The 50,480-nt window shown below is 55.5% G+C and overlaps 3 protein-coding genes across 9 annotated transcripts; all 3 read left to right on the top strand.

The window, feature by feature from the left end:
• Nucleotides 1–9,862: 9,862 nt before the first annotated feature.
• Nucleotides 9,863–15,081, top strand: Cimap1d (CIMAP1 family member D). Its single transcript, XM_021641810.2, has 4 exons — nt 9,863–9,989; nt 10,909–11,016; nt 13,175–13,288; nt 14,228–15,081. Exons 1-4 carry the CDS (start codon nt 9,863–9,865, stop codon nt 14,710–14,712), a joined length of 834 nt encoding a protein of 277 aa, XP_021497485.1. The 3' UTR covers nt 14,713–15,081.
• A 1,239-nt stretch (nt 15,082–16,320) lies between these two features.
• Nucleotides 16,321–36,700, top strand: Shc2 (SHC adaptor protein 2). 6 transcript variants are annotated; one of them, XM_060371078.1, is made up of 14 exons: nt 16,321–16,578; nt 24,407–24,477; nt 25,921–25,981; nt 26,107–26,274; nt 28,919–28,972; nt 29,061–29,112; nt 29,200–29,326; nt 29,746–29,908; nt 30,033–30,096; nt 30,417–30,482; nt 30,598–30,762; nt 32,624–32,934; nt 34,845–34,978; nt 35,927–36,700. In XM_060371078.1, exons 1-14 carry the CDS (start codon nt 16,489–16,491, stop codon nt 35,931–35,933), a joined length of 1,533 nt encoding a protein of 510 aa, XP_060227061.1. In that variant the 5' UTR covers nt 16,321–16,488; the 3' UTR covers nt 35,934–36,700. The 6 variants fall into 6 exon arrangements, 5 of the variants coding, with proteins under 5 accessions (XP_060227061.1, XP_060227058.1, XP_060227060.1 ...); XR_009587150.1 differs by lacking the exons at nt 16,321–16,578; nt 35,927–36,700 and adding exons at nt 16,660–17,179; nt 34,033–34,164 and having other exon boundaries at nt 34,845–34,980; XM_060371075.1 differs by lacking the exon at nt 16,321–16,578 and adding an exon at nt 16,670–17,179.
• A 3,373-nt stretch (nt 36,701–40,073) lies between these two features.
• Nucleotides 40,074–47,431, top strand: C2cd4c (C2 calcium dependent domain containing 4C). 2 transcript variants are annotated; one of them, XM_021641840.2, is made up of 2 exons: nt 40,074–40,327; nt 40,755–47,431. In XM_021641840.2, exon 2 carries the CDS (start codon nt 40,783–40,785, stop codon nt 42,049–42,051), a length of 1,269 nt encoding a protein of 422 aa, XP_021497515.1. In that variant the 5' UTR covers nt 40,074–40,327; nt 40,755–40,782; the 3' UTR covers nt 42,052–47,431. The 2 variants fall into 2 exon arrangements, with proteins under 2 accessions (XP_021497515.1, XP_060227062.1); XM_060371079.1 differs by lacking the exon at nt 40,074–40,327 and adding an exon at nt 40,542–40,662.
• The last annotated feature ends 3,049 nt before the right edge of the window (nt 47,432–50,480 follow it).

Genomic DNA, 50,480 nt, shown 5'->3' with positions numbered 1-50,480 from the left:
TCCTAACACACCCTGCCTCTCACCGGGAATTCTGGGCAGGAACTCCACTCTAAGCCACGCCCCTAGCCCTTCACTGGAGGATTCTAGGCAGGGGCTCCACCCCTGACCACGCCCCCAGCTCCTCTAGGCGGGGATGAGGCTGGGGGAAGAGGGGTGGTGGGAAGCATGGAGGGAAGGGGGAGGGGATGGAGGGTGGAAGAGGAGCGGGAGGGGGCGGGCACCCCTGACCGCCCCCGACTATGCCCTTAGTCCTGGAGCTTCGGTTTTAGGAGGAGGAACCTGAGCCGGGAGTAGATCATTTTTTGTTACCATAACACCTGGAAAAGTGGCGTATTTGGACTCAAAGTTTTGGGAGTTGAGATCATGATTAGTTTGTGGTGAAGCAGATGTGTGTAGTGGAGCACTATTCACCTCACAGCCGAGGAAGAAAAGAGAGAGAGAATTGAAGCAGCGGTACACACCTGTCACCCCAGCTCTCAGTGCCTGAGGCGGGAGAACTGAAGTTGAGCCTACCCCGGCCTTAATCATAAGACACTGTCAGTCAGACAGGGTGGCACAGACGTTTAATCCCGGCACTCGGGAGGCAGAAGCAGGCAGATCTCTGTGAATCTGAGGCCAGCCTGGTCTAAAGAGAGAGAGTTCCAGGACAATCAGGGCTACGCAGAGAAACCTTATCTCAAAAAAACCAAAGCCAAAACCAAAAACAGAAGACCCTGTCTCAAAAACAAAACAAGATCAAAACAGGGACAGAGAGTGAGGAAGAGACAGGAGTTGCACATGCAGATCAGTGACCTTAGGACCACTGGCTAGGGCCTGTCCCTTACAGTGTCCACTGCCTCCCCATGCTGGGACTCACTCCAGCCCGGAACACAGGAGACGCAAACCCGCAGTGCTTGGTTAGTATCTTGGGCTACAGCTGGAGCAATCAGCATGGGGTCAACTGTGGGTTAGACTGCAGAGGAGGAAGGTGCCCCAGGAAGAAGGCTAGGACTGAGGGGTGCTGGCTGGATTTCTGGTGTGTCCTGGAAGAACAGGAAACTTGAGGGGGCACCAGAGACAGGAGGAAAGACTTTGTGGGTACAACTGAGTCTTCTGGGACCCCTCTCCAGACCCCACATGAGCCTTTCATTTCTCCGGAGGTCTGTGTCCCTCCTGTTCTGTAGAAACAGGCTGTTCTGAACCTGAGGCCGGATTCCCTAGTAGAGCACGTGAACCAGTTCTGACCTGCATGGATGGTAGCGCTTTCTGGGAGGGAAGGGACAGGAGGCCAGCCAGAGCAGGACAGGTCTCCTTTGTTTCAGTCCTCACGGGACAAAGCCTGCAGGCAACTGCCCAGCTGTCTGAGTTCCAGACAGCAGGCCTGGTTTACGGAGGGAGGACAAGATGAACAGTCCTGGGAAGGCAAGGGACAGACCAAGGTGTCCGGGAGGTTGTGAGCTGGCAGCTTCCGAGTAGCTGTTGTCCCCACAGGCCAGTGACACAGAAACAAGAAGACACTCCACACCCCGCCTCGGGACTGCCCACTCGGGCTGCACCGTGGCCTTGCCTCAGTTTCCCCAGTGCTCTGATGACAGGCACGTGTCACCCTGCCCACCACCTTCTTCCAACCACTGAGTTGGGATAACATAGCTATTTTGTCTTCAGAGCACACCTAGAATCCGCTGACCACCCAAAGTGACTCCAGCCTGGTCCCTGGGACTCGGCTATGTCAAGGCAGTTGCTGCCCGCTGCATCCGCCTGAGTTCAGTCCACCAGACAACAAAAAAGGTGTCTGGTTTTTGTTTGTTTGTTTGTTTGTTGAGACAGGGTTTTTCTCTGAGTAGCCTTGGCTGTCCTGGAACTCACTGTACACCAGGCTGGCCTCAAACTCACAGACGTCACCCTGCCTCTGCTTCCAGTGCCCCGGGATTAAAGGTGTGTTCCACTACGGCCATGCTCTGTTTTGTTTTTTGATCTACATCTCCTTTGTGTGCTTGCATGTTCATGTGTGAATGGGCGTGTATGTGTGTGTGTGTGTGTGTGTGTGAATGTGTATAGGTGTGTAGGCCAGAGCACAACCACCACCGTTGCTCCTGGTGTGTGTGAGGTGGTTTGCACCAGCGACAGCATACATGATGTGGACGTAGGCAGACAGCCTTATGTCCGTTCTTGCTTTTATTGGAACAGGGTCTTGCTGGCTACTTCGTATGCCAAGGTATCTGGCCTGAGAGTTTCCGAGGATTCTCCTGATTCTTCTTCCTGTTCTGCCCTCGATGCACTGGAAGTGCAGACGACCTCTATCATGGAGATTTATGTGGGCTCTGCGGGCTTGAATACAAGTCCTCATGTTTGCCTAGCAAATGCTTACTCCACTGAGCTGTCACTCCTCAGCCCAAGCCATTCCTCAAGAGTTAGCCACCTTGCAGTTTTTAGAATTCACATTATTATTATTTTGGTTTTTGGAGACAGTTTCTCTGTGTGGCCCCGGCTGTCCTGGAACTCACTCTGTAGACCAGGTTGGCTTTCAAGTCAGAGATCCGCCTGCCCCTGCCTCCCAAGAGCTGGGATTAAAAGTGTGTGCCATCACTCCTGGCTTTTATTGTTAAAATTTATTTATTTTGATTTTATATGTATCAGTGTTTTGCCTGCCGTGTGTATGTGTCTCACCTGTGTGCAGTGCCAACACAGGCCGGAGGAGGGCGCCATACCCAGGGAAATTAGAGTTCTAGAAGCTTGTGAGCCACCGTGCGCATGAGGAGAACTGAACCTAGGTCCTTCAAAACAGCAGGAAGTGCACTGAATCATTTATCCATCCCTAGGTTATTTCCTCTTTATCTGTGTATGTGTGGCGAGCAAGCATGTGGAGGCCAGGAGACCGCTTGTGAGAGCCGGTACTCTCCTTCCACCATCAGGGTCCTAGTGTTTGAACTCAGGTCCTCAGGCTTGGCAGATGAACCATCTGGCTGGCTCCTCCATTATTCTTTTCAGACAGGGTCTCACACTGGCCTGGGACTCACCAGCTGTCTCCACTTTGCAGTGCTGGGATTATGAGTGTATCTGGGATTATGTGCACACCTGGCTCTTTCTGTTGGTGTTTGGTTTGGTTTTTGCCACCATGAACTCAGGTCTTCACACTAAGCAGCACACGCTTCATTGACTGAGCCATCTCCCCAGCCCACTCAGGCCTGGGTTAAACAGTCAGTGTACCCTTGTACCCCTTCAGCACCCCTGTTGCCCCATCATGGCTCAGAGGGAGCCCAGTATCCTTCTGTCCACAGGACCTGCCCTTGGCCTCCTGCTGTCCTGGTTGCTGTTGGTATGCCCTGTGTGTTGCTAGTTTTATGTGAGTGTGACACAAGCTAGGGTCATCTGGGAGGAAGGGGTCTTTTCTGCTTGTCTCTTGAGACAGGATTTCTCTGTGTAGCCTTGGCTGTCCTGGGACTAGCTCTGTAGACCAGGCTGCTCTCTGTTCTCTAACTCACAGAGATCCACCTGCCTCTGTCTCCTGGGTGCTGGGATTAAAGGTGTGCATGAAGGAGGAATCTTGTTCGTTTCTTTGTTTTTTGAGACAGGCTTTCTCTTTGGCTTACAGCCTTGGCTGTACTGAGACTGGCTCTATAGACCAGGCTGGCCTAGAACTCAGAGAGGTCCACCTGCCTCTGCCTTCTGCCTTCCAAGTGCTGGGATTAAAGGTGTTCGCCGCCACCACTGGCTTGGGAAGAAGGACTCTTAATTGAGAAAATGTCTCCATCAGATTGCCCACCGGCAGCTCTGTATGGCATTTTCTTGACTGATGATTAACGCAGGAAGGTCTGTCTCACTGTGGATGGTGCCGACCCTAGGCAGGTGGTCCGGAGATCTACAATAAAGCAGCCATGGGGAACAAGCTAGCAAGCAGCATTCCTCCGTGGCAGTTCCCAACCTTTCGGATGCCACGACCCTTCAGTACAGTTCCTCAGGTTGTGGCGACCCCCAACCATAAAATTATTTTCCTTGTTACTTCATGACTGCGATTTTGCTTCTGTTATGAATTGGAAATATTTGATATGCAGGATGTCTGATATCAACATTCATTTAATATTTATGACAACAGTGACCCGAAAGGGGTTGGGATCCACAGGTTGAGAACCTTTGATCCATGGGTTCTTGCTTCCAGGTTTTTGTTTTGTTTTGTTTTTAAACTTATTTATTCATTATTTGTACAGTATTCGGTGTGCATTTGTGCCTGCAGGCAAGAAGAGGGCACCAAATGCCATTATAGATGGGTGTGAGCCACCATGTGGTTGCTGGGAATTGAACTAAGGAACTTTGGAAGAATAGCCAGTGCTCTTTACCTCTGAACCATCTCTCCAGCTATTATTATTATTATTATTATTATTATTATTATTAAGACAGGGTTTCTCTGTGTAGCCTTAGCTGTCCTTGGCTGTCTTTGTAGACCAGGTTGGCCTCAGACTCAAAGAGATCTGCCTGCTTGAGTCCCGGAGTGCTGGGATTACAGGTGTGTGCTGCAGTGCCCGGCTACCCTGCTTCCAGGACCTTAGCTTGAGTTCCTGCCCTGACTTCCCATCATGAAGGGCTGTGGTCAGGACACATAAGCTGAAATAGACCCCTTTCCGCTTGTCTCAGCTGTTGTTCTAATGCTAAGAGACACTGTGACCAAGGCAGCTTCTAAAATAAAGCATTTATTTGAAGGCTTGCTTGCAGATTCAGAGAGTTAGTCCATGACTATCATGGCAGCAAGGCAGGCAGGCATTTTGCTAGAGCAGTAGCTGAAAACTTACATCTTACCCACAAGTTGGAAGCAGAAAGAGAGAGAGACTGGGCCTAATGTTGCCTTCTGAAACCTCAGGGCCCACTCTCAGTGACACACTTTCTCCAACAAGGCCACACCTCCTAATCCTTCCTAAACAGTTCCACCAAAGGAGGACCAAGCATTCACATACATGAGTGTGGAGACAGTAAGCTAGGGAAGCCGCTTTGGAGCAAGAATGAGGCCGAGATGTGTTCAAACCCCGAAAGCCTCGTTCTGAGACTGGCAGGAACAGGACTGGATCCTTCCTGCTCCAAGCCTGCATGTCTACCTCTGCTGCCCTCGAGGCGGTCATGTAGCCTGGTGGCCAGGTTTCAGGTTAAACTTCCCATCTCCTTACAAGGACATGTCCAGAAAGCACCTGGAATTCTTCCTGCAAATGAAGCATTCCTGGCACCTCGGCCCCAGTCAAGAAGGTACACAGCCTGAGTACTCCTATGCCCTCCCCAAGGTTTATGTAGCCCTTGTTTCCCCCCAATAAAGAGAGCTATCTCACTGAAAACTGTCTCCAGAGAAGGCTGTTTCTCCTGTGCTCACACCCTACCCACCCTCCTGTCCAGCCGGGTGCCCAGTGGCGCCTGGAAACCCCACGGGGAAAAGCAGACTGGGCTGGTAACTTGTGCCCGACGTGAATATGACAGGACCTCCAGTTCCAGCAGGAAAGTTGAGTCCCCCGGCCTTTGGCTTCAGACCAAAGGCCTGAAGCCTCCACAGACTGAAGGCTGTCAGTCTATCTTTTCCTCCTTTGTGTTTGGTTTAGGCTGTCACTCTGGGTTCAGGCACATTGAAAGGACAACTGAAACCTTCTGGCTACGGTGACTCCTTGGTGTTGGTTGAAGGTCCTTAAACCTCTGCCTGAACCCAAACAGCTCACCCGGGTGTTGGCAAAAACCTCCTTTTTTGTTGTTGTTAAAAAAGGAAAAAAAACCCAAAAAACAAAAAACGAGGTTATGCAGTGTCTAGTAAAAACCACTAGGATGGTTGCTGAAGTTCTCAAACCTGTACTTAGGCTGATGCTTTGGGACTCCGAGGAATCCCCGACGGCATTTTACTGGGGGCTTGCTTATAGTGTCAGAGGGTGAGTCCAGGACCATCGTGGCAGGGAGCTTAAGGGCAGGGAGCAGGCAGGGTGCAGGAGCAGTAATTGAGAGCCTACACGAGATCCACAGGTTGGAGACAGAGACCGTCTGTTGTGGGCATTTGAAACCTCCAAGCCCACCCCCAGCGACACACCTCCTCCGACAAAGCCACACCTCCTGCGATGCGGCCACAGCTCCTAATCCTTCCCCCAAAGTTCATCAACTGGGGACTAAGCATTCAAATACACCAGCCTATGGGGACCGTTCTCATTCAGATTAACACCCTCCCCAAGTTTCTTTCAGTCACGGTGTTTCGGGCACAGCAGTAGAAACCCTAAGTAGGCCACAGTGTCTCGCCTGTGGTGGCCTTCCCTATAAACCACTCCCTGCAGGATCTGCAGAACCAGATTGCCCCAAGGATTCCCACTTCCTTGAAGTCTTTGAAAATTTCTCTTCCTGACTGACCAGAGACCCCACTGTGTTGAGGAAGGCAAATGAGTCAGATTCTGGCTCTGAGGAGAGAGGAGGCCGCCTCAGGCTCAGGGATGAGGCATGTAGATGAGACATGCCTGTCTGCACAGTCTCAAGGAGGAGCCAGTCTGTCACAGCTGACAGAGGAGACAAAGAAAACAAACTGTGTGTTCGAAACCATCAAATGACTTCTCACGGCTGCTATGGCAGAAACACAGCTGAAAGAAAGGCCACTGAGGAGAGGCATGTATAAGAGACCAGATCAGATGGGCAAAGCTTGTAAGAGCCATAGAGAAAAGGAAGCTCCGGAGACATCATACACAATGTGGGCGTCCATCAATTGTGCTGTCCTCTGCCACCATCTCTCAGTCTCCCATCTCCTCCCACCATCCTTCTGCCATTCGCCCATCCTACCATCATCCTCCATGGTCCTCCACCCTCCTACCATCCTGACCTCCTCCACATCTTCCGTGATCCTCTATCGTCCACCCTCCTACCATCCTGACCTCCTCCACATCCTCCATGATCCTCCATCATCCACCCTCCTACTATCCTGACATCCTCCACATTGCTCCACCATTCTCCACCATGCTCCACCATCCTCCATCCTCCTCCACATCCTCCACCATCCTCTATCATCCTCCACCATCCTCCATATTTATCATCCTCCACCATCCTTCATCATCCTCCACATTCTTTTTCATTCTCCGCCGTCCTCCACCATACTTCACCATCCTCCATCACCCTCCACATTCTTCATCATCCTCCACATCCTCCACCATCTTCCATATTCATCATCCTCAAACCATCCTCCACCGTCCTCCACCGTCCTCCACCATCCTCCACCGTCCTCCACCATACTCTATCATCCTCCACCATCTTCCATATTCATCATCCTCAAACCATCCTCCACCGTCCTCCACCATCCTCCACCGTCCTCCACCTTCCTGATATCCGCCATTATCCTCCACGATCCTCCACTATTCCTGCATCACCCTCTATCACCCTCCATGATCATCTACTCTCCCCCATCCTCCCACAAACCTCCGTCCTCTATTATTCTCCACTATCACCACCCTCTCCCATCTGTTCCCATCTTTCCTTCCTAGCATCTCTCCACAGACCTGCACAGAAAAGCTAGGGCCTGTTCTCCTTTCATCCACCAGAGGGTACTTTGAGTTCCCTGTGCCATGGCCTCCTGATTCCACCAATCCCCAAGCCTTCCATTGCTGTGTGTCAAGACGTGGTCCTTTCTGCCCAGACCAGGCCTTCCATACCTGGTCCCATTTTCTCTCTGCCCTCCTTTCCACTGTGTCTTTCTTTGTCTTTCCTCCCTCCCTCCATTCTATGTGCCTCACTTCAAAGCCTTTACCCTAAACCTCCTTTCCTGACCATCATGGAGAAACAGACATTCAGGGTTGAGCCCTGGATTCCTGCACTCCAGGGCTGTCTGACGGCCTGGGCCCAGATGGCCTTGGAAACGGCCTTGGAAGAGGTCTGTCGGTCAGGCCTGGTGCCCTCTCTCTGCCTGGCTGATGTCAGGGGTTTTGTCTTCCTGCCTTTCTGACTGGTTTTGATTAATGGGAGGCTCTGGTTGTAGGGAGGTGGAACGGGGCTCCGTCCAGGCTGTGCCTTACCTAAGTTACTCCATATTATGTAAGACAGCAACCTTTCTCTCAGACCATGCATTGCTCTAGATGACTACCATTAGCCATTTTACAAGCAGCCTTTGACTTTCTTCTGAGGGAGCAGAATGACCACAGCCCTTGGGTGGACCCAGAAGCCGCATCATCTATGTACGTGATATATGACATATTTCTGGTAGTAGGAAGAGAGCCGCTCTATGCTTATGGAGATGACTTGAGACTGTGGAGGACGCATGGACATTTTAAAATTACATCAGGCAAAACAGGACAAAGAATTTACCAGATACATCTGACAAAGAGGAGATATACACCTTCACCTGGGTCTTATGAGAATCTCTCTCATAAATGATGGACACTGTGGTGTCTTAGCCCCCCACCAACCCCTCACTGGATGCCTGGTGTGTGTTTCTGACATTGTCGAAGGACATGAATGTATTTGCCTAGGTTTCTGGCATGGTGAGCTCAGGACAGGCAGGTTCTTGTTTCTTGCTTCCCAGACCGCTGTGGTCTGGGTCAGAGCTGTGGCCTGATGGGAGCTGGCAGGCTGAGGGCTCTGGTCCCTGAGAAGGGAGCTGTGCACCACTACAACTGGTTGGTTGACCGAGGAACCCTTACCGTGGGAGGACCTGGGGCTGAAGCATCCTGGGGGCTCCAGGACCAGCATCGAATCGTGTGTGACCAGGGTGGAGTTGAGTAGGCTGTGAAGACAAAAACATGCATGTTGGGCTTGTGGGCCCTTTGGAGACTCCCTTCTAAGGCTTCAGGGACCCACAGGGTCCAGAGTTTCCATCTGGAGCTAGAACCCAAAGTGGCTGATGTGAAATTTTCTGGTACACCCAGGGCTCAGGCCTGCTGATATGTTTCTGAGGGACTCTGAGAATATTTATCATGTGAGCCTTCGCTTCCTCCGTTGTGACTAAAGAAGGAAATGTGATCTTAGCCCTGGGGAAGCTGAAGCAGGAGGATCAGGAGTTCAAGACCAACCAGGGCTACATAGTGAGTCCTTGTTGCAAACAAAACAGAACAATACAAAGCAAAACGCCTAAGTCATTACCTTTAAAAAAATGTCCAGCAGCACAGAAGCAAACAGGAAGAAATATCTCTGAGTGTCATTCTCCTAACCTTCCCAGAGCTCTCTGGCGGGGACACAGTGGTAGCCTCCAGCAAAGGTGAAAACAGGATTATCCTGTCCTGCTCTGCCCTCAGCTCTGCCTCAGGACCTTTGCAGAGCTGGTCTCATCCTGACATGGTCTCCCTTCTCGGCGTGGTTCATACCAGAATGATTTGTCTATTGAATTTATCCATTAGCTTCTCTTGACACCCCAAGAATGCCCACCTTTACCAGTCTATTCCTGTCTTGTTCATACCGCTCTGAACAGACTCTGGGATACATCAGGTGCTTAGTACACCCTTGCTGATGAATGAAGAAAGGCACCCACGCGCACCTGGCTGAGAGCTGGACACACACCGTACACAACCCTGGGCTCCGTGGAAATGGGGCGCAACGCCCTTCATCCATGCTGCTGCAGGTGGGTGCCCTGTTTGCAGTCCAGGCTCCCTGGGGCCTGCTCTGGCCTCATGGCCCAGCTCAGCCCACTCTCTGGGGACCTGTTCGGCTGACACTGGAGTCTTTCCTGGACCATCCAGCCACCTGGCTGACACTTGATCTCAGCTCCACTTCCAGGCCAGCGTCCGGCCGAGCAGCCTGGCTCTGGCCAGGCCCCGAGATCCTTGCTAAGGGACAAGAGGCTGTCTGTGCAGTGGGGAGGGTGTGGTGAACCCAGGCCTCTGCCAACACCGGCTGAGCTGTGAAGATTGGGGACAGCGCCTGGTTTGGAGCACCAGAATAGCAGAGCAGCAGGGCCCTGTTCACCATGGGGACCCTCAGCTGCGACCCAGCAGCTAGGCTGGCCACAGTGCCCCTGGCCAGGCGGGTGGCTGAGGGCCACATTCCAGAGACCGGGCTGAGGAAGTCCTGTGGAATGAACACCCTGGAGAATGGTTCGTGCCGGCCTGGTGGGGGAGGGTTTCTCCTGTCCCCCTGCTGAGCTCCTGGGGTGATCTAGAGTTCAGTAGAGGCAGTATTTGTAGGTAGGTCTATATGTCCCCTGTGGGATCTGCTGGACCTGCACGCTTGTCCTGCAGGGAAGCAGGCTGAGCACAGGATGGCCGAACCTGAGGGAGGAAGTTAGAGGGAGGGTGCCTGTGGGGGACTACAGAGCTAAGGGGTCTGTAGAGGGGCTGAGGCTGGGTGCTCTGGGGGGGGGGCGTTTGCATAGGATTCAGGCTACAGTTTGTGCTTTAGTTGTCCATCCTAGGATGGACAGTGGGGTCAGGTCTATACCACATTCCGTCTCCCCACCCCTGAGGTGGTGTTTCTCTGTCCTGGGCTCAGTTTCCCCATTTACCCACACAACCTGTGATCAGCTCTCTGCTCTGGGCTTAGTTTCCCTCCCTCAATGGTTTGTATGTCCCCAGCCTCAGTTTCCCTACCTGTGGTGGTCTTTATACTCTTGACCCGGTTCTTTTCTTGCAATGGTCTCTCTGCTCTGGACTGTTTTCCCACTTATGATAGCCTCTCTGTTCCTAGCCTCAGTTTCCCCACCTGTGACAGTGTCTATGCCTTCGGCTTTAGTAACCTGCTGTGAGAAAATTGGTCTGCTCCTGGCCTCAGTTTCACCACCAGCGATGGTCTTTGCTTCCAGCCTGTTTCCTTCCTGTGTTAGTCTGTCTTCCTTGGTCTCTGTTCTCCAAGTCTCTATAGCCCTTTGCTTCATGATTAGCTCACAATGCAGGCACACCCAGTCCTCCAGGACTTCTCTCTGTACTCTGGGTTGGAGGAGGCTGGGGTCCAGGGTGGGACCCTTTACCTGGCCTCACGGGGTTCCAAACACCAGCTGATCTGGTCTTTGGGTCTCAGGCTCCGGACCTGGCTTGTATGTTCTTCCGTCCACTGTTGGCTATGTCAACCACGACTGCACCAAGGCAGCCAGCCCTGCCTACTCACTTGCTCGGAGACCCAGCGAAGGTAAGGCCAGCTGAGGAGCACAGGCTACCTCAGCCTCCAGAGCCTCTCCAAAGTAAGGCTCAGGGTGAGCACGTCATGGCAGGCAGGGCTGGCCCCCCGCCGTTTGCTGGGCCACATCTGGTGAGTCGTTGTGATCACAGATGTACATTACCACATGTGGCCGGATACCAATGTTCTGATGGTTGAGCAAGTATTGGTGGCAAAGGTGTGGGACAGCTCAGTGAGTAGAACACTTGCCTACAAAGTATAAGGCCTTGGGCTTGATTCAGAAGAAGACCTAGAAGAAGAAGAAGAAGAAGAGGAAGAAGAAAAGGAGGAGGAGGAGGAGGACGACGACGACGACAACGAGGAGGAGGAGCCACAGTTCTGCTTGGTGTCCAAAAAGCACTCAAATAAAGTGCTTGAGTGCATCTAAACCCCACAGCAACACTTGAGTTCTCATTGATGTTGGCTGAACACATCAGCTTTCAGTCTCAGAGCTTGGCCCTAAAGCTGCTCTGAGGCCCAGTGGGCCGGATGGAGGCCACCTGGGTCAGGAACTGCTGTAGTCCATTAGACAGAAGGCTGCAGGATCCACTGAGCCTCTAATCAAGCTGGGACAGGCAAGGGCCCCTAATCAAGCTGGGACAGGCAAGGGCCCAGCGTGGACAGTGGACTCTGGGCTCTGGAAGGTAAGTAAGATCTTACGCCCACAGCAACTCCAGCTGGGGTGGGGCTGCAGAGATGGTTCAGCCCGAGAGAGTTCCTACAGCTCTCGCATTGTGTGGCTCACAATCTCCTGTAACTCCACTTCCCGTGGAGCTTGATGTCATCTTCTGTGGACTCTGCATCCAAAGTACATAAGCCTTCCCCTACAAGTACATACAATTTAAAACTAAAAATGAAGTCTCTGCTGGGTGATGGGGCACACCTTTAATCCCAGCACCTGGGAGGCAGAGGCAGGTGGATCTCTGAGTTCAAGGCCAGCCTGGTCTACGTAGCAAGACAGCCAGAGCTACATAATAGAGAGACCCTGCCCATCCCTCTAAACAAAACAAAACAAAAATGGTGAAGGAGGTCCCAGGAGAAGGGGACGATAGGTACAGCCTGCAGGCCCGGGGGACACATCCTGATGAGAAAGCTGGATCTTTCTGTCACACGACTGCGGAGGAAAATGGGCAGGGAGGTTTGCCCATGCAGGTTGAGTGATGTCCACCCTGCTTGCCAGACTGGCTGAGGTGCTGAGGGACAGGCACCTTCCCGTGTATGGCTCAGCATAAATTGGTGACTGTGACCCCACTCCTCCTATCCTGGGGGTCATTTAGATGAACTCTGTGCCAGGAGAGGGCTGAAAACAAATTCCTGTCAGTCAGACAGGGGGACAGGGGTGTTCCTGATGGCCTTCGCTAGCATTAGTGACGACCTTGGTGATGGCTGGGAGCCCGTGTGCAAACCCCGTGTGGCCTTGCACAGAAGCACACACTTAGGTGGCACCTACGCACAGCCTGGGACTCACTGAGGCATTGAGGAAGACTTGGTGAGGCTCCTCACTCACCGGGAGGGCCCAGCATGGACCCGCCAACACTTGCCACTCCCGCTGAACCCCGATGCTCACCATCCTTATGCTAGCGTGCCTAAAGCTCAACCATCAGTGATCAGGCCAGGCATTGTGGTACAGACCTGTCATTCTGGCCACTCAAAAGCTGAGGCAGAAGGATCATGCCTTTCCTTAAACTCAGAAGGGTGTAAGGAAAAAAGAGCGGCGCCCCTTCCTAGAATCCCCCCTCCCTTGTGAGGGGTTAGGGGTGTGGTCAGGGGTGGGGCTCCGCCTAGAACCCTCAAGTGAGGGCCTGGGGGAGTGGTTTAGGAGTGGAACCCCGGCGACACCGTGACTCCTTGTGGTATCAGTGACCTCTTCCTTCCAGGTTGATGTGAAAATGTGGGTCAGGCAGGCTGTGAGCCATCTCAAGGGTGACTCAGGGTGACTCCCTGTGAGCCGAGGTCCTGCTGGGGCTGGCTGTGCCCCCACAGTTCCTCTGCTTGGTCCCTTTCAGGAGCCTCAGGACTTCCCGGGCTGTGGCTCCCGAGCTGAGACACACCGCAGCTCTCTGGAGGCTCTGGGCAGGGGGAGGGGAGGCTGGCCTCAGGGCGCCTTTGGGACCATGGCTCCTTTCTCCAGCACCTCTTCAGGATTCCAGCCCAGGGCCCGTCTATTTCTTGGACCCAAAAGTTACTCGCTTTGGCCGTAGCTGCCCCCCTGCCTACTCGATGCAGGGCCGAGGCAAAATTCGAGGTGAGTGTGGAATGTGTGTGGTGGGAAACGGCCTCTTGCGAGCTTGGGGGCCTTCCTTTCCTGCATCTCTGAGAATGTTTGCAGTGATGAAATCTGAATTTCAGATGAAGGCTCACCACTGCAGCCCACCACCCTGAGCTGAGAGGGCAGTGCGTGGTGACCCCCACTGCCCAGGGGTAGGGAGGCCCGGCTCAGGTTCCCTTTCGCTAACCCTCCTCATAGATTCCAGAGGATTGCCCAGACACTTGATTTTATTCTCTGCCCATGTTGTCAATGAATCCATCCACCCTCCATCTACCCAGTATTCATACACTCACCCACTCATCCATCCATCGACACACCAGTTCATATACCCACCCATCCACCCATCCACTCATCCATCAATCCATCCACCCATCCACCCACCCGTTCATCTACCCACAAATCCATCTTCCCAGTCATTCACCTAGCCATCCATTCTGTGTCCATCTACCTACCCATCCTTCCAAACATCCATCCCCCTACCCATCAGTCCGCTTCCCCGTGCTCCATGGCTCGCTCAGCCTTCTCTCAGCCCCACCCCAGATCAGTAGCCACACTGACGCAGGGAAGAAGCAGCTTAGACATTTTATTTTCTTCCCGGTAAACTCAGGCCCAGCTGGTTTGGGGGCCATCTCCTGGTGCCCAAGTCTTCAGGGAGGAGGATTCAGGTGGTTGTGGGATGCTGGAGGGGCAGAAGGCACCTCCCGGGGGAGTGTGGGAAGCAGGAGGGCATGGCTGGGCTGAGCTATAATTGGAGGAAGGGTGGAGGTGGGTGGGAGTCTTTGCCGGTTAGGGCTTGAGCGTGGGAATGCATGCGTGAAGAATGGGGCTGGGGTAAGAGCCTGGGTCTGCGTGACCTCTGCTACAGGTCTTCGGTCAGGTGAGGCCTCCTTGTGTATCTGCCCATTCGCTCTTCAGGTCTAGAGGTGACACCAGGCCCTGGGACCTACAGCCCAGAGAAGGTACCTCCAGTACGCCAGCGGAATGCCCCAGCTTTCACCCTGGGCTCCCGTCTCCGACCGAAGCCTCCGGACACTTCTGCTCCTGCCCCCAACGCCTACACCATGCCACCGCTCTGGGGATCACAGGTCTTTATTAAACGTAGCAGCCCCAGCTACACAGTTGTGGGCCGCACGCCCCCGGCACGGCCCCCTCAGGATCCCTCGGAGACTCCAGGCCCTGGGCAGTATGAGAGTCCTGACCCCAACACCTACCGGCAGCGTTTGCCGGCCTTCAGCATACTGGGGAGACCCCGAACCCCACGGCCCCTGGAGGAGACGCCTGGTCCTGGTACCCACAACCCAGAACAGGTCACTGTGAACCGGGCCCGGGCCCCAGCATACACCATGGGCATCCGTCACTCAAAGCGGGCATCCACCATGGCAGGGAACACCAAATGCTGATGACTGCAGAGAGCAGGCAGCGGGTTCCCTCAGAGTGGGGCAGAGAAGGTGCCTCCCTCCCCTTCTGCAGTCTGAGGTCCTTTGAGGCCACCTGATCTTTCTGTCCCTGTGCCTGTGACCCAAGGTCCCATACGGGATGAGGGTGAGCCTCCTTCCAGGGCCCCAGCCTCTCTTCCCAGGTCAGGCCAGGCCAGAGAGGTGTCCCTTTCCCTGGCTGGACAGGGAGCTGTGTGTCCTAGAATTCAGCGTCCAGGCCACTTGGGTTTCTGCAGATGAGTCTGGAGAACTCTCCTGGAGGCGGCCCTGATGCTCGGCCCTTCTCACCCCACCCTCTAGCGTTGCTTGCCAATAAACGATCCCCTGTCAACAGCTGTCAGCGTTGTGCGCATTGGTTTATTTACACACTACAAAGAACAGTAAGCGACTTGGCAAACCTCATTCAGTTCAGAGGGACAAATGGGGGACCCTGACAGCAGGAGGCCAGAGACAGAGCCTGGGTTTGGATTGTGGGACCAGTTAGGCTTTTGGGTAGGGGTACCGCGAAGCTGGGCTTTGAAGGACGCGGGAGTTTAAAGTGTCACGGGATTATTGACTGCTTTTTGCACTGCAGATTAGAGAGTAGAGCCAGCCCCGCAAGCTCCCCATTCAGAGGAGAGAACTCACGATGACTGTGCAGCCAGACCTGAAATGCTGTGGTCCTCACCCACACAGCTAGATCCCACAGCCTCTTCCCAGCCGTCAGCCCAGCCAGCTCCTTAGCGTGCCCGGGGTGATGTTGCCGAGCTGAGCATCCCCGGCGCGCGCGCTGCCCCTCCCCCTCCCCAGGCAGGGATCTAGTTTCTCTCTCCATCGATCTTGCTGGCCCTGCCCCTCCTCCGCACCCTGCCCCGCCCAGCCCTCTTCTCTTTGTTTCCCCGGCAGGACTGTCCAGGGTAGGGTGGGGGACAGAGGCAGGGTGATGACAACTACCTTCCCTCCTAGAGGGAATCCCCTTGGGGCCTTAGAAAGGCATCTCAGAGGTCGTCGAGCCTGGGATGGGAGTGGTAGCAGGCCCGAGAGGTCTGATCCTCGGCTTCCTATCGGAACCTAGGATCCGATGGGTGCCCCTGGGCTTACAGCCTGGCAAACAGGCCAGGAGCCAGCAGAAGCGGCTCTCACTCCTCTCACACTCCTCCAGAGGAAGCCCCACCCGCGGGGTCCTGGGGACTCGCTTCACTTCCAGGCCTCACTTTTCCTTTAATCCTCGGCCCTGCTCCGGGCCTCAGTTTCCCCACTAAACAGTAAAGTAGGGCAAGGTCCAGATGGAGGGGACTTGGGGGGGACCCTTCTGAGTTTGAGGTCGTCTAGTCCTGGACCCCAGCCTCTGCCCTGCCCCAGGCCCCATTTAGACCTCATTTAAAAGTAAAGTTGGGCAGTGACTCGAAGAGTGTCGAGGACCGGGACCGGCTCATCCTGCCTTTACCACCCGAGACCTCAGGTCCCCTATTGTGCCTTATCCCTACCCTAGCCCTCTCGTTCCCCGCTGTGCTACCGCCCTGCCCCTGCTTCAGCTTCCCTATTCTGTAAAGTAAACACGGTCTGGCTGGAACAGTGGCTTAGAGGGGGACTTAGGGGCTGTCTCGTCCTGCCTCTACAAAGCCACGCCTCAGTTTCCCAATTTAGAAGTAAAGAAGGGCGGGATGTTGCTGGAACGGTGGGACCTCAGGGCTGGAGGATCACTCCCTGAACTTGCAACCTCAGAACTTTCTTTAGAAGGAAAGAACGTCAAGATTGGTGATGGTGGAGCGGGAGCGAAGAAGATACTTGGAGGTTGAAGGATTGCCACCCGTCCCGCGTCTGCAATCCCTGGCCTCAGTTTCCCCACAGGTCAGAGCCTGGACAGCCCCTCCGGAAGCCCTGGCAGGCCGTGCGGGGGTCCGGTGTGGGCGCAGCCAGCGGAGGGCCGGGGGTCCCAGGAGCGCAGCCCCCCGCGGCTGCGCGCTGCGCGGAACGGTGACATCACCCGGCGGGGAGGAGCGCGCGGCTCCGCGCCAGGCTCAGCCGGGGCTCCTCCGCGGCCGCGGCCATGACGCAGGGTCCGGGTGGCCGCGCGGCCCCCGAGCCCGAGGCGCCCACCACTTTCTGCGCGCTGCTGCCGCGCATGCCGCAGTGGAAGTTCGCAGCGCCCGGTGGCTTCCTCGGCCGCGGCCCGGCGGCTGCGCGCGCGGCGGGGCCGGCAGAGGCGCAGCCCGAGCCGGGGGTCCCAGCGCTGGCCGCCGTGCTGGGCGCCTGTGAACCGCGCTGCGCCGCGCCCTGTCCTCTGCCCGCGCTCGGCCGCTGCCGGGGCTCGGGGACGCGGGGCGCGCGGGGGACTCCCGACGTCGCCGACGAGTGGGCGCGCAAGGGCGGCTTCATCCACAAGCCGGCGCACGGCTGGCTGCACCCCGACGCCAGAGTCCTGGGGCCCGGGGTCTCCTATATCGTTCGGGTGAGTGCGCCCAGCCTCCTTCCCAGCGTGCCGGGGTCGGGGATCGCCCCCACCTCTAGTTTGGTCTCCCGGACCCCGAGAGCCAAGAGAGCTCTCCCCATCACCCAGGAACCCCGCCTCCAGTGCGCGCGCCCCCACCCGCAGGCGCTGGGGTCCGGGTTCCCACGGCGTCACGTGGGGAGGGGCGGGGAGAGGGCGCAGGTGGGGAGGGAACACACGCATGCGCAGGTTAATCCCCGTCCCCCCCACCGCTGCTGAGTGGGAGAGTACACAAGGCGAGGACTGTGAAGTCAAGGACCCCCTCCTACTTAGCCTCTGGAGAAGGCAACTTTGCCGCGATATAGTAGGGACCCATAAAGACCTTGGATGAGGCCGGGAACCCAAGCTCAGGGCTCAGGGTTCCAGATTCCACACGGGAGTGGATGAAGCGAAGGGGCCTGGCTATGTTTATTCCTTTTATTTGACTGGGGTGGGAGAGGATTGGGAACTGGGGAGAGGACTTCGTCTCCAGCTGCGGGCCATTCCCCTGTTTCATCAACCTCCCTAAATATTGGGATGTTAGATCTATGCCACCACTCCTGGACCTTTATTCTTTGTTTTGATCTTGAAACAGGGTCTCTTGTGATCCTGGCTTGCCTGGAAGTCACTGTGTAGCTGAGGGATGACCTTGAACTTCTGATCTCTCTGCCTCCACTTCACTGGGGTGCTGGGGTGACAGTAATGCATCACCACACCCTGCCTGTGTAATAACGGGGACAGAGCCCTATCCACTGAGCGCCAGCCCCAGCCCCTACCCAGGTTTTTATTGTGACCATTCCAAGGGATAGGGTGTGGGGGATGGTCTCCCACGTGGCCACCTGTCACCGGGTACATTTTATCTTTTCCGCTCCAAGCGTCTATCCTTGTGCGTGCAGTTTGATCCCTCGCTTGAAAGTAAGCTGGTGTTCAGTGCTCGCCTTAGGCACCCTAGTCTGGTGTAATGCCCTCTACAGTTTACTCAATGATAAGTGATCCCAGCATGCTGTTTGCTGGATGCCCCGGATCAGGATGCTGAGAGGGTGTTTGTGTCCACCTTGTCACTTCCCCTTTCCTGGGCTGGGTTCAGTCCTGCAATATTCTTTGCCTTAGGCATCTACAAATAGGACCTTATTTGGAAGTGAGTTCAGCGGAACACGTTACCTGTAGTTCTAGCATTCAGGGGGCAGAAGCAGGAGGATCGCCAAGAGTTTAGGCCAGCCTGGGCTGCGTAGCTAGCTCCGTCTCAAAGGAAAAAGAAGGTGGGCATGGTGGTGCCCTCCTTTAATCTTGGGAAGCTGAGGATGGACAGTCTGTATGGGTTTGAGGGCAGCCTGATCTGCCTGATCTACATGGCAAGTTCCAGATCTGTCTGTAAACAACCAAACACACAGAAAAGAAAGACAAAAATAAACAAACAAAAAAAGGAAGTAGGTTTGTTGTAGGTGTCATGAATTCAGGTGAGGTTGTACTGGAGCAGGGTAGGTCCTCTTTCGATGACAGAGACATAGAAGCCAAGCCAAGATTACAAGTGGGGCCAGGTATGTGGTGGCACACACCTGACATCCCAGTCCTGGGGAGGTGGAGGCAGGGGGATCCGGAATCCAAGGTTATCTATGGCTAAGGTTTGAGGCTAGCCTGGGCTATGTGAGATCCTGTTACAAGACAAAACAGAACCGCTAAGAGAAGAGGGAGAGGCTAGAACACGCCAAGGGCCGCTGGAGAGGCCCCAGATGCTGGAAGAGGAGGGGGACCCTCCGTGGAGCCTCAGAGGGAGAGTGCTATCTGCATAGACTGTCCTCGGGGAGGGGAAGCCCTGCTAAGGGACTCCTATTGTGCTCTGTCCGTCTCTCCGGTACCTTGTTGCAGTAGCCTGGATAACTGATAACCCTCCCGTGCCGCGCAGCCTTGACACTGAGTCCCTGGGCCACTGACCGCCTGGGCTGTGGCTCTGGCCCTGTTAGAGTCCCCTCTAGCTTTTTCGCCCGTGCACATGCAGTGTCCTCCGTAGAGTTGGAACTCACGTTCTGGATCTGGCTTATGTCTCCTTTCCCCTGTGTCCTGATAGTTCTACTGTGTGTGAGAGCACGCCACTGATGGCCCAGTGGCTGTGGCACACCCACAGGGTCCCTCCGGATCCCTGTCCTGTCTGGCGGATACATGTTGAGATTTTCGATACTGTCATTGTTGTGGCTCCTGACGTTGAGGTGTAAGCAGTGTAGTGTTTGAACCAGATACTGCGGAGTGCCGGCCTTGTGGAGGACATGGGAAATCTCTGGTTCCTGTCTGAGGCTTCAAGACAGACAACAATTATACAGGAAGACAGCCCATGGACAGACGCAGGAGCAGAGGAACAGGGAGGGTTAAATAGTGGCGCCTCAGTGGGAGGCATAGCTACTTCAGTCCTAGTGGTTTGGAAGTGGTGAGACCTGAAATTGTGGAAACTCCTGTCAGAAAACAGCAGGGGAAACATTTCTGGCAGGACACAGCTGGTACAAAGGGCCTGTGGCAGGGAACACATCTGGGACTTGCTAGCAACAGTGGGAAGCCTAGGGTGGAAGATGTGTGAGATGGAGCTTGGGGTTTCCAAAGGGTCTTTTCAGGAGCATTGTCAGAGCAGCATTAGGGCACAAAGGGGGCGACAGGGGTTCCAGGGGCCCTGGGCGGTGTGAGGAGGGTTGACAGGGGTGTGGACTTGGGTGACCAGCTGTTAGGCAGAGTGGTGTTTGGTGTTTGTGTTAGTAAAGGGCTGAAGGCGTCTGGGGTGAAGCAGCCGAGGCAACTGCCTGCTCCCTACGTTTGAGCTTTAACAATGTGAGCATGGGGAGCCGGGCTGGCTTCCTGGTTGGAATTGGGGAAGGTCAAAGCAAGGAGCAGCTAGGTCACACAGGGTGATGACCCCGAGGATCGGTATAAGCAGACTCTTGCCCCTGAAAGAGGATGCACCGTCTTTGCTTACAAATAGGGAAACTGAGGCACATAGGATTGAGGCTGAGGTTGCTTTGTTAGTATTTTGCAAGGTCTGGAGCAGAGGTCTGCCTGCAGGAGTCAGTACCCACCCTGTGCTCTCTCAGGTTTCTGGGGTTTCTAATGACCCCCAACATTGGGTCCTCATGTCCACAAGCGTGTGGCAGAAGGGACCCTACAGATGAACTCGGGCTAAACCCCACTACCTAGGTTTATCTTGGGACCAGTGTCACCACACTGGAACATTTTCTGGGGACACCAGGGTGCTTGTCATGCCAGTATGCTGGTCACTGCCAGTTTACTGGTCACTGCCAGCCTGGTTCAGCAGTAGAAACCTGGAGGAGGGTGTCAGAAGCCGGAGGCCCTGGATGGGCGGCTTGACTTGGCTAACCCAGCAGCTTCGTCATACCCCCGGCTTGTGGAATTTTGGGCAGGGGTGAGAGGTGTCCCTCCAAACTCATGCCCACCTGGTACTCCAGAACGCAGCGGCACTTGGGCACAGCACCTCAGCAGATGCAGTCAGTGGAGCTGGCCTGGAAGCTAATGTCCAAATCTGGGGACCGCTGTCCTTAGAGATACCGTGGGAAGACACGGGGAAGGAGGCTGTGACAATTCCCACAGAGTGAGTGTTGGAGCCAGAAACCAAAAGGCTCAGAGGATCACACAGATGCCTGGGAGGGGCAGGAGAGAGCCTTGGGGGAGGAGGGCTTCCCGAGGCAGCTCAGCTCCAGCAGACCTGGGCCCTGGCCTCTGGCCTCTAGAATGTGGATGGAAGCATTCCTGGTGTTCTATGTCTTATCCTTGTGGGAATTGTCCTAGTGTCCCTGGAGACCTACTCTTTGTCCTCCAGGTTTGGGCTGTCCTTGGCTAGCTTTTGTGCTGGTGACTGTGGTCCTGGAGAAAGGGCTTCGTTTCCTGTGGGCCGAGTTACTGGTGCTTTTCCCAACTGACCAGCCAGAACGGGCCAAGTGGCTCCGGAACCGCACTGATTGGGGCCCTTGCACATTTGTGTCCTGAGGCATGGCAGCTGACGGTGATTCTGATATGGTTGCTTGCTTCGTCCGTCTGAGTAGCACAGCCCTCCTCCCGTGTGTGTGTGTGTGTGTGTGTGTGTGTGTGTGTTTGCGTGTGTGTGTGCAAGCACGTTTTAGTTATGCTCTGTGTCTCCGACAGCGGGATCATCAGTGCGCCCCACTTTTTACGTGGGTGCTGCGTTTCTAAACTCAGGCCCTCATGCTTGCGTGGCAAGCACTTTACCCACTGAGCCGCCAGCTCCCTACGCCCCTGAAGCACTGTTCAGGGGATTGTGGGATATCACAGAGCTGCAGCCACAGTGTCAGGCACTTGCACCCAGCTCCTCAGGAAGGAGGCAAGACCCCTTTCTTTCCAGGGCTTCAGGCTCCTCATCTGTCTCCTGCCACTCATGGTGGAGGAACTCCTTTCAAACTGATGAGTAGGGTTTGGCTCGAAGACCCCTTAGCGTGTCTCATTGTCCACCTGGGACAGTGTCACGGACTGACAGGCGAGGGACGAGGGATGTGGGAGCGATTGGGCCTTTTTAAAGTTTTATTTATTTTTGAGACAGGGTTTTTCTGTGTAGCTCTGGCTGTCCTGGAGCTCACTCTGTGGACTTCTGGCCTTGAAGTGCTGGGGTTAAAGGTGTGTGCCAGCTGTCCTGCCCCTCTGGGCTGCAACAGAATTCTTTCAAAGCAGGGGACCTGGCTGAGGACATTCAGTGGTGTGCCATGAGGTGTGACATGACAGATAAAGTTCACATTGGCTTATTCATCTGTTATCCTTCTCTGCCCATGAGCTGACAGGCTGTCCCTCAGTCATCACCCATCCAGCCACCCAACGATCATCCATCCCTTCATCCGTGTGCCCGCCCACTCACCCTCTCACGTACCCAACTCTCTGCTAACCATCCAGCCACCCACCAGCTGCACTCAGCTCACTTGAGTCTGTGGCTCCCCGCACCTCTTCCCCTCAGAGTGACTGAACCCTGGAACACCACGATGGCAGGGTCCTAAGCAGGGTCCTATGGCCCTGACTTCCTAGCCTTCGTCCTCTTGCCTCTTCCAGCCACACTTCGGCCTCCACTTCTGCTCTGTCCAGCTCCTGGACTTGCACCTCGGACAGTCACATCAGCTTAGGTAACTGCCAGGGAGGCTCCCGAGGTCCCTGTGCTCCTGAGAGCCTGCCCCTTTGCCGGATCGGATCGTATTGGCAGTCGTCACGTGGTCTATGAGGGGTGCTGTGTTGTCACTTTAGAACTCCAGCGGCATTCCGACCCTATGCCTGGAAGCAGCCCTGACCACTGAGTCTGAGTTCCCGCAAATGCAAGCTGTGTGCGAGCGTGCACCAGGCCTTCCTTCACTCCAAGTCACGTCCGTGTTCTCATGGTGACTCCCTCCTCCCACATGTCACCCAGCAGCATTTGGAAATCACTTCATATAAGTTCATAAAAATAACTTGTCTCTTTACAACTGCGGGCCGATTTCTCCCACGTGCCTCCTTTGCTCAGCTTCTCTAAAGCTGAGGGTAGCTGGTGAAACTAAACTTCCAGAGAGCACCGGCCGATGCTAGTGTTCCACGTGTCCCGCACGAGGCCGTCTTTTCAGGCTGCAGGGCTATTTATTCATTTTTAGTGAATTCAGCCATCACGGGGTGTCCTGCCCCCTGCGACAGTAGAACTCATTCCTGCTGGGAGTAGGGGGACCTGTTCCAGCACCATCAGGGCTGGTACCCCCTTAGGAGAAACTGAGGCAGTAGCTGAAAGAGGAGGGCAGAGCCCTATGGGAGGGGGTGGAACAGTTGGGGCCTCAGCTGGGCTCCTTTTCTCACCCACAGGGAACCTCCTCTCACAGCCAGGGCTGGTGGGCTGTGGAGTAAAATTCTAGAAATGGAGCCACAGGCTGAAAACAGATAGACACTGGTCTTTTTGTTGTGTTTTAATTGGGAGCTGGTCGTGGTGGCACATGGCTGCAATACCAGCACTCGGAAGGTGGAAACCGGAAGGTGAAGAGTGTAAGGTCATACCTGGGGAGACGGTGATTCCAGGCCGGCGAGGGCCACAGGAGTCCTTGTCTCCCAGGCAACCTACGTAAATAAATAACATGAAATTACAAAATAAGCTGGGCATGGTGGTGCGCACTTGGGGAGTGGGGAAGCTGCAGATCCTCTCAAGCTCAGGCGTTCGGGGCTAGTTTGCCTCTGCAACAAGCAGGATTCCAAAATAAAGGACTGAAAGAAACGCACATCAGTAGCAGGCTGGGGAGATGCCTCTGTCAACAGGAGCCCTTCCTGCTCTCGAAGAGGAACCTGCACTTGGGTCCCAGCTCCCACGGCGGGTTGGCTCCTGACTGCCTGTGACTCCAGGCCCAGGGCATCTGGTTCCCGGAAGCCTCAGTGCACATACCTCCGCCCCCCACAGCCTGTGGATGGGGGCTGCACCGTAACCCTCCTGATGCCAAGATGGGCAGTCATTTCTGGTCACTTCCTCTTCGAGCTAGACTCTTCCCTTCTGTCATGAGTGCTAGGATGATAGGTGTGCACCCCCTTGCCGGCTTCCCTTCCAGTTGGAAGCTAGGTGGTGGACAAGCTGAAGGTTCCACTTTGCTCTTCCCTCTGTGTTCCTCTGTGTGTCCCTTTCTATGGAGATGTTTGTCTAGTCTACAGAGTTTCTTTTTCTTCTGAGACAGAATCTCTGTACCCCTAATTTGCCTCAGACTCCCTATGTAGCAGAAGGTGACCTTCACGTCCTAATCCATCTTCCTGCCTCCTCCTTCATCAGAGTGCTCAGATGGCTACACAGGATTTATGGGATGCAACCCAGGACCTAATACATGCTGGGCGAGTGTTCTACTAACGGAACTATAGCTCTGCCCTATGAGGTTTCTGTGGAAGGCGATGGCTGGTGTTTGCATCTTTGCCGGCCAGATGGTCCCTGTCTGGTTTGTCTGCCAACCATGTGGGTGGTGACTGGACTCAGTGATCATGCATGCCACAATCCAACATCAGAGCCTAGACATTGAAATTGAGCCTTGGGATTGGGGCTGGGTGGGGCTCAGTGTTAGGTCAGGGAGGGCGCATCCAAGACATCAGACGCAAAGGTCCTGGGACAGTGGCTGTAGCTGTCAGGGATGGAGAGCAGCCCTGAATACCTGGAGAGAAAGTGGAGGTGTCTGCAGGGAACCAGCCCCCTGGCTGGATGCCACCTGCTGATTGACCACCCTCTCTCCCCAGTACATGGGCTGCATTGAGGTGCTCCGATCCATGCGCTCGCTGGACTTCAACACCCGGACACAGGTGACGAGGTGAGGCCTTGGCATGGGGCTGGGAGCCCAGGTCTCAGTTGGCCCATCCACCAGGGGCCTCTTGGGGGTGGCATGATGGGTTGGAGGTGACCTGCCAGGCACCTAAAGACAGGCGGTGGACTGGGCCCAGCATGGCCATACTCAGGACTGTGTCTTGGCTCATTATTGTACATGGCTGTGATGGACACTCCCCAGACTTGGATTTCCTGTAGCCTGCCCTACCATACCTGTGGGCTGTGATTTCAGGAGGCTGATAGGAAGGGCTTCGTTTATTCCATTTGCTGGGAACCTAAAATCCAGGGCACGAAGCCAGGTATGTTGTCTCACACCTGGAATTCCAGCACCTGGGAGACAGATGCAGGAGGTTTGCCATGACCAGGCCAGCCTAGGCTATAGAATGAGACTGTCCCAAGAAACAAACAAAAGCAATCGATTTAGAGTCCCGTCTGTCCACTGCAGTTCTTTGTTGTAACGTATCTCTGCATAGTGTTTTATAGCCACCTCATCTGTCTACGTCCAGAATGTTCCAACACCCTAAAAAGAAGCGCTGTTCTCATGAGCAGTTATGTACTGTAGCCCAGCCAGCACGGCAAACCCACTTCCTGTCTCTGGGCATTTCTTAGCATGCGGTCCTACACTGCAGCCTTATGTCTCTGTCTTAGTCACTCATTGTGCCACTGTGATAAAACCCTGACAAAAGCAGTTCAAGGGAGACAGAGTTTATTCAGCTCATTCAGTGCGTCATAGAGAAGTCACAATGGCAGGAGCTCGAGGAACCTGCTCATAATAAGTATATAATAAATAATAAAATTAAATCTGCTTGTGGGATCATAATTCGTAATAATGGGCGCAGGGATGAGTTAACGCACGCATGCTTTTGCTCAGTTTGCTTTGTCCACTCTTACACAGTCCAGGATCCCCAGCCTAGGGGATAGTGCCACCCACAGTGGACAGACCTCCTCACCTCAACACATCAAGATGACTCCACACAGACATTCTCTGAGGCCCACCCCTAGGTCATTCGAGACTTCTGTCAGCTTGACAATTAACACCTACCACAATGTCTCACTGATTAACGGTGTCTTCAGGGTCTGTCCATGCTGTGGTGTGTGCTAGACCCTGGTGCCTGCCTGTTTAGGGCTGAGTGGGTGGTTGGGCCATGTTGTATGTCCATTCACCCATGTTAGACACTGAGTGCTCAGGACTGTTCACTCTCTCTCAGCCCTGTGTCCTATCTCTGACCACAGCCCTTTGCATCAGCTCTTTGCATCTTGAAACCTAGGCTGGCCTCTGACCTGACTTGCTGTGTATCTCAGGCTAGCTTTGAACTCATGATCTTCCTGCCTCTGCCTCCTGAGCAAAGGGATAATCATGCCTAGCATCCGTAGCTCACCTCTTAGCCCTTGCCCTGCTGTTTCTAAGTAGGGTCTCATTCTCCCACAGGGAAGCCATCAACCGGCTCCATGAGGCCGTGCCAGGGGTCCGCGGCTCCTGGAAGAAGAAGGTAGGTGTGGATTGTGGTCCTGTAGAGCTGGTGTGTGCCTTGGGAGGCTGAAGGGAACACTGTGGCCACCCAGAGCCCTTCTGGTCCCAGGCGTCTGACGAGGGCGGCTCACTGTACCCTCCCAGGCCCCCAACAAGGCGCTGGCCTCCATCTTGGGGAAAAGCAACCTGCGCTTCGCCGGCATGAGCATCTCAGTCAACATCTCCGTGGATGGCCTCAACCTGTCTGTTCCTGCCACCCGCCAGGTGGGAGCCGCTGCCCTCCGCCCTGCACGCCATCCTGCGGTAGCTCTGGTACCCTCACCCACAACCCCACCTTTTCCCAACCCACAACCCTGCCAACCTTCTACCCTGCCCACATCCTGGTCTTGGCCCCACCCTCGGCTCCGCCCACAGCCCCACAATCCTTTATGCCACTTGCACAGCTTCAGCTTCTAGGACCTATACTTTGAGACGGGGTCTCTGTGCAGCCCTGCGTGTGCCGGATCTCACTCTGAGATCCGCCTGCCTCTGCCTCCTGAGCGCCGGGGTCAAAGGTGTGCGTCCAGCTTCAGTCCTACACTTAACTCCCTATATCTAGATCCATCCTCAGCCCCGCCCACTGGTGAACCAACCCTGGGCCTGTCCTCAGGTGCACCTATCCACAAACCCTTCGCCCCACCCTCAGCCCCGCCCAGCCTCAAAGCCCTCGGCCACACCCACCCGGCAGGCCTTTCCTGTGATCTGCAGAATCCTCAAGATGTCCAGAAATATCTGGTGTCCGCTGAGGCTGAGGTGGCGGCAGGACGCAGGGGCGCGGAGTCCCCGGTAGCCGGGGTCTGTATGCACGGCCGTGCCATTGCTAGGGCAGATCTGTCCACAGTTGTCCAGAAGGGTTCCTGGGCTGGGGTGGGCGGCTCAGAGTCTATCCTCAGCACACTGCACTCCCAGGATTCTGAATCCCGGGAAGGACTTGGAAGTGGGCTCCCCCTGGATATGGAGAGGAGAAGGATTCCAGGCTGGCCCCCGAGGAGAGACAGCAGGAACCTGGGAGAGGAGTTTGGGGTCTGTTCCTAGAGTAGTGGCAGTGGCATTGTAGTCTCTGCTGAGAACTAAGGAGGCCGTGCCAGGGCCAGCTGAGCAGTCTTCCTGGCAAGAGGGGCCATGGCCAGATCTCATGACTACAATAAGGACAGATCTGAGAGGCCAAGTAGGCAGGCCCTGCTGAGGAGCTCACAGTGGGGAGCAGATAACTGAGCTGGCCGCAGGAAGACCATGACCCCAACAACAGCCCTTACCCCAACTCTAAGCATCCCAAACCCAAGCCCCACTCTTAATTCTGGTGACTCTCTCTCTTTTTTTTTTCTTTTATGTGTATGAGTGCTCTATCTGTATGTACACCTGCATGCCAGCAGAGGGCACCAGATGCCAGTATAGATGGTTGTGAGCCACCATGTGGTTGCTGAGAATTGAACTCAGGACCTCTGGAAGAGCAGACGTATTCTTAACCTCTGAGCCATCTCTCCAGCCCCCTTACTCTAACTCTTAACTCCAGCACACCCCAGCCCCACTCCTTTGGAGGCAAAGCCTCATCATGTAGCCCTGCCTGGCCTGGAACTCATAGAGATCCATTAGCGCCTGCTGGGATTTAAAGCTGTAGGCCACCATGCTTGGCTTCCACCCTCTTTCTAACACTAACCCAACTGCAACCAAGGTGAACCCCTAACTTTAACCCCTAACCTCGGGCAGGCCTGGGCTCCTCATCTGTGGCTGTGAATTCTTTGCTCTGGTTGATCTGAGATACAGGGAAGTCTGAGCTGGAAGGTTTGTAGCAGGCTGCAGCCATAAACAGCAGCCCCAGCCTCAGTCCGGCAGTGAGGGGTCCTTCAGTCTACGTGTCTCTGGCCCTCCTGGAGGTGCTGGCGTAGGCTCATGCTATGGTTCAGGAGGTTATGTAGGGCCATCTCCCATCAGACACGAGACAAGTCTAACCTCACATCAGATGTGCCACAGAAACATGCCTGTGGGTTGGGGCTCAGCTGGTAGTGTTGGGTAGCCCTGGGCATGAGGATTCTTTTCCAAGCATCCAAGCATTCATGTGTCTCCTTGCAGCTCCAGAATCCAGGTAGTTAGTGGTACAGGGTGGGGGTGGGGGAGCCTGTCCCCCACAAAGACTGGGGCTCCCAAAGGTGCTGCTGTTGGTATCAGTGGAGAAGGGAGGCCGCTCTTGACATAGAGCCTGGAGCAGAGCCCTCAGTCTGAGGCTCAAGCTGCTGGGAGGCACGTTGCTTGTTTATTTCATCCCGAGCCCAGGGTCCTGCTGAAGGCTAATCGAGGCTCCCGGGGAAGGTGTGGTCACCAAGGCCCCTGTTCAGCTCCTTGAGCTTTGTTATTTTGAGCCTTAGGAGTTTCTTCTCTCCCTACTCCTCCTCATTCCTCCCTCCTCCCCACTCTTCCTTTGTCCCCACACCTCCCTGCTCCCTCCCACACCTCCTCTCTCCTCCCCATTCTTCCCTCCTGCCCAGTCTTCCCCCCTCTCCCCTTCCCATTCCTCCCTCCCTCCTCCCTGTAGGAGGGAATGTTTCAGTTCTGTACAACTTCAGGGACTTGGGTGACAGGCAACAGATGGGGTAGCGCCATGTAAATGGATGCAAGTGAGCACAGAACTGGTCTGTATTAGGAAGACTGAGCCTGGGATCGGCCACTTGGAGTGTCTGTGTGGGGGTGTTGCCGAGTCTATAGTTAGGTGGGTACACAGTCATGTGACCCCAAGACTTGGCCTTCCTGTCCAGTCCTCATAGGGGCTCGAAATCCAGGTGAGGCTCTCAGACCTTAGCCATGTTAGACAGACCACAGTCAGAGAGAGGGACACGCCTCCCCTCCCATGTCCATCTTCCCCGTGGCTGTGGTTCACCTGCCAGGGCTCTCAGTGACCACTCCTGCCTTTCTGTCCTCACAGGTCATTGCCAGCCATCACATGCAGTCCATTTCCTTCGCTTCGGGTGGTGACACGGTAAGATGGGATGTCCCTGCAGCCTTCCCAGACCCTACCTGCTGGGCCCTCTGCCGTCCCGGGAGCTGAACCCTGTCCACTTCTCTAGGACATGACTGATTATGTGGCCTATGTGGCCAAGGACCCCATCAACCAGAGAGGTGAGCTGAGTGGGAGCTCAGGGCCCGGGGCCTGGACAGGGGCTGTGCTGGAGGGCCACAGGCACACTGACACCGTGGCCTCCCCAGCCTGCCACATCCTGGAATGCTGTGACGGTCTCGCCCAGAGTGTCATCAGCACTGTGGGTCAAGCCTTCGAGCTGCGATTCAAGCAATACCTTCACAGTCCCCCCAAGGCCGTAGTGCCCCCCGAAAGGTAAAGAGACCCTAGGTTTCCTGGGTCAGGCTGCTAGCTTGGCACTCTGGAAACAGGCTGCCTCTGCCTTCTTTTGCCCAGAGTCCCTTGTGTGTTTCCATCTTCATTTATTTCGTTTAGACTGAGGGCTGGTAGGTGGCAGCCCTCTTGCGCTCTTGAGGGATGACCCCCCCCCCGCCTCTGATAGCAGATGAAGTTGGGGCGTCTTACATCTGGGGTGCTGCCTGCTGCTTTCTGACATTGGGCTGAGTACAAGCAACTGTTGGTGTTTGTGCCAATCTCCTGGACAGGGCACCACCTCCCGACTCATAGATGGTGGTTCCTGTCACCAGTGTTCCCTGGGGAAGGCGTGGCTGATGATGGAAGTGGAGGGTTGGGATCGGAGGGCCAAGTGCCCTCACCTTGCCCTGTGCCCCCAGGCTGACAGGGCTGGAGGAGTCAGCCTGGGGTGACGATGAGGCTGCGGACCACAATTACTACAACAGCATCCCAGGGAAGGAGCCACCCCTGGGTGGGCTGGTGGACTCCAGACTGGCTGTCACACAGCCCTGTGCACTGGCGACACTTGGGGGCCTCGGACAGGTCAGCCTCCACTATCCTGTGGGGCCAGAAGGGCTTTGGGACTGCCATGGGGGTGGGTGGGGAGCCGGGTGCTGGGTGGAAAGCTGGCCTGGCACCTATTGGGGTCATCACATCTGTCTCGCAGGGAATGTCACCCGCACAGAGAGATGCCCGGGCCTTGCCTTGGGACACGGGTCCTTCTGGAGCAGGTAGGCTGTGCTGGCCTCACAGGGTCTGGTGCCCCCTATCTGGGTAACTGTGCCCTGCAGTCTGCTTGCCTCCGGCTCTTCCCTCACCTTACCATCTTCATTGCCTCACGGGGATGAAGCCAGTGCAGCCTCTCACAGTTCTAAACTCCAGGAGGCGTTGCCCTCCCGGGAGACTGTGTCTTCTGCCCTGTACCCCGACAAGGCAGGCATATTAGTGGCTAGTGACTCTGGAACTTCCCTTCTTGGCCAGAGAGCTGCCCTCCTGTGCCATGTCTGGGCTCTGGCCCAGGTTTGCACATGTGGCCATCCTCTGTCCCCAGCTGGAGCATGGCTTGGCTCTTTACTCCTGCAAGAAGCTGTCGGTTTGAGTCTCGTGGAGGACAAAGGTGGCATCCCCGCCCCCTCCTGCCACCCCCTGAGCCTTGTTTGACACACTGTCCTCGATCCCCTCCCTAAGTCCCCTGGATTTCTGCCTGACCTGCCACCCTCTACCCTTTCCAGCCCTGCCCGGGGACGGCTACGTGCAGGCGGATGCCCGAGGGCCACATGACTATGAGGAGCACCTCTATGTCAACACCCAGGGCCTGGACGCCATGGAGCCTGAGGACACCTGTGAAGCACCTCTCCCGCTCGAGGACAGCCCCAAGAAGGACCTGTTTGACATGCGTGCGTGCCCATCTCCATCCGACCTGGGATTGCATGGGGAGGGCCTTGGGAATCTGAAGGGTAGAAGGTCCCAGGCCGTGAACCTCAGTGGGCTAGGACAAACTTTCTGTGCATTGCCTAAGCTAGTCTGATGGGTGGGCCTGGGCCGCTTCTATGAGAAGTGTGGCCTCCTCCCACAGACTTACAGTCTGAGGGGAGAGAGAGCACTGACCTGGTCAGTGGGGCCTGTCAGTTCCCACCTCGATGGCTAGGAGATCTCAGCTTGTCTTAACGTCAGCTCGGGTGTTGTGTGGGCGTGGGAGAACTGGTCCACCTTTCCCTCTGGAACTCCAGCCTGGAGGGTGGGTCACTGGCTGTGGAACCTCCTCCTGATGAGGGAGAGCTGCTGTGGTGTGGTGCCTACCCCCGACTCCCCAACTCATTCTGGTGGCCCAGGCCAATCTGTCCTCCAGAAGTGTTTGAAACACTTTTCCATATTCTCCTGTCAGTTCCACCTCCTCCCCCGAGCACTGTGGGGTCCTGCTGTCCCAGGACCTTCCGGATGGCTAGAAATGTCTTCCTCTGATCTTTGCAGAGTTGATCTCTCATTACTGTCACTTCTTTGGTGTGTGCGTGTGTGCTCGTGTGTGCGCAGGTGCAGGCCAGAAGACAACCTTGCCTATTGTTGCTCAGTCCTCCCCAACCGTGTTGTTTTGAGTTACTGTCTTTCAGTGGCCTAGGATTTACCAACTAGGCTAGCCAGCTGCCCAGTGAGGCCCAGGGATCTTCTTTCCTGACTCCCTCAGTGTTGGAGTTACCAGGACACAGCCTCGTGCCAGCTTTTTACCTGGGTGCTGGGAGTCAAACTTGGCCCCTCTTGCTTGCATTACAGGGACTTTTTTGAGCCGTTTTCCCAGACCTCTGCCGTCGAATTCCTTCTTATCACTGACACAAGGCAGCACCCACTGAGTGCCTGCTGTGTGCTGTGGTGATGGGTGAAGAGCCTGGTCTCTTGGCTCCTAACAGTGCACAGGCAGCTGATCCCTGAGTGACAGCCTGTCTTACATGGGGAGGTGGGTTCCCAGTTAGCCCTTGGCAGGGAAGATGGGGCTCCCGTGCCAGGCACTTGGGGGCCGACTTGTGTCACTTTTCTGTCTCCTCCCTGTCCTTGGAGGGTCCTGAGGCTGGGAGCAGCCACCTGACTCAGGACAGTGCTAGCTCCACAGAGGTAGGGATGTGAGGCAAGCTGCTTTTACCAATCATGGTCAGCTGACGGCATAAGATGTAGTTTACAATGGAGGTAGAGGCCATTGTAATGGGGGAGTGCAGGCGTCCAGCTCAGTGCTGGGGGAAGGAGCGCTGGTGTGCCTCAGCTTCCCCTGAAAACAGCTTTGACAGTGAATGGAAGCAGAAAACCTCGCAGACAGCAGTAGGCTGGATTGCAGAGGCTGTGCCCAGTGCCAGGTAGGGTCTAGAAAGCCCCAAGGCCGGGCTTACACTGAACACCTGTCATTCCAGCTTAGAGAGAGAACGAGGCAGGAAGACAGAATTCAAGGCCAGCCCTGGCAACTTGGTGAACTGTTGTCAAAAAGTAAAACCAGGACTGGGGGCGTGGCTAAAGGGTAGAACTGCCTACATCCCTGTAGTGAAAGGTTGGGGGCGTGGCCAGGAAGGAGTCCTTGCCTAGGATTCCTCAGGGAGAGGCGGAGGGCGTGGTCAGGATGGAGCCCTGCCTAGAGTCCCCCAGACAGGGGCTGGGAGTGTGGTCAGGGGTGGAGACCCTCACCCTCAGTGACGGGCTGAGGTACTGGCGCTGGATCTACCTGGCAAGCCTGAGGGCCTGGGTTCTGTCCCAGCAATAGAAAAATAAAATGACCCACAGGACCCTTTGAGGATGCCCTGAAGTTGCACGAGTGCTCGGTGGCAGCAGGCCTCACTACAGCTCCACTCCCTTTGGAGGACCAGTGGCCCAGCCCCCCTACCCGCAGGGCCCCCATTGCACCCACAGAGGAGCAATTGAGGCAGGAGCCCTGGTATCATGGACGCATGAGCCGTCGGGCTGCGGAGAAGCTGCTTCGTGCGGATGGGGACTTCCTTGTGAGAGACAGCGTCACCAACCCCGGACAGTATGTCCTCACAGGCATGCATGCGGGGCAGCCCAAGCACCTGCTGCTGGTGGACCCTGAGGGCGTGGTAAGCTGGCACTTGGTGGAGAAGGGAGGGCAGGGGCTCTGGGCATCAGGGTTGGGGCCCGGTTTTTAGATGATGGATCCCTTACTCTGGAAGAGTCGGTCCCTTCTCATTCGCTTCTAGAGAATTACAAAATATTTCCAAGTTAAAAAAGAATGTTGAATCCAAGTGTGATGAGTCACGCCTGTCATCTCAGCACTTAGAAGGCTGAGGCAGGAGGATTGCTGTAAGTTTGAGACCAGCCTGGAACTTCAGGGTGAGAACACTGTCTCAAAACGGTAATAAAATATTTTAAAGGAATTTCTGCTTTGTAAAGCATTTTGGGGCTCACAGAAGCCTCTTCCTACTCCGAGCCTCTTAGAGTTCCTGCCCAGGGTGGGGTGCCTGCTCCCCACAATGCAATGTGGCAGTTGGGCTGTGTTAATGTGGGATCTCTAAGTAAGTTATCAAGTCAGGGCTTTTCCAGAAGCAGTTGTTCCCCTCCCCCCGCTTTTTGAGTCAAATTCCTTGGCCGTCCTGGCTGTCAACCATCAGGCTGGCTTCAAACTCAGAGATCTGCCTGCCTCCGCCTTCTGAGCGTCACCACACCTGGCTCTGTTTATTTTCCTTTTTTCAAATGTATTTTTTTTGTGTGTGTGTGTGTTTGGGTGTGTACCATCTGTGTGCAGTAAGCACCCTCAGAGGCCAGAAGAGGATCTCAGAAGCCTGGAGTTACAGATAGTTACGAACCCCCGTGTGGGTGCTGGGAATTGAACCCCAGTCCTCTGCAGAGTAGCCAGTGCTCTTCACTGCTGAGCTGCCTCTGCAGCCCCCATCTATTTTCTTATCTATTTTCCTAAACTGCCAACTGCCTCTTGAATAGGAGCGTGGATGAACGTGGGCTTCTTTTTCCCTTTCCTCTGGCATGGGTGTTGCTCATGCCGTGAGAATCCCTAGATGCCTGCTGCTGAAGCGCTCGAGAGTTTCCAAAGTCCTTCCACCTTATGTAACTTAGAGGCTTTTTCTAGGACCCCGGTGAGGAAGGACTGGGGCTTGGACCCATTTCCGCCACGGAAGCCATAGTTTATTTTACTATCTAGTTGGTCCCTCTTGTGATTTCAGGGGTGACTTGGTTTCCTGGGGTCCTGAAGCATACAACCACCAATGATAAAGCTTAGAAGAGGACAGGGCAGCTGGACATGGTGGCCGACGCCTTTAATCCCAGCACTCGGAGGCAGGGGCAGCTGGATCTCTGTGAGTTTGAGGTCAGCTGGTATACAAAGAGAGTCCAGGACAGCCAGGGCTGCACAGAGAAACCCTGTCTCCAAAATCCAAACCAAACCATGCATGCATGTGGAAGCCAGAGTCTCTTCCTCTGTAGCTTTCTACCTTTCTTTTTTGAGATAGGGTCTCATTATGTCACAATGACTGTCCCAGAACTTGAAGACCAGGTTAGCATCCACCTCCTGAAGGCTAGGGTTAAGGGCGTACAGCTTCACCTGTCTTTTGAGGCATGGTCTCACGGGAGCTCAGATCTTCAGCTAGCCTGGCTGGTGAGCAAGCCCCAAGGGATCCGTCAGTCTCTCCCCTTCCAGTGCTGGGTTACAGGTGCACACAGCTCTCACATAGGAGTTGAACTCCGGTCCCCATGCTCTCTATGCAGGCAGTTTGCTGGGACGTCTCCTAAGCTCAGCGTTTCTGCTTTTTATTGTTGTTTGGAGACAGAGTCGACAAGGCTGTCCTTAAGCTCCAAACCCTCCTACCTTGGCTCCCCCGAGCCCTGGGATCGTGGGTGTGCTTTACCACACTGGGCCTGTGGTTCTGGATTCTTGGGGCTGGTTCTGGGCTGGAGTCATCTACAAGCTCCTACCCAGCAGGTCGGATGTGGCCTGTGGGGTACGTTCAGGGATGGGTGCTGAGGTCTCTGCCAACAGGTGAGGACGAAAGACGTGTTGTTTGAAAGTATCAGCCACCTCATAGACTACCACCTGAAGAACGGGCTGCCCATCGTGGCTGCGGAGAGTGAGCTGCACCTTCGGGGAGTGGTCTCCCGGGAGCCGGGAGCCAGGTGCGTGGTAGCCAGCTACATCCTCTGTCCGTAGAGCTCCCGTGTTGAAAGAATGAACCCACAGTCATGGGTGCAACCATTCTGTGCATCACTGTCTTGTACAGACATTGAAACAGCTAATTGCTGAACATTTTTATCATCCCAAAGTAAGCATAGCCTCTAGAAGCGGTGGCCCATCCGTCAAGGGCTGGTATTGGAAGTTGCCTGAATCTGGCTGGCCCCACTGTGTGCTACGTGGTCAGGCTTCCGGTCTGGCGGAGGGTGGGCTTGGCGTAGCCTTGGGCTGTTGGTGTTGAGGGGATGGAGGGCTGACTGAGGGGGACCGAAAGAAGATCTAGTGACCTCCAGGTCTCTGGGAAGAGAAGGAGGAGGGAGGTGGCTGTGGTAGGGGAGGGCAGGAGGCAGCAGCTGGATGTGGGAGCTGGGTTGGGGGGAAGTAGGGGGGTGCTGTGGAATTTTCCCGGAGCTGCTGGCCAGGTCAAGCTGTTCTTTGTCCCCATGACAACGTCTCCTTCCTGTCCCCTTCTGGCCTTCTCCTGCTTGGGGGCCAGGGCTGCAGGCAGAACTGCTCTGTTGACATGGGGGATGTGGTCCCATGAACCTCTCACATATCTGTATTCTGCTCAGCGCATGTCACCCAGACAAAGGTTCTGAAGTAGCCTCAAAGGAGACTGGGAGACTAGAAGTGAATACTCAGTGTTGTCATGGTATTAGTGCAGTCTCTTAGACCGAAGCGTTCTGAGACAGGCACCGAGGCCACAGCATCTTTGTCTGCACAGAGGGGTTAAGATGTCGCCATGGGGCACACAGCTGCAGTTTGGGGAGCCCCAAGGCCCAGGTAGCTGAGTGCCCATGGCTGCTGAGTAAGCCCTTTCTGTTTAGTGTACACCAAGGTGGCTGTTGTCATGGTCACCCTGACATGGTAACCTCCCCTCTTTCTGCCCACAGGTTATAGTCCTCAGCTCAACTCCTACCCCCAGATGCCCTTGCCGTGGCCTTGAGGGCTCAGATTTTCTCTCGGACCCTGAGAAACCACCAGAACCGGAATGGCTACCGTTTCTCCTTCCGCCGCATGAGCCACAGGAAGCCGCCTTCTCCCAGCTGCACTCGCTGGCTGGGCCAGTGAGACAGAGTCAGGGTCCAAGCCCCTGGTCCCGCCTGAGCCCCAACCCTGAACTTGGGTGAGGCTGTATAAACCAAAGACAGACCGAGTCGCCTTTAACAAAGACATCCAAATGCAGGCCCTGTACCTCCATTCCCGGTAGGGGCAGAGACATCAGGCTCTGTGGGCAGATATAACTTCTTGCCTTGGCTGGGTTCCGAGGACCCAGATGCACTGTTGCTTTTTTTGGGGGGATTAAGGTGCTTTTGGGTCTCATATCCCTGATGGGGGAGCAGCCTTGGGGCTTAGCTGGAATGGTAGGGCATCCAGGTGAGTAAGAGGCGTGAGGAACCTCACTGAGATGTGGCATCCATGGAGCACCTCCCAGCTGCAGCCTGCCTGGACCTTCTACTGTAATTAAACACAGCGTTGAGCGTGAGCCTGCTGTGCCTGTGTGGACCTGCCAGGGGTTCCGGGTGGACAGCTGAGGCTGAGGGGGAGGCTGTATGGACCCCAAGGGCTGGAGCAGACTGGGCTAGGTGGGCCTGTGGGGTCTGAACTGTCCGCAGCACCCCACTCCCTGTGCCCCAACTCTGAACAAGGCTCTGATTTTACTCCAAGATGCAGCAGGCCTCTCTCTGTTCTGTTTCCCCAGACCCTTCTTGGAAACACTGTGGCTTACCCGTTAGGTGTCCCACCTGAATGAATGGCTCCTGCACTCAGGGCCTTTGGGAAGGACTGTGTGGTTGTGGAGTATATGCCAGGGAGGGCACGGGAGTAAAAGATCTGCCCCAACATGAGGTGTAGTTAAGAGCAGAGTTACAAGTCACTTTGATACCCTCTTTCTCCAAATATGGAGAGGCTCAGAGCCCCATCTCCACCACTCATCTTTCCATTCCTTCTACCCATCTACCTCTTAACTTATCTGTTCACACACTTGTCTTTCTGCCCACCCATTCATCTACCCATCCATCCAATCATCCATCCATCCATCCACCCACCCACCCACCTACCTACCTATTCAACCAATTTATCCATCTACTAACAAACCCATCCACCCATCAATGCATATATGTGTCTTCTCATCCACTTACTCCCCATCCATTCATCTACCCACTCCACCTTCATCCCTATCCACATCTCACCCACCCTTCTTCCCACTTCCCCATCTGCCCGTTAATGGGAGACTATCGCAGACTCGGATCAGCAAGTCACCACTGTGTACGTCCCAGATAAACAACGTCTGGGGAAGGGCAAGTTCTGGAGCTCGGTGATCCCAGGACATCTGGGGGACTTCGCTGTGGGACTGTCAGTGCTTCTGAGGTGGAGGGGATAGGATTCTGGGCAGGGTGAGGACACCTATGTGTGTGAAGCCCGAGGACGGGTGGAGGACTTGGGGCTGGGGAGTGGCTGGGTGCCAGAGAGAACTGCTGGGCTTACGCATGAGGTCATAAACTTGATTTCCAGTGAAAAGTCTCTGGCAAGAAGTGCCCGTTGACAGGACAGGGATGACTGGGGACTAGGATGAGGCAGGGTAGTTAGATTCTGGAACCTGGGTCAGGGAGGGGTCTAAATGAGCTTCATTCATTCATGAATTCCTTCATGTACTAGGCCTTCCCAAGGTCCAGCACCCATTTTCTCTGAAGTTCTTGTGTCTGGTGCCCTTCCGGACATGTCTGAGTTTAGGGACTCCGGGTCACTGTGCAGGAGATGGACGCTGGGGGAGCAGCTGACTTGCCAAAGGTTTATCCATGGTGAGCGGTGGCAAGGATGGCAGAGCTGCCAGGCCTCATCATCTCCCTGATTCCTGAGCCCGGAGAGTCTAGACTGCCCAGGTGTGATGTGAGCAGGGACCAAGAAGCCCACATGGGTGGCTCTGGGGGGATTCCACCCGCAGCCCTACCTTTCATACCATCAGCTACTCAAACATTTGGCCTGAGGGATCTTGGGATGGGTATAGGAGAGTTCTGAGTTCACATTCTAGGTTTGTCTTCCTCTGACGTATTCATTAGCCCCTTAACACAGACCGGAGGCCCACTTCCTGTGGGCCTGTCAGGGGCTGCACACGCCTGGAAGTGAACAGGCTACAGAGTGGGAGCAGTCAGGCCCCACGGTTCTGGGGCAAGCGTGTCCTTGCTACAGCTTTGTGGGCCCAAGGATGGGGCCGTGTCTGGAGCCCCGAGTCTCAGCTCTGTGGTATCGTATTTTCAGTGGACACTGGTCCTCTCTGAGAGCAAGTTCTCTAGAAACGCCCCTCCCACTGGCCCGGGGGCGAAGGTCACATGCTGGAGGCGGCCTGACTCAGGACTGCAAAAAGAAGTTGGATGCGTACCACCTCATCTTGGCGCTCTCTGCAGGAGGAGGCGAGCCTGAGTCCTATCTAGGAGGGCTTGGCCACGTCTGCCTCTGTGGTGGTTCTGCTGAGCTCCGAAAGCGGCAGGCGGCTTTGTTGACCCAGAGGCTCCTGTCTGCCATCTGCCAGCCAGGAGGGCCAGGCTCCCTCTCTGCAGGGTGGGGTCCACAAGGCCCAGCAGGGTGGTTGTAAAGAGACCATCTCCAGATAACCACTTCCGTGGGCCTCCTGTTTAAGATCCCCAGGATAACAGGGTGCAGGAGGCAGCGGCTGCGCTCAGCGGTGAGAGCCAGCCTCTGGGGGCCTCTGCTGCTTGGGTCAGGACCCTTGGCTAAGATACTTGCTCACCGGCCCAGGCTGGGAGAGGTTGCCTGGGGTCACACAGAGGCAGGTGTGTGTGGCCACGGGAACTCCAGCTGAGCAAGCCCAAGGCAGCCTGCTTCCTGGGGGCGTCATCCTGTAGCTGCCCTTAGTTTGAGCCCTGGCCTAACTCTGCTAGACCTCTTCATCTGTCTTGGCCAATGGCAGTTTTTTCCATACCCTTCTCAATTTCCTGGTAGAGTTTTGTGCTGTTGTTTTGTTTGTTTGAGACAGAGTCTCACTATGTAGCCTTGGCTGTCTTGGAACGTACTGTGTAGATCAGGCTAGCCCCACTCACAGAGATCTGCCTGCCTCTGACCCCCAAATGCTGGAAATAAAGGTGTGTCACCACTCCCGGCTTGCTATAGTTTTGTCTTAGAGAGCCACACACCTACCCTGCCGTTCACCTGTGCGTTGATCCGTGGCTACTTGTCTCACTGGGCTCCAGGCTGGTCATCAGGCTGTCCCCTGCGTCTGGGCCCACAGGTGGGTACCAGATAAATGTAGGCCCATGGAAGGTGCCTGCTCTCAGGAACTGCCGCTGAGCTGTGGAAACTCAGTTAGTACCGACCCCCGGCCTCTCTCCGGATGGGTTCTTCTCCTACAGAGAAACTGTCACCTCATGCTGAGCATGACCCCCGAGATGGAGAAGGTCATTTAGAGGCCGATTGCTACTTAGTTCCCAGGTCCAGTCTTTACGATTATTATTGGTTGACGAACAGCTGACTAGTGAGGGGGCCTGCTTTGCTCCCCAGAGCTGAAGGGCGGAGCCCGGACCGGAAGTGGTATAGCCTGACTCAGCTGGGTCCTGTGTCACAAGCCCCGCCCCTCAGCCTCCCCATCCAGACTATTCCGGAGGCCCAGATCAGTACTGCAGGACGACAGGCTGTACAAGCTGGTACCGGGAGACCCTGTCCAGAGCCCAACACCTGCCTCATACAGCTGGACTCGCCCTTGGCCTGTTAGGTTCTTCTAACCCTCACAGAACTCTCTCCCTGTACCAGGAAGCCACGCCTCACCCACCCTGGCCCCGGGACCGAACAACTAAGTCTCAGTGCTCCTGCCAGCTCCGCCCCTTCTTCAGGCTCCACCCTATTTATCAGAAGCTCCGCCCATCCCCTCCTGCTGAACAGGGAGACTGTCTTCTAGGCCCCGCCCCGTGTGCAGACCCAGCCCCATATGAGGAGCCCCGCCCCCGACACCAACCCTCGGCCAGTTCCGGGAGACCCCGCCCCTCGCGGACTGCGGGAGACGCGGGCGCGCGGCCGCATTCGGAGGAATACGGCTTGGTGGGCGGTTTCCCGCGCCGAGCGCTGAGCTGGCCGCTGCGCTGCCGCCTAGCAGCCGCGCCGGGCCGTAGCCGAACCCCGCGTTCCGGAGTCGCCGCAGCCCGCGCGGCTGTTGAGCCCAGCGCGCTTCGCGGTGCCCAGACCCGGCGCACGGGGAGTCGGGGGCGCGGTCAGCTCGCTGCGCGGGGCCCAGGGCTGCCGCCGCCTCCCCCAACGCAAGGCGCAGCAGCTGAGTGAAGCCACAGGTGGGTGACAGCTGGGGGCGGGGCCGGGGCAGCTCCGGCCTGTGATTCCCGGGGGAGGGGGGAGGGACCCCGAACCCTTCAGGTGGGTGGGTGCGCAGGATACAGGCCGGGCCCGGCGCGCGTGGGAGACTGACCCTGCTCAGGGCTCCCCAAGAGCGCTCAGCGTGACCCTACACTACGTTGGCCTCCATACTGGCAGGTGGTGACCCCTGAACCAGCTGTCAACCCAATGGGGCCCCGGCAGGTAACCCCTGTGTACGAGTGCTACCTCCTGACAGCCCTGACAGTCAGTTGACACCTGGGCACAAATGCCAGCCTCCTGGTAACCCTAACAGGTGACCCCCTTAACACAGGCCCTACCCTCTGACAGCCCTGACAGGTGACCTTTGGGCGCAAGCGTCACTCTGACCCCTGTTTCTTTTCCCAGACGCCCTGGTCTCTTGCCTGTTGTCCTCATGAGGAAAACCAACATGTGGTTCCTGGAACGGCTTCGGGGGTCTGGGGAGAACGGAGCCAGCCGCGGGGTGGGTGGAGAGGCTCGGGACAAGGCCGCCAAGGGCCCCCTTTATAGCAACGTGCTGACTCCGGACAAGATCCCCGACTTCTTCATCCCACCCAAGCTGCCCTCAGGCCCCACAGAGGCTGAAGGGCAGGCGGACCTGGGCCCGTCCACCTCAGAGCAGAACCTGGCCTCGCCTGGGCCCCGCCGATCGCCTCGCAGCCCCAGGCTGCCGGTCAAGCTGGCCTCGGAGAGCAGGAGCCTGCTGAAGGCAGCCACACGGCACGTGATTCAGATAGAGAGTGCAGAGGACTGGACAGCCGAGGAGGCCACCAACGCCGACCCCCAGGCACAGGGTGCCATGTCACTGCCCTCTGTGCCCAAGGCACAGACGTCCTATGGCTTTGCCACACTGGCGGAGAGTCCCCATACCAGACGCAAGGAGTCCCTTTTCCACAGTGAGCACGGGGCCCTGGCCCAGGTGGGCTCCCCTGGCGCTGGGCGCCGGCGAGCAGGTGCCAAGGCCAATGGGGGTGATGGGGGATCCCGGGAGGTTGGGGGGACCCTCATGAGCCCCAGCCGCTACTTCAGTGGCGGGGAAAGTGACACAGGGTCCTCTGCGGAGTCCTCCCCCTTCGGGTCCCCTCTGCTCTCTCGCTCCGTGTCGCTGCTCAAGGGCTTCGCCCAGGACAGCCAGGCCAAAGTGAGCCAGCTGAAACAGTCGGTGGGTCGCCATGGCTCCCTGTCTGCCGACGACAGCACGCCAGACACCAGCCCAGGTGTCCGTCGCCGCTTGACCCGCAGGGCCACCCCGGAGCCGGGCCCTGAGTCTGGCCAGGCCCCACGTGGAGAGCACACAGTGCGGATGGGCACCAGGGGCAGCGTGCGGCTGCTGGCGGAGTACGAGGCGGCTCAGGCCCGCCTGCGTGTGCGCCTGCTGGCGGCCGAGGGTCTCTACGACCGGCCCTGCGACGCCAGGAGCATCAACTGCTGCGTGGGGCTGTGCCTGGTCCCCGGGAAGCTGCAGAAGCAGCGGAGCACCATCATCAAAAACAGCCGCCACCCCATCTTCAACGAGGACTTCTTCTTTGATGGCCTGGGCCCAGCCAGTGTGCGCAAGCTGGCCCTCAGGATCAAGGTGGTCAATAAGGGGAGCAGCCTCAAGCGGGACACACTCCTGGGGGAGGAGGAACTGCCACTGACCTCTCTGCTGCCCTTTCTGTGAGGTCACCGGCTCCTCCCCTCCACACTTGCGCTCAGCGGAGGGGGCGGGGTGGGCGTGCCCTGCGGCCCTGCGTTCCCTGGATCTCTCTTTGTTGCTCTTTTTTTGGAGAAGATGGGCCGCTCTCTAGACCGGCGCGCCCTCTTCCACCCTATGATACTGCTTGGCCCATCCACGTAGAGTTGTGGGGGTTCTTAGCGGTCCCAGGATCCCGGTTACCTGAGGCAGCTGGGACTCGGAGATGAGTTCCCTGAGTGGGGAACATTGTTTCTTTTTCCTTCGCTGCAACAAGGTGTTTTTCTCCACAGCATGGGTGCGCAGAGACCTCCCAGTCTGAGGGAGGTCATCCTCTCTGGCGAGGCTGGCTCCAGGTAGGCCCAGGCTCCCAAATTCTGGCTAAGGCACCACAGGAGGGCTTGGCCTTCAGGCTGGAGCTGAGGAGACTGGTGCGCCTGCCAGAGCGCACCAGGAGCGGAGGGATGCGGTGCCAAGGCTCCTTGGCATAGGCTTCCCTCCACTCCTGCTGACCAACCAGAGCCACCTGTAACTCGGAGCTTCTGCCTCAAGCCTGTGGCTCCTTTCCCATCCTGCGAGCTACGCCTTCCCAGGGTGCCCTTGGCCAGCAGCTCTTTGCTCCGGAGTGTAAATAGTGTGTGTGTTGGGGGGAGGGCCCTGGGCTGTGTGTGTGTGGCTTTCCTGGACAGGAAACCCTGGTGGGTTGGGATGCATGGCTGCTGTACTTCACACAGACTCAGAACAGAATGGACTGACTGGTGGGCGCTGGTGGACCGGGGGACCCTGCATCTCTTTCTCTGTTGCTGACTCCTCAGACTCTGAAAGCCGCCCTAGGAAAGGGCATGGAAGCTGATTGCTTGGACCCTTGAGGCTGACTGGCACCTTGGAGTTGACTCCTTCCCATGCCCTGTCCCCATGGTCTCTGGAACTGGGCCACACCAGACACCTGGGCTGGCCACTATCGGGGGAGGGCAGAAGGTCTGGGGGGGGGTCCCCTGCTGTTTTCTATCTCCCATCCCCTATGCTCTGCGAGGTCCCATTTTTCTACACCCTGCTCTGTTTGATACCTTTGTGTTTGCTGCTGACTGTATGTGAATCTTTGAGACGCCTCCCCCAAATGTGTTTGTTTATAATGCCGTTTTTAGTGCAGTAAAGGTGTTTGGGGAGTGCGGGGGGCGCAGGTCTGCTCGCTTTGTGTTTAATAACAAAGGAGTGCCTCTGTGGATGGCTGGCCGGGTGGGGAGCGTGGGGAGAGGAGGAACTTTCGCACACTCCCACTCTGCCGAAGAGGGAGGGAGACGCCAGCCTGTTGTGATGAGGACTCACAGGCCTGAGCGCTGGGGCTCCGTCCGCATCAGCTCAGCCCATCTCACAACAGCCGGCAGAGTGGACATTGTGGTTACCCCATAGGGTGCCGGAGGCTGGGAGTGGAGTCGAGCCTGGCAGTCCCAGAAAGCCGTCTCCTTTTTAGGTCTTGCCAACTTGGGGACTCTTTAGGCACTGTCAGTTGTCAGGAACTAGCCCAGTCCTGTCTGGCCCAGTGAGACCCCAAGACAGGTCTGGAGGATACTGCCTGAGCAGCAGGCGCTTTCCACAGGAAGCCCTCTGGGGACTCTGAGCTGGAACACAGTTTTCTCTGCAGTGACTCGCTGTGTGGGGGTGCGTCTGACGAGAGTTGGGACAGGGTCATCTAGTCCCTGGGAGTCACCCGAGTACCATGGACAAGGCACCCACAGTGCTGGGTGAGGATGCCTTAGCTGGGCAGTGGGCTGGAGGCAGAAGGTCCTGCTGCCCCTCATCAGCTTGCTGGCCACTGTGGCCGATGTGGGCTCCTCACCGCTGTCCTGTGGGTGGGTGGGACCTATGCTAAGGGGAAGAGCTACCATACCATGACACCTGTGATGTTCTACCAGCCTGGGCATGAGTAACAGCGATGGAGGAAAGATACTGGGCAGGCCATGGCCACATGGGAAGGGCTGGGCTGGCTTTGTCCATGGCTAAGGAGGCTGGGCTCCTTAGCCCAGTGACTGCTGTTCAGAGCCGTGGACTGACTTCCAGCACAGGGCCCTGCTCCTACTGTCTACCCAAAGCCCCGTGGCCTCTCTCATCCCAGCAAGGACCCTATGTCCCTCTGGTCCCAGGAAAAGACCCTGTGTTGCTCTCTGCCCCAGGGCACATCAAGTCCTCATGCTGCCACTGGGAACCCCCTGCCGGCCTAGGGTCCATAGCAACCCCTCCTGCCAGTGGCAGATGAATAGCACCACTGAGCTAAAGTCCTGGGATGTGTTGCCAGGGCAACGGGGCTTCTCCTTGGCCACCTGTGTGCCATTCCAGAGCTGATTCATCTCTTGGAAGCAAGTGTTCTATGTGTTCACCCTGACACCCGATGTTACTCTGAACACACCCCTGTCTTGGTTTGTACACTTGTGTGTTTGCCTGTGCCCGTATGTAACGTGTGTGTGCCCCATGGCCACAGGTGTGGCCCTATATGGCATCATCATTCCCCATATCATTTCTGCCTGGAGCTGAGGGCCCCTTTGAGCCTGGTCCCCACTCTGCCTCATGCTTCCTGGGAGGACACCCAAGGGAGCACAGATGGGGTCCCTCACTGCCTGTTGCCATGAATCCCAGGAGACCTCTTCTCTGCCTGGCAACAGCCAGGGTACTCAGGCCCCATGGTCTGTGGCGATGGCAGAGGCAGGTGCAAGTGTCAGCACGCACTCCGCCAGCGGCTTCCATCCTGCCTTGAAGATGCAGTGGGCAACCAGGTCCTATAAGCACAAGTCTCTTGGCAGATTCCACTCACAGCTGAGGGTGAGGGTAACATCCGTGTTGGCTTCCTGGGTCTAGCTGTGCCTGACCTCCCATGGCTGGGTGCCCTTTCAGCTTGGAGAGGTGATGCAGTCCCCTCTGCTCCAGCCTGATGATTTCCATCAACAATACTGGGGCAGTGAGCCTCATGGCTGAGGAGTGAGGTTCCTGTCCTGGCTGCCCCAAGACAATGCAGACAGGGGACACAGCTGCAGAAGCCTCCGCTGTGCACACTCACAGAACTGGGGAGGGAATGAAGAGGGCACGAGCCTCCGCCTGAGATGTGCAGAAGGCACTGAACCTACGAAGGGCCTTGGGCAGCAGGGCTGTCTCACCAGCGCTCTGTGTGGCCTAGCTGGCCCTCTTGCCAAGGCTCCCATGATCTCTGAACCCCCACCTGCCCTCCCTAAGCCCGCTCACTGCCGTGGGGTACTGTGGCTGTTTGCAGCCTCCAGTTTTCACTTGACAGTGTGGGGTTCCAGCTGAGCTTGAAAAGCTTCCTCTGCCACACCCCGTGGTGTGTGTGTTTGTGTGTGTGTGCGTGCGCACGCGTGCGCGTAACTGTGGGCTCAGTCCTCAGCTCTGCAATGGTAATTAACATAATCTATTAGGTTGTAATTGCAGGTTGTCTGAGGCAGTGGCTCCCCATGGTCATCCCTCTTCCTCCCTCCTCCTCCCTCCGTGCTCGCCTCAGCCGGATCAGCTGACTTCGGGTTGAAGAGGGAGGAAGGGCTGCAGGGCAGTGAGCACAGACTGGCAATTGAGTAAACACCTCAGTAAACTATGAGGTGTTTACAGGTGTGGCTTGTGGGCTGGCCACCTGTTACCCACTTTACTGTGGCTGGTATAAGCCCCTGCCCCAGGGTCCCTGCTGGTAGGTAGGCCTCTGGTTCAGGGCTGCTCCCAATACAGGTCGCCTTGCTCCGTGACTCAGTTTCCTCCCCAGCACCCTGCATCCTACCCTGATGGTGCTTTGGGAGAGTATAGAGACTGACACACAGCACCTGTGTTCTCTCACTGGAGGGCTGGGTGGGAGTCAGTCTCTCCCCATTGCCAGGACAGAGGGCAGGGCTGGGCCTGACTCCTGGGAATGGGGGGGTGGGTCTGTCAAGTCTACTGGGTATCTTGGTTGAAGGGGGGGGGGGGCTTTAGACCTCGGGGGATCAGCCTGGACTGCCCTGCTTCAGAGCTTCCATGCCACACAACGCCATGCCACAGGAGAGCCCTCATCTAGGGTGATAACAAAAAGGCAAGAGTGATGTTTTCGTTCCTTTCCATGCTCTGGATTTTTCTTAAGACATATGATGGCCAAATGATACAGCCAGCACTCAGGACACCAGCTGCATGCAGTAAGCGCTCAATGCATGATGGCTGCACACAGCAAACAATGCCTTCTCTGCACTCAGTATACCAACTGCATGCAGTAAGCGCTCAGTGCGCACTGGCTGCACACAGCAAACAGTGCCTTCTGTGCACATAGAGGGTACTCAGTGTTCATTAGTTGGTACTCAATGTAGCCGCTGAGTCTGTAGAAGAAGGAGGGACTCCATGGTGGCTCATGTCCCTGGGAAGGAGTTCCAGATGACATCCCTAACCCTCTCTCAACTTGGGCACCCTAGAGCAACAGATGTGCAGTGATCCCCGCGACCAGGTGCCAGCTGGATGCACTTTGCTCTCTTCTGCCCTCTACCAGGACAGATGGCTAACTGTGGAGCCTGTTGGCACACAGAGTGTTGCCAGGCGCACTCAGTACCTGTGACACCTCTCTGCTCTTCTCAGCTCCCTCCCCACCCCTATACTAAACCTGTCCAGCCCAGCCTTCACTTCCCTCCCAGCTTCTGATGCCCATAAAAACCTTCCATTTCGGCCTTGTGTGCTCTTTACCCTTTTCCTGGTCCTCTGTTCTTGGCTCCTGTGCAGGCGCTAGTTTTCCAAATACTAGTTTATTTTGGGGTTCCTTAAAGCTTATATCTCCCCTCTAATCCCCCAAACCCAGGTAGGGGAGAAAGAAGGTTTTATGGGAAAGGGGACATGGCTCTCTTCTCACTGGGTAGGGTCATGGGATTCTTTCTCGGCCAATAGCACCAACATCTGCTGTCAGGAAATCCAGAAGTCCAGGCCACCGGCAAACCAGCAAACAGCAAACGCAGCCTCAGGATGAACCAGCAGTAAGCAGCCTCCTCCGACTCCTCCAAGCTGCTGCGCCTTCTTCCTCTGGGCTGCCCCATATTTATACCCCTCAAAGTCCTCAGAATTCAACTAACTCCAGCTGGCAAAGACCATGCTCTGCCCGAGACAATTAACGGGTGTGGATTCACTAAAATCTCTCACTTGGGATTATAACAAAAACACGTTTACATATCATAAACCAAAATGTCCAATCCACTCCTGGTTCCTTGTCTTGCCCTCTCTCTCCTCTTCCTCTCTTGCTGTCCCCCAGCTCTCCTCTTACCAGCCTGGTCTGTTCTGCTGGCCATGTCCAGTCTACTACTTTCTCCAGCTGCCTATGGCTGTTCTGTCCCTCATATCCACAATAAAACCCTTCTTCTCAACCATACCTTGGAGTGATCGTGTCCTTATTTTTATTCACTCTCCATTTGCTCTGGGAACCTGCAGCCTTATTGGGGGTACACCCAGGTAGTCAAGTGGCCAGCTGGCATGCCACAAGAGCCCAGCCTCAGGGGGATGGGGACAATGGTTCCGGTGTGCCTGAACTGCTCAGTTAAATGCTCTAGCCAGGACAGGGTCGTGTTGTTAGTGAGATTGAGACTGAGGGCTTCTTGGAGTGGGAGAAGGCAGGAGATGGAGGTGTGCGTAGCATCAGGAGTGAGCCATGAAGGCAAGGTTCTGAACAGGGACAGGCCTGGAACCCATGAACTTTGTTCTGGGTAGCAGCTTTATTTGTTTTAAGTTAAATTAATTAATTATTATTATGTCACTATTATTTTACTCAGGAGGCAGACACAGGTGCATCTCTATGAGTTTGAGCCAACCTAGTCTACACAGCAAGTTCTAGGCCAGCCAGCGATACAGAATGACACCTTGTCTGAAAAAGCTATGTACATCTATAAATACATACATGCATTTATATACTTATATACATATACAACTCTCTCTCTCTCTCTGGTGCGTGTGTGTGTGTGTGTGCGCGCGCACGCGCGCGCGCGTGTGTAGGTCAGAAAAAAACCATGGGAGTCTGTTCTCTTCTACCATGTGGGTCCCTGGGCTCAAGCCAGCCAGCCCAGGTGGTGGTTTTTGGTGATGTTTTAGAAGGCTCTTCCCCTACGGTCAGAGGTGAGTGGGAAGGGCAGAGATGGGAGGGCCTGACACTGTCTGATGAGGGAGGGCAGAGCTGCAGTGCACATCTGAGTGACTGAGGTTGCCAAGGAGGAAAGAGCAAATCCACGATTGTCCAATGAAAGCAAACTGTATTTTGGGGTGCACCCAGAACTGGCCAGCCTGCTAGCTCACTCTAAATCAGGATTTGAGAGAGCAGCCCCTGCTGGCCTCTTGAAGTCCCCTTTATATGAGAGATAAGGTGTTCACGGGGTGACAGTTGTCACTATCCATTGTTAGAAAGACACAACGAAAGGGAAGAAACAAGAGCATAGTTACATAACATGTGAAAGGGCCTGCAAGCAGTTTACATCAGACGGAGAGACAGGAATTTATTCTTAATTATAAATAGAAAACTAAACTTGCAAGGGCTTAACACAGGACAAACAGGAACTTCTTAATTACAAACAGAAGCCTTAGCTGGCAAGGACTTAACACAAGAAAAACAGGGGCTTATTCTTCACTGTCGTAACTACAGACAGAAAAGGTATAATTTTTCTGTTTTGGTCTCCCATTAACTTGCATGATATATTATTCCTGTTTTGGTCTCAGACAACATGAAGTGTGGGGCAGGCAAGACCATGTGGCCTCTGGGGACATCAGTGTTCTTATTCATGGGTGGTGGCCGTGAAGGCAAGGGGTCATGAGCTCTCTGAGCTCCAAAGAGCCAAATTCCCAGAATCCAGAACATGTGATGAATGAACCAGAACTGGACAGATAGCCGGGTGGTGGCGGCACACGCCTTTAATCCCAGCCCTCAGGAGGCAGAGGCATGGGCAGGGGCAGGGGCATCTATGAGCTTGAGGCCAGCCTGGTCTACAGAGTGAATTCCAGGACAGCCAAGACTATACAGAGAGGCACTGTCTTGAAAAACAAAAAGAAACAACAACAACAAAAATAAACAAGAACTGAACCGATGGTCTCTAATGTGTTGTTTCTTTACCGCTTTGGGGGTTGAACGAGCCTTTCACACGGTTACATATCAGATATCCTGCATATCAGATCGTTACATTAGGATCCCTACAGTAACAAAATTATAGTTATAAGGTAGCAACAAAATAACTCTATGGTGGAGTGGCCACCATGAGGAACTATACTAAAGGGTCGCAGCAGCAGGAGGGTTAAGAATCACTGCTCTAGGGACTCAAATGGCCAGCGCACTCATGGAAACCACCTACACCACTTAGCATAAGGGAAACTCAAATAAAAACCATGGGGTAATGCTTCCTGTCCAGAGATGGTAGCCAAAGAGGCTGCTGGGAAACTGAACCATCACACCCTTAGAATGGTACTGTCACATGGTACATTGCCTTGGAGCAATGTGGGGTGTGTGTGTGTGTGTGTGTGTGTGTGTGTGTGCGTGTGTGATCCCTTAGGATGAACTCAGATCCACTGTCTCTGCTCGAAGGTACACACAAGAGGAAAACCATCACAAAGCACCCAATAAGACTTGTTCATACCTGCTTGTTCACGTGCCCAAAGGTAGCGAGAACTGTGCTGCTGTGTATGGATGACAGACACATAGACCACATGCTGGAATATCATTCAGCCGTGAATAGGAGCAAGGCTCTGACACACTCTGACATGGAAGGACCTTAAGTGTGATGTGATAAGTGAGAATCAGGTACAAAAAGTCCCACAGCGTGGGCCTCCTCATGGATGCCAAGGGCTTCTGGGGTGGGGCATGGGGTGTCTGTTCATCGGGGCAGGAGTGCGTTTTGGGATGACGGAATAATAGAATAAGGGCTACGGTTGCAAACGCTGTAAACATGTTGAGGACAGAGAACGAAGGTTTATAATATAATTAATTCGGTGTAATCTGGATTTCACTGCAGTTTCAAAGCAGTTCATTTTGCTGTACAGTGGACTGTTTACTGGCTAAAAAGACATGAGCGAATCGTGTGGGGGCTGCCCACCACACACCTGAGTAGGCATGAGGTTATTGGGTAATTCCCACGCTGATTTCTCTACCCCCAACATCTGGCTGCAGTCCTTGTTCTGAGACTCCTGTGTTTCAGTGTTGTATAAACACTGCTCCGCAGTCGTCCCCTGATATCTCAAAAAAACAGCTTACTGCCAGTCGCTGAGCTAGGGAGGGAACAGGGCTGGACTTCCTGCCAGCCAGGGGAGGAGGAGTTAGAGGAAGAAGTGAGGGATTCAGTCAAGGAAGAGGTACCAGAGATATCAGGAGGAGGAGCTGGAGCATGAAAACTACAAAGTGCAAGCATCTCTGAAATGTCTGCTGGAGGCCAAGTTAGCCTAGAGGGTCA

This window comes from Meriones unguiculatus, chromosome 17 (genome assembly GCF_030254825.1).
Source record: "Meriones unguiculatus strain TT.TT164.6M chromosome 17, Bangor_MerUng_6.1, whole genome shotgun sequence".
Classification (NCBI taxonomy): Eukaryota; Metazoa; Chordata; class Mammalia; order Rodentia; family Muridae; genus Meriones; species Meriones unguiculatus.
The sequence above is the reverse complement of the archived record's forward strand: the minus strand, read 5'-3'. Positions and strand labels throughout refer to the sequence as shown.

What these genes read in the sequence shown, in the direction of transcription:
- C2cd4c (XM_021641840.2), top strand. Translation starts at nt 40,783, where the DNA reads ATGAGGAAAACCAACATGTGGTTCCTGGAACGGCTTCGGGGGTCTGGG.
- Shc2 (XM_060371075.1), top strand. Translation starts at nt 16,778, where the DNA reads ATGACGCAGGGTCCGGGTGGCCGCGCGGCCCCCGAGCCCGAGGCGCCC. An exon ending in TCGCTTCGGGTGGTGACACG is followed by an intron (nt 28,973 to 29,060) that starts GTAAGATGGGAT and finishes CCACTTCTCTAG; the next exon opens with GACATGACTGATTATGTGGC. An exon ending in GAAGGACCTGTTTGACATGC is followed by an intron (nt 30,763 to 32,623) that starts GTGCGTGCCCAT and finishes AATGACCCACAG; the next exon opens with GACCCTTTGAGGATGCCCTG.
- Cimap1d (XM_021641810.2), top strand. Translation starts at nt 9,863, where the DNA reads ATGGGGACCCTCAGCTGCGACCCAGCAGCTAGGCTGGCCACAGTGCCC. An exon ending in AATGAACACCCTGGAGAATG is followed by an intron (nt 9,990 to 10,908) that starts GTTCGTGCCGGC and finishes TTTGGGTCTCAG; the next exon opens with GCTCCGGACCTGGCTTGTAT. An exon ending in TGCTCGGAGACCCAGCGAAG is followed by an intron (nt 11,017 to 13,174) that starts GTAAGGCCAGCT and finishes TCCTTTCTCCAG; the next exon opens with CACCTCTTCAGGATTCCAGC.